The sequence below is a fragment of the Heterodontus francisci genome, chromosome 33 (genome assembly GCF_036365525.1).
Source record: "Heterodontus francisci isolate sHetFra1 chromosome 33, sHetFra1.hap1, whole genome shotgun sequence".
In the NCBI taxonomy this organism is placed as follows: domain Eukaryota; kingdom Metazoa; phylum Chordata; class Chondrichthyes; order Heterodontiformes; family Heterodontidae; genus Heterodontus; species Heterodontus francisci.
Genome location: NC_090403.1, coordinates 41916956 through 41989044, shown reverse-complemented (window position 1 = coordinate 41989044; position 72089 = coordinate 41916956). Strand labels below are relative to the sequence as shown.

General features: G+C 42.1%; 1 protein-coding gene across 1 annotated transcript; it reads left to right on the top strand.

Moving 5' to 3' along the window:
• The first annotated feature begins 18270 nt into the window (after positions 1–18270).
• Positions 18271–70555, top strand: dhx8 (DEAH (Asp-Glu-Ala-His) box polypeptide 8). Its single transcript, XM_068013358.1, has 23 exons — positions 18271–18534; positions 20743–20828; positions 22850–22925; positions 23136–23221; positions 23773–23876; positions 30467–30790; positions 31881–32025; positions 32262–32465; positions 32961–33048; positions 33816–33913; positions 34418–34565; positions 35296–35477; positions 39845–40039; positions 41293–41478; positions 42057–42267; positions 45089–45270; positions 48334–48474; positions 49260–49415; positions 51428–51565; positions 52475–52603; positions 53227–53423; positions 56277–56456; positions 69210–70555. Exons 1-23 carry the CDS (start codon positions 18426–18428, stop codon positions 69427–69429), a joined length of 3585 nt encoding a protein of 1194 aa, XP_067869459.1. The 5' UTR covers positions 18271–18425; the 3' UTR covers positions 69430–70555.
• Positions 70556–72089: the final 1534 nt, after the last annotated feature.

The following is a 72089-nucleotide window of genomic DNA, read 5'->3' as shown; positions in this document are numbered from 1 at the left end:
ATGTGCGTAGCATTAAATCTACTACGCGATGTGTTTCAACCTTGGATTACCTTGCCAAGGTCAAAGCTGACCTACTGTTTCTGCAGGAGTGTGGAATACCACACCTCAGCACCTACAGGCAGTGGTCGCGATGGTGGTCCCATGACTGCCGTTCCTCCGGCCTGGGTATTCTGCTGCGGGGAGGTAACTTCACCATCTCCGAAGTTAAGGAGGTGGTGGGCGGCCACCTCCTCGTAGCAGACGTGATGTACAACAACGCTCCGCTCCGGTTGATCAACGTGTACGCCCCGGTACAACGCAGCGAGCGGCTGACCGTCTTCCAGCAGCTCCCACTGCTGCTGGCGACGTCCAGGTCGGTCATCCTAGGCGGTGACTTCAACTGCATCATCGATGCGGCTGGACGATCCGGCAGTGACGACAGCAAACTGGACGCTACGTCCAGATTCCTAATAGAAACAGTTAAGGATGCCAAACTGCACAACGTCTTCAACAAACCTGCAGACGGAGCGCAGCGCAGATACACATGGTCAAGATCGGACGGGTCTGCCCGTTCCAGGATTGACTTCCTGTTTGTGTCCCGTGCTGTCACGGTCGGATCCACCGACGTCAAGCCGGTGTTCTTCTCCGACCACTGCCTCTTACTGGCCGACTGTCACTTACAGGACGACCAGCGGGTTGGCAGAGGGACGTGGAAGCTCAATGCGACACTGCTGACCCCAGAGAACGTTGAGGAACTCAAAAGGGATTACAATGGTTGGAGGACCGTGAAACCCCTCTTTGAGTCTCCAGTTCACTGGTGGGAAGCGATTAAGGAGAACATCAAGAGGTTCTTCATCCACAAAGGTGTTCAGAAGGCGAGAGAGAGACAGAGGGAACTGTCCCGACTCCAGAAAATTATGCAAAATCTACTCCGGCTGCAGTCAATGGGGGTGGAGGTCAAGGAGGACCTCCAAGAGGTGAAGAGCCAGCAGGCCTCGCTCTTTGCCAAGGAGGCCTCCAAGATCATCTTCCGGTCCAGAGTCCGCTCCATCGAGCAGGATGAGACGTGCTCGCGTTACTTCTTCCAAAAGGTACACAGAGAGAGCTCTGTTATCAGCAGCCTGAAGGAAGAAGATGGCTCGGTAACGTCTTCGCAGTCCGACATACTAAGGATCAGCAACTCCTTTTATGCTGGGTTGTATGACGTGAAGCCCACAGACAGCAGAGCCTCCCAGTCCTTCCTGTCATCTATCACAGAGGTCTTAGATGACAGCAGGAGGGAGGGACTGGACAAGCCGCTAACTCTGGATGAGCTGACAAAGGCCGTCGAGTCTTTCGAGGCGAGTAAAACTCCCGGGAGCGACGGCTTACCGGTCGAGTTGTACTCGGCCCTGTGGGACTGGGTCGGCCCGGACCTGCTGGAAGTATACGAGAGTATGCTCCTGGCCGGTAGCATGTCAGAATCCATGAGAAAAGGCATCATCACCCTCATTTACAAGCAGAAGGGGGAGAGGGCAGAAATCAGAAATTGGCGGCCCATCTCACTGCTTAATGTTGATTACAAGATTCTGTCCAAAGTCATAGCCAGTCGAGTCAAGTCTGCTCTGGAGCTGGTGATTCACCCCGATCAGACCTGTACTGTACCCGGCAGGAAGATCTCTGATAGCCTCGCTACTCAGGGATACGATCGCCTACGTACGGGACAGGAGGGTGGACACCTGCCTCATCAACCTGGACCAGGAGAAGGCTTTTGACAGGATATCGCACACCTACATGATGGACGTGCTTTCCAAAATGGGGTTTGGGGAGGGAATCTGCAATTGGATCCAACTGCTCTACACAAACATCAGTAGCGCAGTCTCAATCAACGGGTGGGAATCGGAAAGCTTCCCGATCAAATCTGGAGTCAGACAGGGCTGTCCTCTGTCCCCGGTCTTGTTTGTTTGCTGTATTGAACCCTTTGCTGAGTCTATTAGGAAGGATGCGAGCATAAGAGGGGTGACAATCCCAGGCAGCGGAGGCACTCAGGTCAAAACCTCCCTGTACATGGATGACGTTGCCGTTTTCTGCTCGGATCCGCTGTCCGTGCGCAGACTGATGAGCATCTGCGACCAGTTCGAACTGGCCTCGGGAGCCAAAGTTAACCACGGCAAGAGCGAGGCCATGTTCTTTGGCAACTGGGCTGACCGATCCTTTGTCCCCTTCACCGTCAGGTCAGATTACCTGAAGGTGCTGGGGATATGGTTCGGAAGTGCCGGGGCGTACACCAAAACATGGGAGGAGCGAGTAGCCAAGGTACGACAAAAGTTGGGCATGTGGGGGCAGCGATCTCTCTCCATTGTGGGTAAGAACCTGGTCATCAGGTGCGAGGCGCTCACGTTGTTGCTCTACGTGGCGCAGGTCTGGCCCATACCCCACTCCTGCGCCGTGGCAGTCACCCGAGCCATTTTCCGCTTCGTCTGGGGATCTAAAATGGACCGGGTCCGGAGGGACACGATGTTCAAATCTCTGGACAAGGGCGGGAAAAATGTACCCAACGTGGCCCTCATCCTGATGACCACCTTCGTGTGCGGCTGCATCAAGCTGTGTGTAGATCCCCAGTACGCAAACTCCAAGTGTCACTACGTGCTGAGGTTCTATCTGTCCCCGGTGTTGCGAAGGATGGGCCTGGTCACATTGCCGCGGAACGCTCCGTGCAGTTGGGACGTGCCGTACCACCTATCCTTCGTGGAGCAGCTTCTGCGGGAAAACACCTTTGACCACCGGTCCATCAGGCAGTGGTCTGCACGGAATGTCCTCAAGGCCCTACGGGAAAAGGAAACGGTGGATCCTGTCGGATGGTTCCCTGAGCAGACCGTCAAAGTCATTTGGCGGAATGCCTCATCACCAGAACTTTCAAACAAGCACCAAGACGTAGCTTGGCTGGTGGTGAGAAGGGCCCTCCCCGTCAGATCCTTCATGCACACCCGAAGTCTCGCCCCCTCCGCACAGTGCCCCCGCGTTGGCTGTGGTGGGGAAGAGACGGTCGTACACCTCCTCCTGGAATGTGCCTTTGCAAAGCAGGTGTGGAAAGAGATGCAGTGGTTTTTGTCAAGGTTCATCCCAAGCAGCTCTGTAACACAGGAGTCTGTGCTCTACGGGCTGTTCCCAGGGACGCACACCGAGACAAACATCAACTGCTGCTGGAGGACTATCAATTCGGTGAAAGACGCCCTTTGGTCTGCCCGAAACTTGCTGGTCTTCCAGCGCAAAGAGTTGTCCACCACCGAATGTTGCAGACTGGCACATTCCAAGGTCCAGGACTACGTGCTGAGGGACGCACTAAAGCTTGGGGCAGCCGCAGCAAAGGCTCAATGGGGAAAGACCACAGTGTAAGGTTCCCCCACCAAGCTGGACTGAGGGGCTGGATCAATGGGAAACCCCTCGAACTGTATCGTTAATATTCTCAATTGATGCAAATGTAAAACTGTAATTGACATGACAATTGAGAAACGGAAGGGTTGGGAAGAAACTCATGACAGTATTGAAGGAAACTGATCTCCCTTGCAATGTTTGTATTTTTTGGTGCTGTTTGGAAACTGTTTGGCAATGTAATTTTTACAGATTTTTATGAATAAAGTATATTTTGGAAATAAAAAAAAAAGTTGAGGAATGAGAGTTGGCCAGGGGAACTCCTTGCTGTTCTTCAAATACCAGCACAGGATCCTCTACATCCACTTGAACAGACAGGCAGGAATTTAGTTTCTAAATTGAAGGACAAAAGGCAGATATTACAATTTCAGAGCATTTAACAGGGGAACAAATTGTGTTCTTCAGCCATGGCTCAATGGTAACACTCTCACCTCTGATTCCAAAAATCATAGGTTCAAGCCCCACTTATGTAATCTATGCTGGCATTTCAGTGCAAAATGGAGGGAGTGTTGTACTGTTGGAGGTGTTATCTTTCAGATGAGATGTTAAACTGAGGCCCTGTCTGCTCTCAGGTGGATGTATAAGATCCCATGGTGCTATTTGAACAAGAGCAGGGGAATTCTTCTGAGGTCCTGGCCAATATTTATCCCTCAACCAACATCTAAAACAGAATATCTGAACATATATTTCTTTGCTGTTAGTGAGATCTTTGCACAAGTTGGCTGCTGCGCCTCCCACATCACAACAGTGACTATGGGCTCAGTTTTACCAAGCTCTTGATGTCAGGCTCAATGGCGGGGGCCCGAAAGATGGGGCCGGCAGTGGTCCACCACGAAGGCCGACTCCGGCCCCATCTTTTGGGCCGATCCTCCTGGCAGTGGCTGGGCCCTGTGGCGGCTCCCCCCGCCCCCCCCAACCCCCCACCGTCGCTGGGCGACAGGACCTGGATTTCAATATTTAAATTAATGACATACATAAATTCTGGGCCCGCCACAATCTTCGGTACGGCGGCTGGAACTCCCGCACCTTCAATTCCCTGTCTGGAGAAAGCTGGCATGACACTGGTGGGGAGGGGGGAGGAGTTAATATTTTCAATGGGTGGGGGGGGGTGGGGGAACGGGGTCAAATAAACGTAATGGGTGTAGGGGACGTTAGGAAGGGGTGAACTTTAAACTTTGTGCTGTCTGTGGGGGGAGGTCAGATTTAAAAGTTAAGTGTTCTGGGGGTGGGAAAGGGCAAATGGTTAATGTAATTGTTATTGGGGGTGTGGGAAAAGGGAGTTAGAGATGTATTTAATAAATTTTGACGGGTGTATCTTTAAAAATTCAAATTGACCGTCAGGGCTGGCTGCCCTTTAAAATGGCGCCAGTGCCTGTGCACAGGGAGCTAACGCCATTGCCGGGGACAGACAGCTCACCCCCTCCACATGATTTGGGGAGGGGTGGGGGGAGGCGGGCCACCCTGGCTATTTAAATGAGCCACCGTGTGTGAGATCGCAGCGGCTCTTCGGTATGTGCGGGCCGCCATTTTTTGAGCTTGCCACCAAGATCGGCCACCAAGGTGGGCTCTTAAAATTCAGCCCTATATTTCATAAGTATCTAATTGACTGTAAAGCGCTTTGGGACATCCTGTGGTCATGGAAGGTGCTATATAAATGCAAGTCTTTCTCGTAACCAGTGATTTGTTTCATAAACAGAGTAACTAAGCTTTCACAGAATTTAGTTTGTGTTGGATTCTCTAGGATATGGCTATGTGCCAACGTATTGAGAATACCTATAAACACTGTGGCACAGTGGCATGATGTACTACATAAAACAAAGCATTATGCAATACTCAGAGACTGACAAAGTAAGCTCCTCATACAGTCATATAAACAATGGCAGTCTGTGGGGTCATGAATGACCAGTTTCCCCTTGATAAAAGGAACCTTAAGCAATCAGCATGATATTGGAAGCCATGTATTATCACAAAGTGCCACAGTGACGGGCTAGCGCAATAAAAAATGTACATCTCAAAAGATTATACCCACACTGTTGATATTGATAAAAGATGATAAATGAGGATGGATGAGCCAACAGCTGGGCTGTGACTAGTTCTATTAAAAGGCATTAAATAGCGTTTGAAGCTGCATTAATATTTTCTCTGCTTTGCATTTTTTCCATCAGTGTTTTTTGCTTTCCACAAGAGCTCAAACCTTGAGGCAAAGAAATGGAGAATCTGACTGAATGATTGAGATGCCATGTCTTTCATGAAAACTAAAGCTATGTCTGACTCTTTAAAAAAACATACAAGTGAAAACTTTGCACAGACTGCCTCACCTCACAGATCTGTGCCTGTGATTCATGGCAAGAGATCACACATTCTGGGCATCTTTCTGATGCTGCATTGTCAGGGGCCTGTGAGGGAGTTAATGACCTACTTTCTCATCTGTGGGAATGAGGTGGGGGCACCCTAAAGATGGAGAGAAAGATCATTAAAAATGGAGATGGGGGAATCACCTGAAAACAAATGTCCCTTTAAAGAGCAAGCTAAATTCAAATTGCTTGGCATTATAATTCAAAAGCCTCTTGAAAGGAACAATGTCCTTGGCTTAACCTGCCATATGAGATATTTTAACCCGTAAATGAAATAAAACAGAATGTGTTGATGCAATTGGTTATGTGACAAGCTCACTGCAGTTCTGTGGTAAATTTTAATAACTGTTCCTAAAATGAATACGAAAAACACTTTGCAAAACAAGGTTCACTGAACATCTGCAGCTGTATGTTCCTGCTTCAGTGGTCAACACCGAAGGTTGGAGCCCCATTCTTCCCCAATGTTTATAAAAAAGGCTTTCACCAGAGAACAGAACTTGGAGTTGAATTTGTAGTATTTTTGATAGGCAAATCTTTTTTTATTTTAAAATATTTGAATAAAGAAACTGTTGAGAATATACCACTAGATGTCTGCAGTTAACGTATTACTATAGATGGTTAAATACTTTCAGTGAAGAAGCATTGACCAACTTTTCATCTTTATTTTCACTTTGAATGAAGGACAGCAGAGTCTGAACATAAGACTATGGCTCTGAAATTGCACTGACACACAGTGGCAGCAGTGTGTGCCATCTATAAGATGCCCTGCAGCAACGCACCAAGGCTCCTTAGACAGCACCTTCCAACCCCGTGACCTCTACCAACTAGGACAAGGGCAGCAAATGCATGGGAACACCACCACCTGCAAGTTCCCCTGCAAGTCACACACCATCCTGACTTGAAACCATATCGTCTTTTCTTCACTGTCACTGGGTCAGACTCCTGGAACTCCCTTCCTCACAGCACTGTGGGTGTACCTACCTCACATGGACTGCAGCGGTTCAAGAAGGCAGCTCACCACCACCTTCTCAAGGGCAATTAGGGATGGACAATAAATGCTAGCCAGCGACTCCCACATCCCATGAATGAATTAAAAAAAACTGTGGCTTAGGAATGCTTGGCGCTAACTTATGTATTTTAAATGGGTCGACACCTGTGCTAAAAGAGTGGGAGGAGAAATTTCAGACTAACACAATATGCAATCGTACACTAGCGTCCTACTGTGTAATTTCAGGGTCCATTAGTCAGAATACTATGGAGAAGATTTCCTTTGTGTATTATATATAAAACACAAACATAACCTATTCTTTATAAACAGGTTTACAATTTCATACAGCTCACATAGGAAGTTTTGCCCCTTCTCAATTATTAAAAAAATGCTGAACTATTTATATTACATGCACTATTAGACATTCCTATAACACTTACCTTGCTACAACACACAAAGTACTTCACTTCTGAGGGCTGTGCTCCAGTTGAGCTATATTTATGCCTGGTTATTAAAAGGAGGAAGGTGTAGGAGTACTTTTAATATGAAGCATTTCCCTCCCCCTCTTGGTCCTTGGGAATGAAATAGATGGTGGCGATGTCTCTTGAGATAGTTGTAATTTTTACATTCTTTTCATCTCTGTGGTTTGGCATCTTATCTGGTTCTCAATGCCAAACAAAGGCATCTTAGCTGGAAAATGAAGGGCTTGGTCAAACGTATAGTGGTTCCTTTGGTGTATCCTCTGGTTAATGCCCATTTTTCACTCATCAAAACAAGGTTAACTGTGCTATATAACATTCTAGGGAACACAAATTGATTTCTATATTGATACTTTTTTAAAGATTTATTCTTATTACAATTAACATGCTCCAAAATGACATATTTCAACATGCAAGGAGACGTTAATGTGGAAAAATAAAACATTGTTCACCATTTATGTTTTTTTAACGAAAGGTCATTTAACTTTTTTCCAGATAGGCTCAATATCAGTAGCTTATGATTTACATGCCTGTGGCATTAACCTCTACTTTTTACCCCGTGGTCCCTATCTACCTCTGGGGCTAAGTTCAAAGGGTAGGGGTCAGCAGCACAAATACATAAAGCATCCATTACTGCTATTGATTCCCCCTCCTAAAAATACAATACAAAAATGATGTAGCAATAATTTCTTTTGCACACCATTCTAACACAGATGTGGGGAAAATGCAGTTGGAACACTGTCTCTTTTGACACAATATTACACAATAAAAGATCGTCGTGAATGTAGGTCCAACTGCAGTGAAAAGACTTAATCAAAGTTGGAAAATCTGACCTATTCATCAATAAATGGATCAGTATATGTTGTTCGAAACCATTTTTCTTCCAAAGCTAAGTATTCCCAGATGGAGTGACACTAATTTTTCCAGTCTGTTTCAGTTGTAGAGACAGATCTCCCACATACAATATCTCAGCAGCTGGGACCCTTTCCCAAGGCAAGTTTAAATGGCCTGACAGCTGATGGGACCTCATTAATCAACAGGGGACACGTACAGGGTCATTTCTCTAAAGCAAAAATTATTATAGTAAATTGTTGCTATTTATCATCCACAGTGACATGCTCAATGGCTTGCTGGGGTAATGTACCATTCTCCAAAAGTAGTGATGCTAAATACTGCACACTAACGTGATTCAAATTCATTTGTTAAACACACATCAGTAAACATGACAGCAAGACCCAAATTTGATTGCCTGTGTCATCTTTGAATCAGTGTTATATTCTGTTTTATGGTAATTATTGAGCTTAATAAACTGTTCGATTTCTTCTGTAAGGTTTAAATGTTCTGGCTGGAAGGCTCTGACAGTATGTTGCTGCCTGGTATGGAATTACTTTACATAACAAGTTATACTTTTATTTTATTAGTGATGCTGACTGAAGTACTGAGTACATTTTTGATATTGCATATGTCCATTGAATACAATATCGATCTCGTCCCCTTTTTGTTTTAAGTAGAATATTGTTAGAATTAGTGAGCAAAGAAACCAGAACCTTTTTTGTCCCTGCTTTTCTGCTGAAAGAGCTGGTACATGCTAGGATAGGGATTTTGGACACTTGTACCCTTTACTATGTTGGATGAATGTGGCCATGTTTCATTCTCCACCTCTCTCTTCCTTAAAAAAGACCCACCATTTCTCCCAAGCCTTCAATCACGTCCCCTAATTCCCCTCACAATGTTCACTGTCTGTTCCTGTATGTTGAGGTATTTCTGTATGTTAAAGGCACAATATAAATTGCTGTTGTTTGAGTGTTGTTTTTTTACTAATGCGGGTCGGGGGCATGGGGAACAATGTACTCACACTGAACCTGGTCCTGTCCTCACTCGAAGCTCACACACAATCTTTCCAGCCCAGGGGTCACTGGGTGGCAATCAGGAGCGGACATCCCTGCCTAGCCCAGGGGCACTAAGACCAATGATAGCACTGCTAAAGCGAAGTTGGCACGCATTAGAGAATCAAACCTTCTTCTGTTCCTTACAGCCTGGCACTATACTGGGCGAAGCCTTTATTCATTCAGACAGCAAAGGAACTTAAAGACAAAGTTTGTTAAAGCTGTGCCTTTAAGAAATATTAATTTAATCAACACTGTCACCGTGTGTGTGTTTGGAATCATGGGCTGCTGTGTTACGAACACACCTGACAGGAATACAGTGACTTCCAGCAACAAGTCAATTCTTATACTGGGTCCTGGGTAGGATGATGTTACAGTGGACTGCTTGGATGCTTCTAGCAGTGTTGGAACATCATAGCAGTAGGCAACATTAATCCTGCTTCACTGGCTGTCAAGATTTGTGAGATGCATTCTAACTGGGGTATGTGGTGACCAAGGCAGCAGTCGCACCACTGGCATAGATCTGAAATCTGTTGGCTGTGACCTAATCGACAGACATGAAGCATCCATCATCAGCAACAAAAATTTGCATTTGTACTAGCAAAATGTCCCAAGACACTTCACAGGAATGTTCAGAAAATTCAACACCCAGCCCACAGATAGTGATATTAGGACAGGTGAACAAAACCTTTATCAAAGAGACAGGTTTTAAGGAGTGTCTTAAAGGAGCAGTGACAGGTGGAGATTTGGAAAGGTCAGGGAGGGAATTCTAGAGCATAGGACCTAGGCAGCTGAAGGGATGGCTGCCAAGTGAGGCAATGGAAATCTGGGACACACAAGAGGTCAGAATTGGAGGAGCACAGAGATCTTGGATAGTTGTAGGGGTGGAGGAGGTAACAGAGATAGGGAGAGGTGAGACCACGGAGGGATTTGAAAACAGGCATGCAAATTTTAACCTCCAGCTGATGTCGGTCTAACTACTGTCAAGGTGCAGACATGGCCTCTGAGCGTTTTTGGAGAGTATGAACAGGAGGGTCAGTTCAGTCAGAACACTGAAAAAATTCTTTGCAAAGTTTTACAAGTTCCCATGTGGCCCAACTGACTAAGCACTCTTAAAAGAAAGCTTTACACCAGGCTGGAGTTAAACTGCAGGCTGTGCAAACTCTAACAGCGTGAGATGGCTTCCTACATGAAAGCACTAGATTATAATGCTCTCAGATTGTGAGGTGAGGCCTGAGCTATAATGCCAGTTTTCAGACCAATCCATATCCATTTTGCATCAGCTCAGAAGCAGATTACAAATACATCCTTATATTATTCACCAGTTCAAATTCTCCTTGAACACGTTCGACTTTTCAAATTTGTTGGGGGGTGGGGGGGAGACACAGTGATTTATAATTGTGTTGAGTTGCACAGAGTTTTGAGACAAAGCTACAGTCTGTCATCATGTGCAATGATATTGGTCCTTATATAAACTGTAAATTCACATTTGCTTTTGCCCTTTTGTTTGGTGCTGGCTCTGCACTCATTTTTCCATGAAGTGAAAAGCATGTTGAAACGAGGGGCTGTTGTAGGATTTAGCAATTAATGTACCATATGGACAGGGAAAATTAACTGATGTTATGTCTCCTTTAATTACCTGTGTAATACTTGCATGTGTTTTTGTTATGTCATGCTAGGCCCCCACCTGCCAAGAATGAGGCACATTAATTTTGTCACGAACATTGATTTTAAACTGTTACTGGAGTGAAGAAAGGACTTGTTAAACAGATCAGCCATGGCTGGAAAATACATTTGCATATTAACAGACAGTGTTTGGAAGGACAAAGCAGCCATTCCCTGACACATTCAACCCACAATGGACTTTTGATCACCAGACGTTGAAGGTGGGGGAGCTCGCATTGACTGCTAAGATGGCCGAATACACAGATGGACATGATCTAACAAGCTAGTCACATGACTAACCTGCTGGACAACCTGAATTTTTTGAATTTGTACAAACAGTTTGGGCAGAAAGCAGAATGCTCCTGGACTGTGAAGATCTCTCCTGTCTGCTCTTATCTCTTTCGCACAAGCCTCTGAATCCACTGAAGACACATGAACCCCAAGAAAGAAAAGTCTCCGACAGCGAACAAGGTTTAAGAAGAATACTGGGCCCCAACGAAAAGCAACATTTACCTGTAATCAAGAACTCTGCAGTGAGCTCGAAGACCCGTAACAAAAACTCTTCAGATATTGCCTCAAATTTTTCCACTTTATTTCTTCTGCTCTTTACTGTCACTATTTGCATATGTGTATCGTGTATGCACGCTAGCGTGGGCACGTCATGTATCCATAGGCGTCAACCGAATTAGAGTTTAAGTTTAATAAATTTCAACTTTTCTTCTTTAAACCTAAGAAAGCCTGTTTGTGCTGGTTTCTTTGCCTTTTAATTGGAAAGCGGTGAACAAGGATTCACCAAAGGGTAGCTAAAAACACGGTGTGTTTAAAATTAAACCCTGTTATGGTAAGACCAGGTGAAGGCTGAGATGGACCCCTAGACACCTTTCTCACCTGGTCATAACAGTTACCTTTGTTTTATGTTTGCCATCAGTAACGTGGGCCTAGACAGGGCCATAAATGCATGTGCGCCCCTCCCTGCCAACCATCCCCTGCCTCCCCCACCCTCTCAGCCTGTCCTATCAATAGGACAGATGCAGAGTGTAAAGGTCACAGGCTCAGCTGCCTGGGTCTGTGCCTGCAAGTAGCACTTTGGCCTCAAACAGACTAGTACCAAAATGAATGCCTAATTCATGTGTCAATACCGATAAATTATTCAATGAGGTGGGCACCTGGTCTGACCTAATCTGCTAATGTGTACCATGAGGAAGATTTTAAAATAATCTGATTCATATAATAATGTGCTCAGTAATACAACCATAATGTGTTCAAATCCTTTCCATTAAGTTAGGTATTGATTTACATTCAGCTCTGTACGATGTGTAGATTTTTTTCATGTGAAAATCGACTGGTGGATTTGACCACAGGTTGGAAAACTAGAGCAGTGGGTGTCCCATGTATTTACAGACCAATGTGAATTAAAAAGGGGCCTGCATTAAACCTCTTCCTTCAAATGGCATCTGGTAATACAATACAATACAAATCCAATGGTAAGTATTTTAATTGGATCATACCAATTGAATCCCATAAGACCTGTATATTAACTTCTGTGCATTAATCACAGGAAAGAAAGCACCTCTGGGAAACCAAATAAAGTGCCCCATACCAAAGATTAGCTGCAAACACGATCAAGAAGCCCAGTTGAGCAGTTAAGTGCAAAACTTGGTCCACATTAACCTGAATACACTCTCGACAAGAAAATAATGGTGGAGTGAGTTGAAACAATAAAACATACAGCTGCACCCATTTCTGAGACCTGCCATTACATACAAACATGCAAATTAGGAGCAGAAGTAGGTCATTCGGCCCCTCTAGCCTGCTCCGATATCCATTAAGATCATGGCTGATCTGTTTGTGTCTTGAATTCCACACTCCCATCAACCCCCTCACAAGAATCTATTACTTATCCAGCATCACAATCGTTAATCTGCAGCTGCAGCTCCAACATCAAAAGATACAGGTAGAGTTTCCACTTTGGGCACAATTGGCGACTCCTGTGCAAATTGTTCCCATTTTCAAAAGTGTTTGTTTTTTTCGCGTTTCTGCTCAAACTCGTTTGCATAATGCCGAACACAAAATCAGCCGCGAGCCAGCGCAATCGGGCAACATTTTAAAACATAATTCTTTATAAAAGAGAAAAAGTTGCTTGAAAAAATATTCCTTGATAGATTTCAGAGTGGTAACTTGGTAAAGTTTGATTAATACACCTGAAAATGGGTTTATCACACAAAAAACGTTTAATCACAGTGTCAATCCACCACCTGTGAGTAAATGGATTTGAATGACTGAAAATGACTTTTTAAAAATATACAAAACATTGTAAAAGTGACAAAAGTATTTATTTGGCTATTAAGCAAGTTGGGATGTCTTGACATCATGACACACCCTATATAAATACAAGTCTTTATTTTTCTTTATTTCCTGGTTAGATTGGGGTACAGTAGTTGGTTCCTTAGTAAATTTTTTAAAAAATCATTCAAAACCTATCAAAACATACCTAATAGTGTCCTTGGGCTGAATTTTACGAGCCACTGGACATCCGGGGTCGTGGCGGGGGTGGGGGGGCCCGTAAAATTCTGCTGGGAGAGGCCAGCCTCGACCTCCGACATTGAGAAGGCCCCGCCAGATATTATCAGCAGCGGCGAGGCCTCGGTGCGGCCTCCACCCACCCTCCACCGCCACCTAGCGGTGGGACCTTCATCTAAGTATTTAAATGAGTATTAATGAAATGTAAATTAACTTACCTGCCAACGGCAGCCATCCCACGCCATGTCATCGGGGGCGGACACTCTGTCCCCTCCATTTAAAGCAGCACTCGCGCATAATATCGCGCGGGCTGTGCGGCGGCACTTCCTTGTTGAAAGGCTGCTGCTTTCACAGCATGCTGCCGCGCTGATAAAATTCAGCCCCTTGTGTCCAAAAGATCCAGCTTAATTTTGGAGCCTCCTAAAAGGCCCGCAAATGAGTGCAATTAATGGAAACTTCCAACAGTGGTTAATTCACTCAGAGGATGTGACCAGTTTTGTGGGCCAGGCCTGTTACTAGCACAATGGCCGGAATTTTACGCCCCCACCAAAGAGCAGGGGTGGGTGGGTGGGGGGGGGGGGGGGGGTTGTTGTGTAAAATGAAGTGGGAGGCTCGGGGTGCTCTTTCCGACCCGCTCCCGCCTCCGCGTCATTTTACACGGGGTGGCGGCAGTGAAAAACGTCCCGCCCTCCCCAGCCCAATCAAGGCCCTTAAGTGCCACAAAAGATCATAGAAACCTGAGTAGCACTGAACACAATTTGTGCTTAAAGTTCTATGATTTTTTGCGCAGGTTACACTAATATCACAAGAATTGTGCTGAATAAAGCCAATGCAATTGTGTGGAAACTCCAAGCCACGAACTCAATACATGCACTGCATTATATTCTACGCATTCACTTCGGGGAATCTCAGCGCCATCATAGCCTAGGCTGATGGAACGAAAGCTGCCTCTGGTTTACAACGTATAAAGGACCAAATGGATAGAGTTTAGGCAGTTTCTGTCCAATTTTGAATCGTTATGGGACACAGCACAGAACTGGTAGCAAATGGGCAATCTCGCAGAATGAATGAAATGGAGAGGTATTGCATTGTAAAGTATGGGGCACTTTTCTGAGGTTGGGTCAAAGTAGAGAAACATGTACCGTGTGGAAACTTCAGCACATAATCTAAGCTGAAAATCCAGTGCAATATTGAGGGAGTGCTGCACTGTCGGAGGTGCCGTCTTTCAGTTGAGACATCAAACTGAGGCCCTGTCTCCCCTCTTAGGTGCAATATTTTGACAAGGAGCTGGGAAGCTGTCTCCTGTGTCCTAACCAATATTTAACACTCTATCACTAAATAAAAGTCTTCTGGTTATTACCTTGTTGCTGTTTGTGGGATCTTCCTGTGCACAAATTGACTACTGCTTTTCCTATATTATAATAGTGGCTACACTTCAAAACTACTTAATTGGCTGTAACGGACTTTGGGATGTGAAAGGTGCAGTATAAATGCAAGTTGTTCCTTTTTAACTACTATGCCTAATACCAGGTGCCTGAGGTGGGAAATGTTCTATTTTCCTTACTTGTGAGCACATAGAGTTTTCACATAAAGGTGTAAACTCCAATTCCCAGATTTGTGAGCAAATCGCCACAAAACCTGAAGAAAGCATGCCCCTCCACTATTCCTCTTTATCATTGGCTACATTTTATTTTAAATGTTTTCAAGTTCTGCCCTTCTAAGCTCATCTGCCGACCTGAACTCGCAGCCAGCATTCCCACTTCAGCCCCCGACTTCCAAAAAGTTGTCCCACAAGCAACCTCCTTGAGCAAAAGCCTCACCTATAGTGTGCTGCAGTTTACACTGCTGCTCAGAGTGTAATAGGAGGAGTCCTATTATGAAAAATGGGTCCTTGCCAGTGGAATTGCACATTACCAGCCTCGGGCCTTTGAAGGAGAATGGGCACCCTTCTTATTGCTGACTATTAACAGCTGGCTGTGGACAATGTATTATTTTATTGGGAGTTTAACTGTTTATCTTTGATAATGCAGGTTGATCAGGTGGGAAATGGAGGTCGATATCTTTGTTTAATCCCTGATATTACAGTAGTGTTTACATTTAATTGTTGCCAATGTATAGGGGAGTATATGTGAATACTCACTATCACTACAACGTGAGAAAGGTAGTCATGTTCATTAACTGTCTCGGAAGGCTGTCACACTGGATCTGTGGCATCAGAATTGGATAATGGTCTAGCGCTTGCCAGTTTTGACAAATGGTTCCAATCAGCGCATAAATGGGCCAGAATTTGACTGGCTGAAACTCTTCCACAAAATTGTGCAGCATGGTGCCTATGAAACAACTGTTACACCTGGCAGTCCCTCGGGATCGAAAATGACTTGCTTCCACTCAGTTTCGATGGGTTCTGAGGTAGCTGATAAGTCCAATGTTTGATCTGCGGACTCTGCTACATGAGGGGCAGGTGGTGCTTGAAGAGTCAAGTAGATGAGTACTTAGGAGGTTTGTGCACTCCCTCTGATGCCTCATCTTCGCCTCCACATGTTCCCAACAACGTCCCTCGAGGTGTACGATGCCTTCCTGAATGAACTTCCTCCATCTAGGGCAGTCACGAGCCAGGATCTCCCAGGAGTCGACGAGGATGTTTGATCTCTTCAGGGACGCTTTGACGACATCTCTAAAGTGTTTCCGCTGTCCTCCTGGGAGTCTTCTGTCGTGACCAAGTTCTGAGTAGAACAGCTGCTTTGGGACAAAAACAAGAAATGCTGGATTCACTCAGCAGGTCTGGCAGCATCTGTGGAAAGAGAAGCAGAGTTAACGTTTCGGATCAGTGACCCTTCTTCGGAACTGACAAATATGCTTTGGGAGTCTGGTGTCAGGCATGCGAACGACATGTCCCGCCCAGCGGAGCTAGTTTAGGGTGATCAGCTCCCCGCTGCCGGGCAGGTTGGCTTGGGAAAGGATGCTGCTGTTGGACCGCCTTTCTTGCCACTGTATTTGGAGGATCTTGTGGAGGCACCATTGGTGGTACTTCTTCAGTGTTTTGAGCTGCCAGCTGTAGGTTGTCCAAGTCTCCAACGCATATAGGAACACAGAGATCACTGCTGCCCGGTAAACCATGATCTTATTCCCGTGCTGGAGATCCTGATCCCCAAATACTCTCTTCCTCAGTCGGCCGAAGGCTGAGCTGGCACATTGAAGGTGATGATGAACCTCGTAGTCTATGTTTGCCTTTGCTGAGAGGAGGCTCCCTATATATGGAAAATGGTCCACATTTTCCACACTTTAGTGTCATGAGCACCATGAGCAATATCATAGGCGATCCACTAGTATTTTTAAACAGTGTCAGTTCACCAGCCTAACAGGGCTCAGCTGTTGTTTTAGTTTAATAACAATTATCTGTTCATTTAATGCTAAGTTCTCTTTGGTCGGAGGGTGGGCGATGGCTGATAACCAGCTGAGGTTCTCAGCTTTGGTTTGGTTTAGTACAAAACCCTCCAATATTGGGCCAGCACTAACCTCAAGCCATTTGAGTATTAACCCGATTTAACTCTTTGTGATTGTAACATGCCTGGCTCTTGATTTCTACCTGTGGTCTTCTCCTCCCCTTCTTCATTTTGTTCAGCCCTATAAATACTTGGTTATCTTTCAATTTCCAGTTTGACAAAGAGTCTACATCCCAAACATTATCCTGCCTTTTCCCCTTAACTGCTGTGCAATGCCAATTTTTTTGTTCTGAACTCAGAATCCCAGCATTCAGATTTCTGGCCAAGCTATTCAATGGAAGTGTTCAAAAGCAAAGTTTTAAGATGTCCACGTATGTGTGATAGTGAACATGTTTTCAATTACAGACCTTGCAATATTGCATTGCTGGTGATTATTTTTTCAGATCACCGAAACCTCAGAAGCCCTCCACAGATACATTAATACTTTCAAAATATCCAAATCAAATCCTAAACTGTTCACAGAAAGGTTTAGATTTCAGTTTAAATTATTAAACTGCTGATATTTAATTTGAAATTGAAAACAACACTGGAAATATTGAAATGAAACTAGAATCTGCTGGAAATTCATGCCATGTCTGTCAGTGTCAGAAAAGAGAACATGTCTTGAATGAACACTCTCCATCAGCTGAAATTTGATAAAGTACAAGTGCAACAATGATGTGCAGAAAAAAATAATCCGCACATCTTTAAAGAAACAACAAATACACTCATGCTTGTCAAGTCTTCTTCTTCAGTGTAAGAAAATAAGTGAAAGGTTCTGACAAAGGGGCGCCACCATTAATAGAGCCATTTATGGCACAGGAGGCCATTCGGCCCATCGAGTCCATGCCAGCTCTTTGCGGAGCTATCCAATCAGTCCCGTTCCCCCGCTTGATCCGTTAAACCTGCAAGTTTATTTCTTTCAAGCGCCCATCCAATTTCCATTGAAAAACATTGATTGTCTCTACTTCTACTACCCTCGTGGGCAGCCAGTTTTTGGTCATTACCAGTCTTTGCATAAAAATGTTCTTCCTCACATTCCCCCTGCACCTCTTGCCCAAAACTTTCAATCTGTGTCTCCTAGTCGTTGTACCATCAGCTAATGGGAACAGTTTTTCCTCGTCTAACTTATCTAAACCTGTCACAATCTTGTACATCTCAAACAAATGGCCTCTATAATCTCCCTTACTCCAAGGAAAACAATCCCAGCTTTTTCAACCTAACCTTGTAACTAAAATCCTTTTTAAAGTGCTAATGAACGTGTGCTTCAATAGGTTCTGATTTTACTACTTTAGTAGTTTGCACATCTTCGTGTGTAAGTTTTACAGTTTCCCCATGCACCTCACTGTTGCCTCTCCCAGGCTTCATGACTTGGTCTTGGGTCATGCTCGGGTTCGGGTCCAGAGCGCCCCCTTGTGCTCGGGAAGCTGTACTTTCCGCTCGGGAGCTTCCGGAAATTGCCGAAAGGGTTCGGCGCAACGAACTGACGTAAACAGGAAGGGGTGAAAGGTGACTGGTGCGTAAAGATGGCGGCTGTGGTGATGGTGGTTTGGTGAAAAGTGTTTGTTTTCATCCATTCTAAGAGGCGTTCGGGGCGCGGACGAATTCGTGGCCGGCCGTTTGATAACAATACCTGTTGTAAAAGTTTAAGGTGTTTTGGAATGGCGGAGGTGGCGTTGGACGAGCTGAATAAGCTCGAGTACCTGTCGCTGGTATCCAAGGTCTGCACCGAGCTGGACAACCACTTGGGCATCAACGACAAGGACTTGGGTAAGACACCGGCCGGGCACGCTACCCCATTCCCTCTGGTTCAACAATGTTGCCGATTTCTAATCTATTCCGTTGACGAAAAACACAGCTCCATGCGTTCAAGGCTGGAGCCACACTAATCCCTCTGCACCATAGGATATAGGCTCATAGGAGCAAGAGTAGGCCATTCGGCCCGTCGAGCCTGCTCTGCCATTCGATACGATCATGGCTGATCTGATTGTTGTCTCAATTCCACTTTCCTGTCTGCCCCCCCCCCCCCCCCTAACCCTCGACTCTCTTGTACAAAAATCGATCTAATTCAGCCTTGAATAAATTCAATGACCCAGCCCTCACTGCTTTCTGATGAAGAGAATTCCACAGACTAATGACCCTTTGAGAAAATAAAATTCTCCTCATCTCTGTCTTAAAAGGGAGACCTCTTATTCTTAAACTGTGTCCCCAAGTTCTAGTCTTCCCCCACAAGAGGAAACATTCTTCTGGTATCCACTCTGTCAAGTCCCCTCAGGATCTTATATGTTTCAATAAGATCACCTGTCATTCTTCTAAACTCCAAAGGGGATAGGCCAACCTGTTCAGCCTTTCTTCATAAGATAAGCCCTTCATCCCCGGAATTAGTTGAGTGAACCTTCTCTGAACTGCTTCTACTGCAATTATATTCTTTTTGGCAGTTTATAAACCAGTACAGTGTTGTGGGGGGTGGGGGGAAGAAAGAACAAAGGGGAAGGTGGAGGAGAGGAACGATTCAATGATAAACGGATGATGGTGCGAGGCAAAAAGATGTGTTATCTGGGACTAGAAAGAAAAAAAAAATGGGTCTAGAGGCGGTGTCAGTGGCAATAACAGAACCATTATCAGCATCTACCGTCTGGAAAAAATGGGAGGAGTGGTTTTGTTGTAAAGTTGTTGAACTTAATGTTGAGTCCAGAAGGTTAGAAAGTAAATGAAAAGATGAGGTGCTGTTCCTCTTTCTTCCATTGAGCTTCATTGGAGCAATAGGAGGCCAAGGCCAAAGTGGGAGTGTAATGGAGAATTAAAATGGCAAGCGACCAGAAACATAGGATTATGGTTGCAGGCTGAACGGAGGTATTCAGAGTGGTTACCCAAGCTGCGTTTGGTTTCCCCAATGTAGAGGAGCCACGTTGTGAGCAGTGAATACAGTATAGAAAGTTGAAAGAAGTGCAAGTAAATTGCTGTTTCATCTGGAAGAAATGTTTGCAGCCCTGGACAATGGGAAGAGAGGAGGTGAAAGGTGACTATTTGATACTGGTTTTAGTCATTATTTTCAGAATTGTTTCAACTTGATGGAAAGAGTTTCACTATTTGAATTCTTTTAATGCACAATAATAATTTTGTTACAAGTTGCAAATTGTAAGATTTTAGAGATTTAGAAATTGCGAACAATTTTTAAACTTGTTAGGTAGCATGAAGGCTACAGTTAAGAGCACCTCTTTTGTGGAATATTGTTTTACCTCAACTGCTGAGAACTCAGTTTTTTAAGGGATTTTTCTTTGAACTAATATGATGAATATTGGTGAATTAGCATTATTTATAAATCTGAAACATGTGACTATCAATAGTTTTCATTTCTTAAACAGTTCTCAGCAGTAACATACTTGCCTCTGAGCACCAAGGTTGCAGGTTCAAGTTCTACTCCAGGGACCTGAACACAAAATTTAGGTTGACATTCCAGTGCAGTACTGAGGGAATGCTCCACTGTCAGAGGTGCCATCTTTTGGATGAGACATTAAACCAAGGCCCTGTCTGTCTTCTCAGGTGGAAGTAAAAGATTCCATTGCACTATTTCGAAGAACAGGGGAGTTCACCCCCCCCCACCCCCCATGTCCTGCCCAATACATATCACTCAAACAACATCACTAAAAACAGATTAACTGGGCATTATCTCAGAGCTGCTTGTGGGACTTTGCTGTGTGCTGCCACATTTCTCACATTACACCTGTCACTGCACTTTAAAAAAGTACTTAATTGGCTGTAGAGTGTTTTGGGATGTTCAAATATTGTGAAATGTGCGTGAATGCTCGTTTTTCATTGGGCCAAATATTCGTGAATGAATCATTAAAAATCGCTAACATTTGTTTAATTATTAATTTATGACTTCTAATGCAAGGACGCTTTTGATTTTATGCAGTGAGCTATGTGTAATATAAAATGTTGACTTTTTCCAATGTATCATTGTTTTTCTATTTTCAGCTGAGTTTATCATCAATCTGGCTGAGAAGAATATTACTTTTGAGACTTTTAAAGGAGCACTGTTGAAGAATGGAGCTGAGTTTACGGTAAGGTCCATAGAACAAAGAACAGTACAGCACAGGAACAGGCCATTCGGCCCTCCAAGCCTGCGCCGATCTTGATGCCTGCCTAAACTAAAACCTTCTGCACTTCCGGGGACTGTATCCCTCTATTCCCATCCTATTCATGTATTTGTCAAGATGCCTCTTAAACGTCATTATCGTACCTGCTTCCACCACCTCCCCCGGCAGCAAGTTCCAGGCACTCACCACCCTCTGTGTAAAGAACTTGCCTCGCACATCCCCTCTAAACTTTGCCCCTCTCACCTTAAACCTATGTCCCCTAGTAACTGACTCTTCCACCCTGGGAAAAAGCTTCTGACTATCCACTCTGTCCATGCCGCTTATAACTTTGTAAACCTCTATCATGTCACCCCTCCACCTCCGTCGTTCCAGTGAAAACAATCCGAGTTTATCCAACCTCTCCTCATAGCTAATGCCCTCCAGACCAGGCAACATCCTGGTAAACCTCTTCTGTACCCTCTCCAAAGCCTCCACGCGACCAGAATTGCACGCAATATTCTAAGTGTGGCCTAACTAAAGTTCTGTACAGCTGCAGCGTGACTTGCCAATTTTTATACTCTATGCCCTGACCGATGAAGGCAAGCATGCCATAGAGGAAGGTCTCCAAACTGATCCTTACTGATATGCAGTTTATTTTGAGCAAAGTGATAGTAGATGTTTCATGAAATTCCCCAAAAGTAATTTGGCAATAGAAAAAATGGGTCTGGCTTTCCTGTATTGGCAGTATCCTTCCCCTAACTAAACTCCCTGAACACGAGCAGTACTGAAACAGAGCCCTTTTGCAGAAGGGCTTATTCCATAAATGCTTCTCCTTTACTGTCTTTATTCACTGGGTTGTCACATGCTACTTCCACGGTCTGCTCTTTTCACCACTGTAGACTCTACTACCCAAGTTCTTCTATTCAAGTGTGCAACTTTCACAACTGATCTAAAGATATGAAGAAACATTTCTGAAACCGAATGGAAGAAATCTGAAATGAAAATAAAAAATGCTAGAATATGCATAAGGTCAGTTAGTACCTGAAACAACAAGGACACGTTTATGTTTTGGATGGAGCTGGAGTACCAGCAAAGGAGTTTTATCAAAAATGTTAACCTATTTGCTGACCAGCTGTGCATTTCCAGCATTTTCCGTTTTTAACACTGAAGTAGATTTCTGTACTGTTTTGCCAAATGATGGTATTGTGTCAAGAAAGTGGATTTACTGAAAAGTATTTCACTATTTTGCTTGGATTCCAACCATCTGATATAGGTTGCAGGATAAATTCGCAATCGAGTGTTACTTTGCACAATGGAGGTACATATTGGAAATTCAAACACAGAGGGCAGATTACCAGATTCACAACCTCCAAGATTTTACATTAATGCTTGGAAGATCATGGGGTCGTGCTGGCCTCTTGCGAAATTCCTGAGATGCATCCCATTGCATGAAGCTCTCCACCAAAGGTGCAGAATCATAGTTCTAGAAATTTGGCTGTGCAGCACCCTTTTGTGGACACTAAGCGACTTCCTAAATCTCCAATCTGGCGGGTAGGAAGTGCAAGCTGACTACAAGCTAGAAGTATGTCATCCGCCATATTGGTGAATGCCAGAAAATTTGCATGCAGTGCTTGTGCCTGAAACGATTGCTAGCCCATTACATATGCAAATAAGGGGCTTCATGTCTGTTTGAGGACCCCACTGCAAGATCTTTGCAGTGTTTGCATGTAGTTCTTGTCAATTTTTTTGTTAAGTTGCTTAATTCAGTTTTCTGAATAATTCAGATTTTTCTCGCTCCTCATGATCAGAAGTAGGCTGTAATTTTTCCCACCTCCACGCCCTCATGTATGACTGTTATCTAAGGTTATAACATATCAGTGCAAATTTTAAGAATAAATGTGGAGGCTGTTGCCAGGAGTCATCCCTTTACAAGTATCTAATTTTATTTTGTACTCTAAATTTTAGTTTGCTCTGATTTAATATCAGTACTTTTTGCTGTTTTCTAGGATTCACTCGTCAGCAATTTGTTACGTCTAATACAGACTATGCGCCCTCCAGCCAAGCCATCAACTTCCAGCAAAGGTGAGAAATACACCACCACCTCCCCTTGTATCTGTGTAACTGATTGTGTTTTCGTAGATTCATGGAATTTCAGCACACATAAGGAAGCCATTAAGCCCATCACAGCTGTACTGGCTCTCTGAAAGAGTTGTCCCCTTAAGTCTTATTTCCATTTTCGTTCTCATGTATTTATGTAAATCTTAATTGTTTTTTCTTATTACTTTTGTACAGCTGAAATAGCCAAACCAAAATCAGAAAGGGAGAAGATGAAGGAGCTGTTCCCTGCCCTTTGTATGCCTGATAATCCATCAACAAGGGTAAGTTCTACATTTATTTCACTTCCAGTTCCCTTAATGGAGAATTTGATTGTTCCTGTGGCCGACCTCTCAAACCTCTAACTGTCTTTTGACACTCTGTTGAGGATAACTTAACTGAATCAGCTCACTTTCATTCTTGCATTGATATCCGAGCAAGAAATGTTGTAAGTGAGCCAGTCAGACTCTGAAAGAGAAAGGACAGGTGGACCTTTCAGGTGTGCCCTTTCATCAGAACCGAGTTCTGATTTGCAGCGTTCAGTATTTCTTCCTATCTCTACCCTTTACACTGAATGGATCCCATCCTCGAGTAACCTTACAATGTGGGTGCCGTCTCAAATACTTTGTCGGGGTTGATCATTTAATCTCTGACAACATAATGTATAGGCAACAAACCATTCTTTAGTAATCTTCAAATGGACTTGTTTCCATGTTGAAGCCTGATATTATTTTGCATGAAACCATTTATGAGTTACTCTGGGCACATCCCCATAATGGCTGTTGCTACTTGTTAATTGTTCTGATTGAAACCCAACCCGGTGTTTGTTTTGTAGACTCTGCTGGATGAAGATGACATGAAAGTCGCTGCAGATGCATTGAAGGAGCTTGAGGCCTTGATGCCAACAAAAGATGATATTAAGAAAAGTAGCAAGCGAAGGTATGCAATGGGCAGTCTCCTTTCAAAGTAGTTTTGTGACTCCCCTTTAACAGACGACTGGAAAAAGGCACTACCTGATGTGGTAATAAACTACACAGATCATAAAGTCCTAGTTTGTTTCCTGGTCAGTGCTGAGCTACCTGGTCTCAGTTGGGCAGCATTCGGAGTGCTGCTGTTGGTCTTTGCATTCTGGGTTAAGGAAGGTGGGAAACCAGTCAGGGCTCCCACTCCGGATTCCTGTCCAATGACTACAGCTGAAAAGTGTGCATTGGGTGATGACCAGACAAAACAGGTTTGCCTCTGATGCCCTCAATGATAGAATACCCTGCCAATGCTAGGTTCAGAAGTGAATGGCTACTTAGTAAAAGTATGGAGGGGGGTAGTCTTCTAATGCCTATGTAGTAATACCTCAACAAAAGTCAATGGTATTTAATACACAAAGATGGATGGCTGCCAGTGAATTCATGGGAGTTAGTTTCAGTTTGGGACTTGAGTCATTATGGTATTGTATTTTATATTTATATTTCAGCCCTCAGATTGGCATTCAGGTCTAAGAAAGATTCTAACTCTCATTAGAGTCAGGGAAAGCTGGTTGGAATGGGTTCTGTTATCCAAGTGGGTCTTTTCAGCCAGTTATGGGCGGTTGTTTTCTTGACAGAACAGAAGGTACCTTTCTTATGGCTCTTTATTTCACTCTTTCTCGTCCTCATCCACCTTCCCCGCCCCCCCCCCCAAAAAACAAAATCGATCTTTTAAAACTGTAATTTGATTAAGGAGCTCTGATATTTGGAAATATGAGAATTGTTTAAGAATGTTATAAAGTCTAAAATTGCACTAGCAGCTCCAGCCTTCATGAATTACTGATACATAAACTAGAGAAGGTAAGATAGGAGAAGATGATATCTCAAACTCATGTTTCTTCAACTTCAAATGTATTATCCTAATCAATGAAACATTTAATTTTATCTAAATTTTGAATATCCATCTAATGTTTGGCGACTGGAATTCGAGGACAGTTGGGCTTTATGGGGTTATGTGCAATTAATTTTAATTGGAAATTAAACTTTTATAAACAGTTATTAAATTGTGCATTTAAAGAACTTCACAAAGGATAATTGACTCTAAATTATTTTGGAAAGCTGCTTAAACTCATTGATAAAAATTTGTTCTTGTTGTTTTGAAAACCAAAACTGCTATGTAGGCATGGTAGCTTTTTGCTTTGATAAGGTGATAGTTAAAGGTTATGGTCTTGGACCTAGCTGGACTGTGCATTAGTAGTATCAAGTTTTCTGAAAAGACAGTATATTACCAATTCTAGTATTCAATTTATGTACAGATTTTTAATGGAGGGCTGTCTTTTTATTAGATTTTATAACTTCTCGTGAGAGCAGAGGTGGTAACATTAGTGAAAATGTTTCAGGAAGCAGTAATGCTGTGTATGCCACCCCCAAAAATGACCAGAAGAGGGCCTACTCTCCTGATGGTCATTTAGGTTTTCTGGATGAGAGAGCTTATGACAGGTTCTGTAGCTTTGAGTTGCCCATATTATGAATTGTATAACCCACTTTATCACAGTGAGTTGTTGAAAATAGAGTGTTTCCACAGGCCTCTAGGAAGATTGGATGGGAAAGATTCCTGTCATTTGATCTTTATAGCAAAATTGTAAATGTGTATAAAAGAACACAGTTACCATTTTGCTATAAATCTTTCCCCATGTAAACTGAAAACCTTGGGGGTGGGGAGAGACCAACTGAGCTCCATTCTCCCCTTTCATTTGGAGCGGGAGCATCAGATAGGTGAGTAACAAGTTTATTGTTGATGTTGCCTTGCAACAGGTAATGGACCATAAGAAATGAGTGAAGTAAGATTACTTTATAATCTGCCAATAGCTTCAAAGCACCACTTTATGAATTTTATAATGTGTGCTGTTTGTAATAAGTTTTGTGAAATTGATTGTAGGTGTTTTGGTTACCAAGTTGGCCTCTTTTATTTTATTATTTTTTATTTAGAGATACAGCACTGAAACAGGCCCTTCGGCCCACCGAGTCTGTGCTGACCAACAACCACCCATTTACACTAATCCTACATAAATCCCATATTCCCTACCACATCCCCACCTTCCCTCAATTCCTCTACTACCTACCTACCTACACTAGGGGCAATTTACAATGGCCAATTTACCTATCAACCTGCAAGTCTTTGGCTATGGGAGGAAACCGGAGCACCCGGCAGAAACCCACACGGTCACAGGGAGAACTTGCAAACTCCGCACAGGCAGTACCCAGAATTGAACCCGGGTCGCTGGAGTTGTGAGGCTGCGGTGCAAACCACTGCGCCACTGTGCTGCCCCGTTTGCTAAAATGTAGATGTTTTTTGCCTTGGAGTTTGTTATGGTATGGGAAATGTATTAAAGGAAGACTTAAGTTTATGTAGTGCATTACCATGTCTCTCATAACCTTTGCAAAGTGCTTTACATACAATGAATTGCTTTGATGTATGTTATGTAGGTGAATGCAGCAACCATTCTGAGCATAGTAGCCATAGAGTTATACAGCACAGAAACAGGCCCACCGTGTCTGCGCCAGCCATCAAGCCTATTTATTCTAATCCCATTTTCCAGCACCTGGCCCGTAGCCTTGTATGCTGCGGCGTTTCAAGTGCTCATCTAAATACTTCTTAACTGTTGTGAAGGTTCCTGCCTCTACCACCCCTTCAGGCAGTGTGTTCCAGATTCCAATCACCCTCTGAGTGAAAAAATATTTCCTCAAACCCCCTCTAAACCTCCTGCGCCTTACCTTAAATCTATGCCCCCTGATTATTGACACCTCTGCTAAGGGAAAAAGTTTCTGCCTATCTACCCTATCTATGCCCCTCATAATGTTGTATACCTCAAACATGTCCCCCCCCTCAGCCTTCTTTGCTCTAAGGAAAACAACCCTAGCCTAAACAGTCTCTCTTCATAGCTGAAATGCTCCAGCCCAGGCAACATCCTGGTAAATCTCCTCTGCACCCTCTACAGTGCAATCACATCCTTCCTATTGTGTGGCGACCAGAACTGTACACAGTACTTCAGCTGTGGCCCAGCTAGCTTTTTATACAGCTCCATCATAACTTCCCTGCTCTTATATTCTATGCCTCGGCTAATAAAGGCAAGTATCCCATATGCCTTCCTAACCACCTTATGTACCTATGCTGCTGCCTTCAGTGATCTTTGGACAAGTACACCAAGGTTCCTTTGACCCCCTGTACTTCCTAGAGTCCTACCATCCGTTGTATATTCCCTTGCCTTGTTAATCCTCCCAAAATGCAAAACCTCACACCTCTCGGGATTAAATTCCATTTGCCACTGCTCTGCCCATCTTACGGTCCTGTAATCTAAGGCTATCCTCCTCATTATTTACGACAGCACCAATTTTCTTGTCATCTCTGAACTTACTGAGCATACCTCCTATATTCATGTCTAAATCATTAATTATACACTACAAACAGCAAGGGTCTCAGCACCGATCCCTGCGGTACACCACTGGTCACAGGCTTCCACTCGCAAAAACAACCATCACCCTCTGCCTCCTGCCGCTAAGCCAATTCTGGATCCAATTTGCCAAATTGCCCTGGATCCCATGGGCTCTTACCTTCTTAACCAATCTCCCATGCAGGACCTTATCAAAAACCTAACTGAGGTCCATGTAGATTACATCAACTGCTTTACCCTCATCTACATATCTAGTCATTTCCTCGAAAAATTCAATCAAATTTGTTAGACATGATCTCCCTCTGACAAAGCCATGCTGACTATCCTTGATTAATCCCTGCCTCTCCAAGTGGAGATTAATCCTGTCCCTCTGAATTTTTCCAATAGTTTCCCTACCACTGATGTTAGACTCACTGACCTGTAAACCAGGTGGTTTATCCCTACTACTCTTCTTGAATAATGGTACCACATTCACAGTCCTCTGGCACTTCTCCTTTGGCTGGAGAGGATTTGAAAATTTGTGTCAGAGCTACTGCAGTCTCCTCCCTTGCCTCACGTAGTGTCCCAATTATTAAATCTGTCGTGCCTCATGAATGCTTAATTTAAAATAAAATGTTTATGGTGGTGAATGGGGTGCCGATCAAGCGGGCTGCTTTGTCTTTTGATATGGAGACTAATACTGAACATAGTCCTCCATATCAAAACAAAAGCAAAATACTGTGGGTGCTCAGCAGGTCAGGCAGCATCTGTGGAGAGAGAAACAGAGTTAACGTTTTAGGTTGATGAGGTTTCATCATAGTACTCCAGATGCGGCCTCCCCAAGGTCAGATACAATTTTGACATAATTTCCTTCAACTTGTGTTGCGTATTTAGCTATACATCCCTGTATTCTATTTGCCTTGTTTATCACCTGTGAATACTGAACCAATGGTTTTAATGACCTATTTATCAACACCCCAGATCTTTTTCCTGCTCTGTTGACCTCAGGATTCTTGCTATTTAATACTTAATCCACCTTTTCACTTCTCTACCACATCTCATGAATTCTTCTGACATCTCGTCGCCAGTTGATCTAGCCTTCTCCAGATCGCTTTGGATTATTGCATGCTGTTTAGCGTCATTGGCTACTGCACCCAGTTTGGTGTCATCCACAAATTTTATCATTTGTAAATCTTCTGAATCATCTATACAAAAAGCGACCCTGACTACAGATCCTGTAGCACTCCACCGACAACCAGTTTCCAGACGCCACCTCCCTTTGATGTCTTATCTTTCAGCAACAAGTCGATCCAGTCTAACACCTTGCCACCTGTCCCGTGGTCTTGCACCTTGTGAATCAGTCTTTTATGTGGGACAGTGTCAAATGTCTTGCTGAAATCCAGTTAGATAGCATCCACTGCCTTACCCACAACCGTCAGATTTTGAACCTTTTTGGAGCAATCCAGCAAACTGGCCAGTCTCTTTTGAACCCATGTTGGCTCTTTCTAATCAGATCCTGTCCTTCCAGATGGTCACTAATCCAATACCTCAACAAAATCGCTATCATAGGCTGGCAAAGAGTGTAATTTCAGGGTTTATCTTTTGCCCCTTTTAAAAATATGGGCTGATATTCTGTACTTTCCAATCCATTGAGATGTTACCTCATTCTAGTGAGCTTTGAAGGATATTGGTAAGGGGATTTCCTCAATCTAACAGTACCCTGTTGTAGTCTTTTCACCAGAGTGTTGGCACTGAGGAGGACTACAACAAATTATAAGACATTAATAAACTTGCAGAATGGGCATATTTTTGGCAAATGAAATTTACATAGTGTGAGGTATTACATTTTGTAAGAACAATAAGGAAGCCATATATTACTTGGAAAATAAGGATCTAAATGTGGTTGGTGGAGGGGCAAAGGAATCCGAGTACAAATACATGAATCACTAAAAGTAGAAACACTGTAAAAGGCCATTTTGAGGAGGGGGGGGGAAAGCAAACCAAGCACCATAGTTTATTTCTGGAGGGATAAAATTGAAAAGTAGAGAAATTATGTTAAACTTGTATTGAACCTTGGTTAGACCACACTTTGGGTACTGTGTACAGATCTGGTCGGCATATTAGAAAAAGGGTACAGAGGCACTTGAGAGGGTGTGAAAAAGATTTGTAATGATGATAGCAGAAATGTGAGGTTATACCTGTCCAGAAAGGATGAACACGCTGGGTCTCTTCTCTTAAAGTGAAGGTTGAGGGGTGGCCTAATAAAGGTCTTTAAATTATGAAAGGTTTTGATAGAGTAGACACAGGGTGAGTGTTTCTACTTGTGAGGAAGAGCGAAACTAGAGGTCATGAATATTAAATAGTCACGAAGAAATCAAATGGGAATTCAGAAGAAACTTCTTTACCTAGAGAGTGGTGAGAATGTGGAATTCGTTTCTACAGGAAGTAGTTGAGGTGAATCCTATAGGTGCATTTAAGGGGAGGCTAGATAAGCATATGAAGGAGGAGGGATTAGAGTGTTGGGCTGATCGAGTTAGATAAGGAAAGACGGGAGAAGGCTTGAGTGGAGCATAAATGTCGGCATGGACCATTTGAGCCAAATGGCCTGTTTCTGTGTTGTATGTTCTATGTAACTTAGTCCTGTTAGCTGCACAGAATAAAACAGACAGGCTGGTAAGTAGCGACTTGTAGAGAAATAGAGCGGTGTAGCAAAGGCATAACTGAAGCTTTCTTTCAAATTAAGCCATGGCAGTCGGATTGAGATGACTGACAGGAGACCTCATAGATGTATAGAAAATAGTAAATAGGGAAGAAATAAATCCAGGACATAATTTCGAAGATTAGACTGTGGTGCTAGGACATGAGCCTCAAGTTCAAGCTAGTGAAAGGCTAATTTAGGACTGATATCAGGAAGTTATTCTTCACACAAAGAGTAATTAATATGTGGAATGGACTTTCTGGTAGGGTTGTGGAAGCAAAAACCATGGAATCTATTGAGGTGCTGTAATGGGGGAGCGTTAATATTTTTCTGGCCTTTCTCATCTGTATCTCTCATGACATTGGCAGTGTTCTGTCAACATTTTTATAATTTATTTGATCCATTTCATTTGTAAAAGCAAATTATTCTTTTTTTCTAAAGCTCTAATGAAAAGGGAAAGAGAAAGAAAAGGAGTCGTAGTCGCAGTAGAGACAGAGACCGGAAACGGCGTCGGAGGTCAAGGTCCAGGTCACATTCCAGAGACCGAAACAAAAGTAAATCCAGCAGACGATCCAGAAGCCGGAGTCGGAGCCCGAACAGGGACCACAAGGATCGGGGCAGAGTCAATGAAAAGAGTTGTGAGAAAAGGAAAGAGAGACCCATAGACAGGCCTCCACCAGAGGAACCATCAGTGGGTGAGATCTACAACGGCAAGGTCACCAGTATCATGCAGTTTGGATGCTTTGTACAGCTGGAAGGTCTGAGGTACAGTATACCACAAAAGAAAAATTGTATAGTATAGCAAATAGCAGGCGAGGGCCCTCAAGAAATTCAACAGGCTGAGAAATGCATTAATGCATTAATATATAGACTCCAGTAAATAGCATTGTATTACTAAGCCATCAAACCTGCTTCTTCCATCCATTTCCTGCATTTGAGCAAAGTTTTCCAAATCTCCTTAAGTGTTTTAATTCTAATCTTTGTCTAACCTGTTTATAAAGTCACTTGGTACATGGAGGTGTGTTTTCCCAACCAATACTTTGTGTTTTGGAGGGGGTAAGGAGATACCAAATGTGCTCAAAACAAAAGGCTCAACCTTCCATTGCAAAATTATAATCAAGCTGTTTTTTTTCTGTTGTTCCACATGGGTCATAAATAGATTTTTAAAAAGGTGTATGAAAATGGTTCAGATTAAATAGTTATGACTGAAGTTAATAAGATCATAGAATTTGCTTCTTTAAAGCTGAGTTTTTTTCACTGTCTGTTCCAATTCAGTACATCAACAAGGTTTTAGACTGGACAACTCTCTCAACCTTTTGAGGGTGCAGACAGTATTTCAGTTTTAATTGTGTCAGGGGGCAGTGGTCTGTGCTCCTGGGGCAGAAGCATGCTACAGAATGCCAGCAATATAGCTGTGGAAGTCCTGGGCATCTTCCTTGTCCTGTATTAAGATAAATAAGTTGTGATCATTACTGGGAATGGCATTGTCAATGAGTCCCATATGTCTTGAAGCTTGATTTTAGAACTTTTAAAAATCTTTGAATATCGTTAAATGCACATATTGCCTCTAAATATGAATAAATATTGTGAAAATATTTAACTGTAAAGAAAAAAACTGTCTATTGATTTTTTTATCTGTTGTGTTTTTCTTGGATGTTTCAGATATCAACCATTTCCCAGGTGTGTCTCCAAATGCATTAAAGTAACTGGTTTTTAAAAAAACTTAAATGTAGATTTTCCATTTTTATTTTAAAATACTTCATTCATCATGTAAAAGGAATTGTGTATGAATGTTTTCAGAGTCAGTTTACCAATAAATGAATGCCTTTTCTGTCTTCTCGCCTTTTTGTTTTAGAAAACGATGGGAGGGCTTGGTACACATCTCCGAGCTCAGACGAGAGGGGCGTGTAGCCAATGTTGCTGATGTTGTTAGCAAAGGTCAAAGAGTAAAGATCAAGGTGTTATCGTTCACTGGGTCCAAAACAAGCTTAAGTATGAAGGTAATTATAAAGAGTGGTAATTTGCATTAAATTTTGGATTGCAGTTATTGAAAGTAAAATTTAAACTTCATGGTCAAAACTTGTTAAGGCTTGGTACAGGTGTCAGAGTGAAACAAATAGCAAAGACTTTAATTTTAAGCTTGGGAATCAGTTTTCTTTTTATTCATAAAAAAAAATCAGTTTCTGCTTGGTTAGCTCTGAATTAAAATTGTTCCTGCTTCAATTTTTTCCCTTAGGATGTAGATCAAGAGACTGGAGAGGATCTAAACCCAAACCGGCGCCGAAACGTTGGCGGAGAAAACAATGAGGAAACTACCATGAGGAACCCTGATAGACCTAGTAATCTGTCATTGGTGAACACCCCTGAGGTTGAGGATGACGTACTAGAACGCAAACGCCTTACAAAAATCTCCGATCCTGAGAAGTGGGAGATCAAACAGGTGGGGGCCAGTTAACACAGACTAATCTGCCAGAGTAAAAACTGAAAATGCTGAAGAGCAAGTAGCATATCAGCTGGCATCGATAGGGAAAAGACAGGTTGATGTTTCAAATGGAACTGTATTAGAAGCACTGTTTGCCTATTACTTATCACTTAGATACTGACTGATTTGTGCATTGTTTTGTTTATGTCCCAGATCTCCAGTGTTCTCTGTTCTTATCTCTCAACTGCCAGACTTTAAGCATAATATATTAACTGGAGATTTTTTAGTATCTTTTTCTGAAACTAGTACTGAGGTACTAGTTCAGAGAGGATTGCATTACAAGAAAAAAGTAGTGGTAAAATTCCTGTACTAGTGGTTTTCTGCCACTAGGTAGCACTATTTGTCATATGCATCAGGACTGATAGTCGATTATAATCTTTTTCAGGGATGCACTACATTTTAAAACTAAGAGTGTTCTTATAATTTTTTGTGCATATATGATTAAAATTTCAGATGATTGCAGCAAATGTTATATCAAAAGAAGAATATCCTGACTTTGATGAAGAAACAGGCATCCTTCCTAAAGTTGACGATGAAGAAGGTATGACTCATCTCTTGTGTTCTTTACTTCTGCTGAGCACCTCGATCAAAAAATTGCGTGATCAACTAGATCACATCTATGTATTTGCTTAGTTCATGCTTAGGTTTCATTGCTGTACCTTCAGCTGCCTAACCCCTAAACTCTGGAATTCCCCACCTAAACTTCTTTGTCTCTCTACCTCTCTCTTCTCCTTTCAGATGTTCCTTAAAACCTACCACTTTGATCAACCTGACCTAGTATCTCCTTATGTGGCTCCATGGCAAATTTTGTTTAATGCTCCTGTGAAGTGTCTTGGGATGTTTTAATGTGTTAAAGGCACTGTATAAATACATATTGTTGGTTATGATGGCTTTTCACTAACATGAAAATCGTTGTTCCATCAACGCTCCTTTTTATTTAAGACCTTTGAACAATGTAAAAGTGACTATTTTTAATGAGCACTAAACAAAGCTGTCAGTATTATATAAATTAAGCCAGAATAGATCCAGTTGACTCATTAATCAGTTAAGAGTTTTCATGCATCTCCTGCTTTATACCATGCAAAGGTGAATGATGAAATGTGTGAAGGAAGTGACTGATAATGCACTTGATCCCACTGACACTCAGACACAGGATTGATTCAGTAAAATTCACAACCTTCAGTCTATGTTGCAATATTCTGGATTGTTTGAGGAAAGACAATTTAACAAATTAAAATGTCAGACATTTGTGTAAAAATTCAGGATTACTTGATGGGATGTTGAGTGACTTTGTCTACTTTTTTGCAGATGAGGACCTTGAGATAGAGCTTGTGGAGGAAGAGCCTCCGTTCCTCAGGGGACATACCAAGCAGAGCATGGACATGAGTCCTGTTAAAATAGTCAAGGTATGTAAAGCAGATAATGAATCCAGGATCTCTATTGATCTCTCTTTGGCTTCTTTCTGTGCTGGAAGTTGTATTTGTGAAATATATTTTAAACTCACACTCCACTTGAAACATGTTTACTGCTTGCTTTTAATTTGAATGTTAAGTTTACTATATTGGAAATTAATCCAAAGCTTATCTTTGAGCCATGAAGGTCCATATGTTGTACATTACTCATTGTAATTATTCTGTAAAGGCAACTTTTTTGTTTGCTTGTGGGGGAATGGATATACCTGCGCAGTGAAGCTTTGAGCTGCTTTTGATCCTGAAGGTACAGGTATTATATCAAAAACCAGCAACACAGTCAGGGAATTGGATCATAACTGCTTCCTTATGCATATTTACTGTAACAATTTTTGTTCTAAATTAAAGTCTTTGAAAAGTTTCAGTGCCCAATTACTTGGTACTGTGTTTTCAAAATATTTTACTTGAATTGCTAATGTGTTGGTTTATGCTTGATTTCAGAATCCTGATGGCTCACTATCCCAGGCTGCCATGATGCAAAGCGCTCTGGCTAAAGAAAGGCGGGAAATGAAACAAGCACAGCGAGAGGCAGAAATGGACTCGATCCCAATGGGACTCAATAAACACTGGGTTGATCCACTACCTGATGGTATGTTAATGGCTAAAGTATTTTCTTTATGCTGAGGATGGGGAAGGAATGGTATTGATTGTAGATACTTCGTTGTTTCTGCTGATCTTGTACTTCAGCAATTGTTAATGTAATATTTTAATGCTTTTCTAGTTTAAAGTTGCTAGTTAGATGAATTATTAAAAATATTGTAGCTTAATATTTTTACTTTTTGTGTGAACATTTTGCTGTTCAAAGTGAGGGATGTTAATGCTAGGGAATGGAACAATTTCTATTTTGGGACCCAGTCAATATCAAACGCTGACAGGTCAGACATGGCAGAGATAGAAGCAGATATCTGATACTTGGTCCTAGCAATGTGCCAAGGCCTGAGCACCCCTCCCCATTGCCTGCTGCGCTTTTCACATCAGCCACCTTGTGGTCTCTCTGAGTGAGATGATCAGTTTTCTTAAATTAATGGCAGTTTTGTGTTGTCCAACTAGGAACTAGCTGTACTATTTTCAAATTAAACCTTTGCAGCTTGCAAACAGAGGCACGTTTCAGCTCAATTGTCTGGCTGGATTTAAATTCCGATCTCTAATGTTGAAAAAAAAAAGTCACACCCACTGCACCTTTTAGATCCCTCCTTCTCTCCCCAAATAAGGTTTGTTATTAAGTTTGAGTGCAGTAAATTGTCATGTTTGTTGAATCAAATTTAGAAAGAACCTGAGATTGTGGGGCAGTACAAAAGCATGTGCACTTTATTTTCTAGTTGATGGCCGACAGATTGCAGCAAACATGAGGGGTATAGGAATGATGCCGCAAGACATACCCGAGTGGAAGAAGCATGCTTTTGGAGGAAACAAAGCATCATATGGTCGTAAAACCCAAATGTCTATTCTTGAGCAGAGAGAGAGCTTACCTATCTACAGACTTAAAGAACAGCTGGTTCAGGTATGAGAAATTGCATCAAATTGTTATATAGGCATGCTGATCTTTTCAGTCGTATTCTATAGATTTATTTTTCCGCATATGTCCTTTTCATCACACTTTATAACATTGAAAATGCCTATGATTGGATAGAAAGGAAATTTTCCATGCAAACTGTTCCAGAGATGCTATAGTTGCAGGCTAAGGCCATGAGGGAGTGTACCTTATGCCATATTGTGTTCTGACACACCATGGGCAGCACCATGTATTAGAACCATTAAAAATATATAGCACATTTGTTTCCAAGGATAGTCATATGTAACAGAATCAATAGGATATTGTCAGCATCGAGATTGAATGTATAGCCTGCTGAAGGCAGCGCAGAAATTTGAGTGCGTTCACAGAATTAGATCAATTTAATTTTGCCATTTCTAATCTGGGGATTTTTAACTGCTTTGTCAATTATTCTGTGGGCTGAATTGTACTGACTCCTCGACGCCGCAGTGCGGGGGCCGGTAAAATTCTGTGGGGAGAGGCCCGCCTCGACCTAAGTGCGGCCCTCCCACCACCTGCTGGCAGGCCCTTCATCTCCAAATGCAAATGAGCGTTAATAAGATATAAATGTACTTAGCTGCAGGCGGCAGCTGTCCCACGCTGATTCTACGGCTGCCATTCGTGCTCCGTGCGCCTTTGGAACTCTGCATGGAGTTCCAAGGCGACATCCTGGTGGGGATGGGGGAGTAATAAAAATTTCAGGGAAAGAGGGGTGGAGGAGGGGGGAAATCAATTTTTTTGAATGTGGGGATGGTGCGAAGGGGTTATAGGCCACATATTGGAAGTTTAGGGGGTAAAGTTCGGGTAGGGAAAAAGACATGTGTTGGTCATTTCGGGCATTGAAATGACCTTTGGCGGGGTTGGGGAAGGGCAACCGGCACAGTGGCGCAGTGGTTAGCACCGCAGCCTCACAGCTGCAGGGACCCGGGTTCGATTCTGGGTACTGCCTGTGTGGAGTTTGCAAGTTCTCCCTGTGTCTGCTTGGATTTTCTCCGGGTGCTCCGGTTTCCTCCCACAAGCCAAAAGACTTGCAGATTGGTAGGTAAATTGGCCATTATAAATTGTCACTAGTATAGGTAGGTGGTAGGGAAATATAGGGACAGGTGGGGATGTTTGGTAGGAATATGGGATTAGTGTAGGATTAGTATCAATGGGTGGTTGATGGTCGGCACAGACTCGGTGGGCCGAAGGGCCTGTTTCAGTGCTGTATCTCTAATCTAATATCTTTCTTATTTTTTAATAAAAAATTAACACTGCTGCATCTTTAAAAATTAAAAGTAATTGTAAGGGCTTAAAGCCTTTTTAAAAATGGCACCTGCGCGGTGGTGCCGGACGCCATTGCCAGGGACACGGAGGCTGCCCCTACACATCATCGGGGGCGGCCGCTCCGCCCCCACTATTTAACTGATACCAAGAGGTCCCTATGTGAGGCATCTTGGGTGTGAACTTGTAACTTGTACTATCATGCTCTGCTATTTTATTTATATCAGTGCAGAGTAAGGCATAGCAGCCTAGAGCATTGTAGTTCACTGGGTTGTATCATTAGTCTATTCAATCTTTTGGAATCAAGAAACTGCAGATTATGTTAGCTGAGATCGTAGCTGTCAATGTATTTAGTGTTTGATATTGGTAACAAGCTGTAATTATACAGTTAGGGCACTGTTCAGTTAATGTTCCTTTGCTCTAATAAGATACAGAATGTTGTGGGTTTGTACAGAGTGTTTTACTGGGGCATGGACCCAGCATCATTTAATTCTTTGAATTTGTCATGTGGCCTGCTATCCAGTAATACCTGCAAAGGTTATATTCTGAAAATGTTCCGTTATGAAGTAGGGTTTGCGGAATATTCAAAGGGTAACCAGGGAAAGGGTTGGCCCACTCAAGGACAGAGAAGGGAATCTATGCGTGGAGCCAGAGGAAATGGGTGAGGTGCTAAATGAGTACTTTGCATCAGTATTCACCAAGGAGAAGGACTTGGTGGATGATGAGCCTAGGGAAGGGAGTGCAGATAGTCTCAGTCATCTCATTATCAAAAAGGAGGAGGTGTTGGGTGTCTTGCAAAGCATTAAGGTAGATAAGTCCCCAGGGCCTGATGGGATCTACCCTAGAATACTGAGGGAGGCAAGGGAAGAAATTGCTAGGGCCTTGACAGAAATCTTTGCATCCTCATTGGCTACAGGTGAGGTCCCAGAGGACTGGAGAATAGCCAATGTTGTTCCTTTGTTTAAGAAGGGTGGTAAGGATAATCCAGGAAATTATAGGCTGGTGAGCCTTACGTCAGTGGTAGGGAAACTATTAGAGAGGATTCTTCGGGACAGGATTTACTCCCATTTGGAAACAAACGAACTTATTAGCAAGAGACAGCATGGTTTTATGAAGGGGAGGTCGTGTCTTACTAATTTGATTGAGTTTTTTGAGGAAGTGACGAAGATGATTGATGAGGGAAGGGCGGTGGATTTTGTCTATATGGACTTTAGTAAAGCCTTTGACAAGGTCCCGCATGGCAGACTGGTGCAAAAGGTGAAGTCACAAGGGATTAGAGGTGAGCTGGCAAGATGGATACAGAACTGGCTCAGTCACAGAAGACAGAGGGTAACAGTGGATGGGTGTTTTTCTGAATGGAGGGATGTGACTAGTGGTGTTCCGCAGGGATCGGTGCTGGGACCTTTGCTGTTTGTAGTATGTATAAATGATTTGGAGGAAAATGTAGCTGGTCTGATTAGTAAGTTTGCGGATGACACAAAGGTTGGTGGAGTTGCGGATAATGATGAGGATTGTCAGAGGATACAGCAGGATATAGATCGGTTGGAGACTTGGGCAGAGAAATGGCAGATGAAGTTTAATCTGGACAAATGTGAGGTAATGCATTTTGGAAGGTCTAATGCAGCTGGGAGGTATACAGTAAATGGCAGAACCCTTAGGAGTATTGACAGGCAGATAGATCTGGGCGTACAGGTCCACAGGTCACTGAAAGTGGCAACGCAGGTGGATAAGGTAGTCAAGAAGGCATACGGCATGCTTGCCTTCATCGGTGGGGGCATAGAGTATAAAAATTGGCAAGTCATGTTGCAGCTGTACAGAACCTTAGTTAGGCCACACTTAGAATATTGCGTGCAATTCTGATCGCCACGCTACCAGAAGGACGTGGAGGCTTTGGAGAGGGTACAGAGGAGGTTTACCAGGATGTTGCCTGGTCTGGAGGGCATTAGCTATGAGGAGAGGTTGGAAAAACTCTGATTGTTTTCACTGGAACGACGGAGGTGGAGGGGCGACATGATAGAGGTTTACAAAGTTATGAGCGGCATGGACAGAGTGGATAGTCAGAAGCTTTTTCCCAGAGTGGAAGAGTCAGTTACTAGGGGACATAGGTTTAAGGTGCGAGGGGCAAAGTTTAGAGGGGATGTGCGAGGCAAGTTTTTTACACAGAGGGTGGTGAGTGCCTGGAACTTGCTGCCAGGGGAGGTGGTGGAAGCAGATACGATAGCAACGTTTAAGAGACATCTTGACAAATATATGAATAGGAAGAGAATAGAGGGATATGGGCCCCGGAAGTGCAGAAGGTGTTAGTTTCGGCAGACATCAAGATCGGCGCAGGCTTGGAGCGCCGAATGGCCTGTTCCTGTGCTGTACTGTTCTTTGTTCTTTGATTTCCAGTGCTCTGTAAACTTGGTATTTTGGAAACCTAGTTTAAAATATATTTATTATCTTAATATTGTAAACAATTAAAATCTAACGGGGAAACTCCATTCAAATATTTGAAGGAAAAACTCATCACTTGGTCTGCTGAATAAGTATAGTATTTCGAACATTTTAAGAATGACATCCTTCATGCAGAAATAATTAGTTACATTGAGTATGACTTATAGATAGAGTAGTGTGAGAGGTGGTGATGACTGTACAAGATCTGGATTTGATTTTAAAATTTTGTGGTTCAAATTTAAGTTAAAACTATTGGATAAATTCTTGATATAAAAACAGAAAACACTGGAAATATTCAGCAGGTCAGACAGAAAGAACGAGTATTTCAGGTCGATGACCTTTTTGTCAGAACTGGTTAAAATAGCAGCTTTCATTTTGAAGTCAACATTCTCATTTTAAATGGTCATTGGCTATTTCAGATGTACTAATATAGTAAGAAACTGGGATCCCAAAGCGAATGAACTGCTTTCAGGCACATTATGCAACCCAATCCCTTGTAATTTTCCATTTGTAGATTATTGTGGTTCTGTTGTGATTTTTAAAAATCCAATTAAGTTACTATAAATTGAACACAATCTAAATATCCCTGCCATTTTGAAAATGAATTTCTGGAAGTGAAATGGTTTCCTTTTTTGTAGGCTGTACATGATAACCAAGTCCTGATTGTCATTGGAGAAACTGGTTCTGGTAAAACTACTCAGATCACCCAGTATTTGGCAGAGGCGGGGTACACAACCCGGGGGAAAATCGGGTGCACGCAACCAAGGCGTGTGGCTGCAATGTCAGTTGCTAAGAGAGTGTCAGAAGAGTATGGTTGCTGTTTAGGTCAAGAGGTAAGCTGACATTGTCTAACTCTTTTACAATTTTAATTTTCCATTGTAGATTTTGTTTTGATGGTTCACCCTTTGTTCTCATTTTGAGACTTTTTCGCCAGTGAGCTGCTGAAATGAATTAACGAGTTGATCATATTCCAGATTTAATGGTGGAATAGTGATCTAATGTACATTCTCTTGTCAAGATTAATGTTGGTATGTAGCTTTTAAGAACTGTTTTCAAGGGTTGTCACACGCTGCTGCTCATGCTAACAGCAAATTAAGTTGTTAGCTTGAACAACAGCATGTAGCAATCTTTTAAATGGTTTTAAAAAACTATATACTACCAATTATTTAAGAACATAAAACATGATGTGAGTGAATCTGTCTTTTTTCCTTCCACCTCCTCCCCCCCCCCCCCCCCCCCAAAAAAAAAAACCATGTGGACTATGTAACTACATTCACATTCAGTTTTGTGAGCTTCTCCTGATAACGGGAGTGTACTAACTATGGCCCAGCTTTGGCTCTGGAAAATCCAGCACTTGAAGTCCAAGCAAATCACTCCTGCCTTTGTGCATATTTCTTAATAACTGGTTTTGTGGGCCAGAAATTTGGGATGAGCCATTTCATTAGCATTTACCTCATTGGGCAATGCATTCTAAATCTGAATCACTTAGTATCTATAACTTGAGATCTGTATAAATTAGTGGCAACATGGATTTGAATGTTAAATATGACCTTGAAGGTCCATGATGCGCACACAGTTCAAAAAGTCAAAAAAATCATATGAAGCCATCACACAGTAATTATTACCTTGTACATCCTATACAGCATGTTGCAAACCTATAACAAAATGGAGAGATTCGGTTGACCATGCAATCCACAAGAAAAGGCTGAATCATGAGAATGTTCCAACCTTGTAATATGTTCCAGTGAACCTACATGATGCAGACTATAAAATTGTGACCTTTTTGAGTATATGAACAGTGTTCTACATTTAGTGGTGTAGATCAGGTTGCTGTGATATTGTTCCACTGTAGCTCTTCTTTCCAGTCATTTTTCACCCACATTTTTTTCTCTTTTCATGCCCTTACTGAGAGAAACATGAGAGATTGTTCTGCAATTTATATTTTTATTTGACTGCTGTGTATTTTATTATGTGTCACTAAAAAGGTGACTTTAAACTGTGTGTGAAAGGATGCATGGTGATAGCAGCAAGTGGGATACTAGATTTGTGAGAGAGCATTCCTTTTCACTCCTTTTGAACTTTGTAGGTTGGCTACACCATTCGATTTGAGGACTGTACCAGTCCAGAGACTGTAATAAAGTATATGACTGATGGTATGTTGCTGAGAGAGTGCCTAATAGATCCTGACCTGTCTCCATATGCTATCATCATGTTGGATGAGGCCCATGAGAGGACTATCCACACTGACGTTCTGTTTGGACTTCTGAAGAAGGTAAGCTGTCATTGATTATTTTTTTCTCTGTTGCAAAGCCTTTAAAATGGTGAGCATAGCATATTAAAAATCTCAAATTGAACTAGCTGCATGTTGGATCAATTTGCCTGAGTATAGTATTTCACTCTGGTGTTACTGACCACAAAAGACAACATTTAGAACGTAACATGCATAAGTGACTTACGTAACTAATCTAATCAGGGGGTTCAGATGATATCCTAAATTCTGAGATGAAGTTTGATTTTATGATCCTTCTCTAAACCTTGATTAAATTACAACCATGAAGTCAGTTATCTATTTCAAATGTACAAGGATTTAATAGCTCAGCATATTCTCAGTTCATCTTTGTATTGCTAAATTATACAAATTGCGTTAGCGTTACTGGTACTGCAATAAGAATTTTTTTCAATGTTTTATCCTGTGGAAGCACTGCTTTCTATAGTTAGCAGTGTTGGTTCCTGTTGCTATGACTTAAAGCAGTGAATAGTGCTGTCTATTGTATATGTTTCATGAGAACAGTGCCGTGAAAACAAAGTTTCTCCCTTTTAACCCAAGTTATGCTTATCTTTCCTTACTAGACTGTTAAAAAGCGTTCTGATATGAAATTGATTGTAACATCAGCCACACTGGATGCAGTTAAATTCTCCCAGTATTTCTACGAGGCGCCTATCTTCACGATCCCTGGCCGAACATACCCAGTGGAAGTGCTTTATACTAAGGAACCTGAGACCGATTATCTAGATGCTAGTCTAATTACAGTGATGCAGATTCACCTAACAGAGCCGCCAGGTATTTCTCATTACACGGTACTCAGACAACTGAATCTATCATGATACTAATTATCTTACTCCTTACCTATCATTCTCAAAAGCAATTACATTTTTTAAAATTGAAAATTTGCATTTCTGATCTGCATTGTCACTTCCTCCCAATAGTTTGAATAAAGATTTCATGATGCAAATCTCTTAAGAGTTGAATTACCCAATTATAGGGCTGGATTTTCGTTTTGGGATCAGGAACCTGACATCGGGAAAGCTTCTGGGTCCTGACGCCGCACTGTGTCGGAAATAGTCACCCAACACGATTTTTGTAGTAATGGCCCGAGGGCACGCTCGCCATCCAATTAAGGACAGCAGACGGGCTCTCGACGCTGGAGGATCCACCCGCCACCCGCCCCGATCGGCCTTCAAAAATCCTGCCCATAATCTCAAGGGCAAAACTGTTTGATATTTGCTCGCATTTAGTGGAAAATGAACAGTGAGGCTACCTGTTGCTCAGCATCATTAGAGAGTAAATTGTACAACAACTTCCAGCAACCACACATGCGCAGTGAAACATGGAAATCAAAAAGTTGCTGTCTGAGTAGCCCTGCTTCTCCAGAAACTTTGCTACGTTGGTGCCTTGCTGGGAGACTCACCATACAAACACGTGGAAGGGTGTGAAGCTTGGCTACTTGCATGATAGGTACCAATGAAGCACACCAGATAAAGATAGGGCTTGTCTATTCAAGTGCAAGAGAATTTTTAAAAGTGTGTAACTCTTAATTATTGCCAAACAATCTCTCCACTTTTACAACAACAACTACAACTTATGTTTTTTTTTAGCACCTGTAAAGTAATAAAACGTCCCACGGCACTTTGCAGGAGCATTATAAAACAAAATATGGCACCAAGCCACATAAGTTATTTAGTCAGATGACCAAAAGCTTGGTCAAAGAGGTAGGTTTTAAGGAGTTTCTTAAAGGGGAAAAGCGAGGTTGAGAGGTGTAAGGAGGGTATTCCAGAGCTTGGGGTCTGGGCAGCTGAAGGCATGGCCACCAATGATTGGGGATGCTCAAGAGGCCAGAATTAGAGGAGCACAGATATCTCGGAGGGTTGTGAGGCTGGAGGAGATTACAGAGATAGGGAAGGGTGAGGCCATGGAGGGATTTGAAAACAAGGATGAGAATTTTAAAATCAAGACGTCGCTTTACCGGGAGCCAATGTAGGTCAGCGAGCACAGGAGTGATAGAGGAGTGGGACTTGGTGCGAGTTAAGACACGGGCAGCAGAGTTTTGGATAACCTCAAGTTTATGGAGGCTGGAATGTGGGAGACTAGCCAGGAGTGCATTGGAATAGTCAAGTCTAGAGGTAACGAAGGCATGAATGAGGGTATCCGCAGCGCATGAGCTGAGATAGGGGCAAGGTCGGGCAATGTTATGGAGGTGGAAATAGGCAATCTTAATGATGACGTGAATTTGAGGTCGGAAGCTCATCTCGAATTTTGCAAGTGTAAAGTTTCATTCCTTCAGTTCATGATATTGGATTTTTTTTTACTTTGTGTTTTCTCTCTTCCTTAATCCCATTTTTTTCTGTCCCTCTGTTTCACTTTTTATACAATATTTGACATTGAAGTAAATATTCCAGTTTATACTTCCTAGTTCAGACTCTTCGTGGCTTAGTAAGGATTCAGTCAGATTGGTTAAGGAAATGCACAGTTGTTGGCCCTGTTCACACAAGTCCCAGATCCCCTGTAGAAGGCACGGACACTTTGGATTTCCGATCACAGCAAATTCTAGTGCAAAAGCCCATTGAATGTCTGTGAGCAAGTGCCATTAATTCGCCACTGACTGCAAATTCCAGGCCATTGGGAAAAGCATATTTGTTGGATTCTACTTGATCTTCCACCACTTCCGCCTCCCCCACCCCCACCACCACCACAGCCCCTTAAGTTTTACTAACAGAAACAGAGACTGTGTGTGGGCTGGATTTTACCATAGGCAGACGGGAATTTTCAACTGCTGTAAAAGTTGGTGGAGAACCTGCTTCCGCCTAGCCCGGGGATCCGTCCCGTATTTTACAGAACCCCGAGATTTAATTGTCCCGAGGCGGGACTTCCACCCGCTTGAGGGAGGAGGTCTCGCCTCAGTGAGCTGCCAGCCAATCAGCGGGCTGCAGCTCTTAGTCCCAGCAGCGCCACCGGGAGCGGTGGCCACTGCTGGGACTGCAACCCAGCCGGCGACATGGAGCTAGGAGTGAAGGTAAGTTGGGCATCCCCCACCAGTGGGATCGGTCATGCCCTGGTGAGGCTAGGGTGGTCGTTTGGGGTGGTGGGGGAGGTCGTCTTGGGTCCCAGGGGTGGGTTGGGAGGCGGGGGCAGCCCTCAATTGGGAATCTCCCCAGCACGTGGAAAGGCCGGCAGCTGTCGCTGGGCAGCCTTTTGTGTCCCCAGCACGCCTACTTGCCATGGGTAAAATACCCATGGAGGCGGGCGAGGGCCCTTAAGTGACCGTTAAGTGGCTACTTAAGGGCCTTGGTTGGCCTCGGGTGGGTGGGTTGTTGGCCTCGGGCGGGTGGGTCGTTCCCCTCAACCGCCGTAAAGTTGGCCAGGGGCAGGAAGGCCTCCTGGAGCCTCTCGCTCAATTTTATGCCACCTCCCCGCCACCATCCGACCTGCTGGGGCGGTGTAAAATTCAGCCCTGTGTTTCTCTGAGCGCATGTATTGTTGCCCTGGTCAATTATTCTGTGGATTATAAAAGAAAAAAATTATTCCAAGATTAAGAGTTTCTGCAGGCAGGGCAAATATCAGTGCAATTTTAAAGCCTGTTCTAAAACCATTTTTGCATATTTAGGTGACATCCTGGTTTTCCTAACTGGTCAGGAAGAAATTGACACTGCGTGTGAGATTCTGTATGAGCGAATGAAATCCATGGGGCCTGATGTGCCAGAGTTGATTATTCTGCCTGTGTATTCTGCTTTACCGAGTGAGATGCAAACCAGAATTTTTGATCCAGCCCCTCCAGGCAGCAGAAAGGTAAAACTGCAGTCTCACTGTTCTGAAGTTAAACAGGCGATGTTTCATTTAACTTAAGAGCTGTTTGGGTAGAACTAAGAATATATTTGAAATAGAACTAAAAACAAAGTTTTTTGAATCTTTGCTCCTGAATTCCTTCAGAAGAAAAGTGAACTAATTCACTGCATACTGAACGTCTGTTGTTTGATGCTTTTAGATTTGCATGTTTCCTTGTAAAGAAACCCAACATCTGTGGAACTTCAGTAGATTTCTTACTGCCTCATGTAATTAGCTATCATCACTCCTTCAAAACAAAACCTTTCCCAACTTTCCTCTATTGATATATACATTTAAGATGACCACTGTGTATTTTTAGTGGCGTACAAGGATCATTAAGCTGTTCGGCAATCAGTGTTCCCTTGAACATTCATTTGTGGAATTATGATTAAATATATAATAAACATTCAACTTTAGTCAAACACACTACTGCTATTTGTTACCCTTCAATTTTCTCTTGTAACTTTCTGGAAGTGCTGGTTTGTGGGGGGGTTTTACAATTCCATTGGTGTTAATTGGGGGGTGGCGGTTAGTACCGCAGCCTCACAGCTCCAGGGACCCGGGTTCAATTCTGGGTACTGACTGTGCGGAGTTTGCAAGTTGTCCCTGTGACCGCTTGGGTTTTCGCCGGGTGCTCCGGTTTCCTCCCACAGCCAAAGACTTGCAGATGATAGGTAAATTGGCCATTGTAAATTGCCCCTTGTGTAGGTAGGTGGTAGTGAATATGGGATTACTGTAGGGTTAGTATAAATGGGTGGTTGTTGGTCGGCACAGACTCGGTGGGCCAAAGGGCCTGTTTCAGTGCTGTATCTCTAAATAAATAAAAATAAATAAATAATATTTTGTTCAAGTGGCCATTTGTCATGTCTGATCTGCGATTGTGGGGAGGGGTCAGTGTTATGAGCTGTGCCTAATCCTGTATGCCCGCATACTCAAGTTTCCAGCCAAAGTTACTGGATAATTTTCAGGAAAAGGGACTCTGTTTGATTTATGCCCCTCCCCCTCCCCCAAGCCCAGATTATGGAGGTATTTCTTGCATTCCACTTGTCTCAGCTGAGACAATTATTCTAATTAATCTTTTCACTAACACTGCAGTTCTACGATGCATTGTTTTGTAGTTTATGAAGTAACCTATTATGGTCAACACTCGTTTAAATAGTTTTTTTTATAAAGTAGATTGGTATGTTTGTCAGTAAGTTGGTAAATAAATGATTTAGAAAAACTTGCATTTGCATTTTAATTAAAATTTTAATTAGAGATACAGCATTGAAACAGGCCCTTCGGCCCACCGAGTCTGTGCCGACCATCAACCACCCATTTATACTAATCCTACACTAATCCCATATTCCTACCAAACATCCCCATCTGTCCCGATATTTCCCTACCACCTACCTATACTAATGACAATTTATAATGGCCAATTTACCTACCAACCTGCAAGTCTTTTGGCTTGTGGGAGGAAACCGGAGCACCCGGAGAAAACCCACGCAGACACAGGGAGAACTTGCAAACTCCACACAGGCAGTGCCCAGAATCGAACCCGGGTCCCTGGAGCTGTGAGGCTGCAGTGCTAACCACTGCGCCACTGTGCCGTCCACATTTCCTTTCACATCTTCAGAAGGTATCAAGCTGCTTCACAGACTAGTTACTGTTATATGGTATTAGCAAATGTGGCTGCCAAATTGTGCTCAGCAAGGTCAGTGTGATACATGACTAAATATTCTGTTTTAGTCATGTTGGTTGAAAGATAAATATTGACTAGAACTCTGGGAGAACTCCCCTGCTCTTTGGAATAGTGTTATGGGATCTTTTATGCTCACTGAGAAGTCAAATGCAGCCTCAGTTTAACATCTCATTCATAAAACACCCCTCCAGTACAGAACTAAGGAAGTTCTGCACTGTTAAGTGTTAAACGGGATTATGTGTTCAAGTCTCTGAAGTGATGCTGGGATCCACAACCTTCTGATTCAGAAGCAAGCATGCTGCCAGTGAGCCAAGGTTTACACCTACATCCTTTATCCTCTCTTCCCTCACTCCCACCACTTAACCAAGTTTTCTCCTCCTTATCAGTGTAATGATTTGTTAGAACCAGAAACAAGTGGTCTGGACATTGAGCATTGGCAGACAGTTCAACTGTCAGCCACTACATACAAACCAGATCCTCCCCTTGCTTGGAATCCACAATTCTGGGCTTTTGAGTAGGTGTATGTGTATAATAATCAAGATCACAAACTTTAGCTAATGGTTTTTGTTTTCTCTTCATGCCCCATCCAAGCCAAGTATACTGCTTCCACCATTTCAGCTGAGTAAAGCTAACTCAGTATAGATGCAGAGACTTTCCTGGTCTGCACTATTCAGGAGTGCAATTCCTTACTGAGGGAGAATTTTCTCTGTTTACTATTTAGCAAACTTACTGGAACATTGGTCCATTTCTTACCTCTAGGTTTTACCTTGTTAATGCTCTGCCAGCTAGGTACCTTTTTGCCTAACTCCATCTGGTCCGCCATTTGTGCCTGATCGTTCAGTTACTGTTTTTTTTGTATTTTCCATCGTCCTTAAAGGTAACGGGTAGTGCAGAGAAAGTCTCAAACATACCTCCATTGGACAATGTTTTGTAACTAGCAGTACGAGGGGAATGGTTTTATACCGCTCTCTTGTCCCACTGCCTTGGTTCCCTCTGCCTTTCCACCTCCCTTTCTGCTTTCAAAAACTTCCTTAAAGTCCTTTTCGTCAACAATGTTATCAACAGTCACCCCCCACCCCCGTTCCCTTTCTATTGCTAGTTCCCTTTTGCTGCCTATTCAGCATTTGTAGATTTTATCTTTTCATTGTAAAATGCTTTTTGAAGTCTCTTGCACATTAAGAGCACTGTGATGACAATTGTTGACACCTGTTCCCAATACCATGGGGGATTAGGATGGGCCGAAAAATAGATGATTTAGTGGTTTTACCCTTGTTCTTTTTAAATTTGTTCATTCAATGTTTTTTCCTAAACCTTTTCCATCTATAACTTTTTTTAAACTGCAGGTTGTAATTGCTACCAACATTGCTGAAACATCACTGACCATTGATGGCATCTATTATGTTGTTGATCCTGGATTTGTTAAGCAGAAAGTCTATAACTCGAAGACTGGCATTGACCAGCTAGTGGTGACTCCAATTTCACAGGTTCTTTTTTTAAACATCTGTTTTAAATGTAACTTATTATTGGTCATATTCATTTTTGTATGTTTCGTTATAACAAAGCCAGCATCATACATCAGTTTAACTCTGACACAGGTTAGGTGCCGTTTAGGGCTCTCTGTAGACTGTGCCATCAGTGTATAGGAGCCCTGACTTAAAAGCCACCTTCGACTCCACGAGTATTATAGTTTCCTCCTATTTCCTCCCAGCCAGTTTTCTTTGCTTCTGTCCTGCAGTTAATGATTTTTTGCTGGGATATGGTTCTGCTTGTATCAGTTACTGCTTGGTACCTTGCCCAAGTAGGCATTAGTTAGTGTGACCCTTGATAGTGATTGTTAGAAGCCGTTTAATCGCAGGGGTATCATACCCAAGCTCCAACCTGTCCTTGCCTGACACCCACACTGATCCACGTCCATCAGGAATCAGTAACATATTAAAGGCATTCAAAATCCTAGTTGGATGCCAGCTTGAGAGATGTTGGAGGCCAGAGGGATGAACTTTAGGCTGAATAGTCTTTTTTTTAACTGTTCTTGAACTATTTAAGTAAATATATTCATAAACACAACAATGGGGAAAGTCAAACGATTTTGATTTTTTTAATTGATCTTTAAAACTGATAATTGTTCATGACATGAAGAGTAATGAAGGGGAAAGGAGAAAAAAACTTCTTGTAATATTCTCACCTGGTGCTAAATTTTGTTTGCCATAGTTGTTTGTTTTTCAATACCTCCTCCATTTCGAAAGGTTTGAATACTCTCTGTTGTCCACAGGCTCAAGCCAAGCAGCGTGCTGGCCGTGCAGGAAGGACAGGACCTGGGAAATGTTATAGACTGTACACCGAGCGTGCTTACAGGGATGAAATGTTGACCACAAATGTTCCTGAAATTCAAAGAACTAATCTTGCTAGTACGGTACTGTCGCTAAAGGTAAATTAAGTATAGATTACAGTTACATCTTCAAGCACTGTTAAATGCTTTGGATGTAATGGAGGGAGAAGAGACGCATCTGAAATTCAGCTCCCTTGAAATAATGATTCCTGAGTGTTGAGGTGACTGAAACTGTGTATTAAAACCATAGAAGTGCATAGCACAGAATGAGTCCTCCTTGTCTGTGCAGGCTTTTTTCTGTAGTAATCACACTGCTGTCTCCCCATAACACTTTATCCATCTTTGCTGCAAGTATTTATCCACTTGAAGTAATGGCCTCTGCCCCAACTACTCCCTGTGAGAAAGCATTCCATGTTTTCTGAACTCTTCGCGTAAAGTTTCTTCACCTCTTCTCCCTCTCTTACTGACGATATTAAATTGATTACTCGTTATTGCTATCACATTATCAAAACATTTCATAATTTTAAAGACCTCCACTAAATGTTGTCAAAGCTTTATCTACGCCAGTGAAAATTGTCTCAATATCCCAAGTCTCTTATAACTATAGTTTCCTATCCCTGGTATCATCCTTGTCTGTATGCGTTGAAGTCTTTTTGTAATTGTATTCTGAAAACTGTGCACAATGTTCTAACTTTGGCATAACCATGACCTTATACAAACTTATTACCTCAATACTATATGCCCTTAATTGTAAAACCCCAAAATGCCATTGGTATCTAAGTGTTACTAGGCTGTTGTGAATTGAAAATATTTATGTATTTGTAAGCTGATGAATAGTTTACTGCAGGACAGTGAAAATGACCAAAGTGATGTATTTTATTTCAATTATATTTGATTTAAAAAAGATCTATATAAATGCATCCTCTTAGTAGACTATGGATCATATCTATTGGATGTACCAGATAACTACCTCTAAGGCCAGGACTTATGCTGCTTTGTACTTGATTCTTCAGAGTTGCTGATTTTGTGTCTTTGAAATTATTGAAAGAAACGTTTAAAGTTGTTACTAAGCTGAAATGGTGATGAGATATTGGAAGTGGGTATTTTAGAGTTTCATAACTAGCCATGGTTTCCCTAAAGTTGAATCACCATTCCTCCAGAACCTTGTCAGGGTGTACTGGTGCTGTTGATCTCTCTCTCTCTTGACTCTATCGTCTTCTGGATCTGCAAATAGGTCAAGAACTTTTGATTCTCCTAAGTTCAAAACTGCAACATTTGCTAATTGAATGAAGTCTATTTGGCATTTAATGCTTCTTGTCTAAATGAGCTCCCTGGTGCTGTTGAACCCCCGTTTGCTTATATTGTGTTGGTGGCCATCTTTTTTGAACAAGATTTTGGTCACCACCTAACTTTCCCACCATGTCTGTTTCTTTCTTTTCTTATTCCATAAAGTGCTTTGATATATTTCCTACATTTAAAGGTGCTATCTAAATATTGGATAACTAACTGATCTCAGTACTCAAATCATTTACTGCATGCATACAGTAGTGGTTATCATTCCAAGATATCGTGGAGGAAAAAGTTTTCCTACATGAGTTCTGTGATGTAGAACAATTTTTTTTTGTTTAAAAGGACAGATTTTAACAAATTCCCGATCTTGATGCAATGTTTTTCATGTTGGGAGTACATTTCAGGAATTTGGATGCAAAGATCTGTTTGCCCCACAGGATTTTCTGTCCTTCCTTCTTTGGTACTCATACTCTGTGTTTGGAGTACGCACAGCTATACACCAGGATTGAGAGTTTTTAAAATCTATTCTGTCATTTTGGTGTTAAAGAAAAATCAAGTGTTACAGAAAGTTTGTGGGGTTGGTAGCATATCACTTTGTAATATGAAAACCACCACTGCTCTGTTGTTTTGGTACAGTAAATTGTGTATGATGAAGCTCATACTGTTTTTTATAGTCCAGTAGTGATATCTGAGGGAGTCTATACTATCAGGACATAACTTGAACAAAAGTATTCCTCTCAGTATGGGTTATTTGTTTTAATAACTGTAGACTGGAGTTCAAGATGTTTGTACTTTCACAATGAAACCTTTCTCTGTCTCAGGCTATGGGAATCAATGACCTGCTTTCATTTGATTTTATGGATGCCCCGCCTATGGAGACCCTCATCACAGCCATGGAACAGCTGTACACATTAGGAGCGCTGGATGATGAAGGTTTGCTGACAAGACTTGGGCGCAGGGTAAGGAGAACCTAATGGATCTTCGGTAGTCTAAATGCTGAAATGCTTTCCACTTTCAAATTTGACTTGAAAACATGTTTACACTTTTATAACTATTGTTGTATCAAAGGAGTCGGAAATCAGTTACGATCATTTTATTCTGTGTTGTGATTGAGGCGTTGTGCAGCTTGCTTATTTTGGAATAGAGAATTTACTAAGTTATTAGGTTAAGGGAATATTAATGCCTGAAGTTTGTTCATTTCAATATCAGTACTCTTAAGCACTGAGCAGGAAGTGATTGGAGTCAGGCTGATCGCTTCTCATTTAGGTCCATTTATTACTCAATACATAGGTCAGTCATACAGCTATTAGCCTTGCAGTGTTTGCTGATGTCGTTGTGATAATAAAACTGTCTTCCATAGAACAGGATGAGATGTGTCTGCACAATTTTGCAATGACCAAATTGGCTGGGTGGACAAGGTGATTAGTCTTATTAAATTTTCTGTTGATTTAAGTTTTTGTATTGATTTTATTTTGATTGATTGGCAGAGCTAAGGTATGAGCTCATCCCAATCGGATACTCAAGTCTTTCAGAAAGAGGATCTATAACCCACAGTATTTTGTATATAACTCATTTTGTCACAGAGTCTGAAGTCTTGTTTTGGACACATGGGCATGTACTGCATCAGTCTTTACTGAGCTTGATACAGTCTACTACTAATTTAAAGTTGTCTGATTTGAATTGTCTGTTAGTTAATTAGAATTGATATTGTGCAACGATGATAATTGAGTGTTTTTAAACAAAAAATGACTTTGAATTAACAGGAGACTGTATTGCATCCTACCCACCTTTCACAATAAATGATGTTAAAAGTTGAATACTGATTCATTTCAATATTAAGCTGTTACATTTTTACATATCTTTTTCAGATGGCAGAGTTCCCTCTGGAGCCTATGCTATGTAAAATGCTGATCATGTCTGTACATCTTGGCTGCAGTGAAGAGATGTTGACAATTGTGTCCATGCTGTCCGTACAGAATGTTTTCTACCGACCAAAGGTAAGCAAATCTAACTGGACTGATGATTGAAAGTGCCCACTGAAACCTCCTGTGAATCACTAATGTGTCATAATTATAGATCACTGGTGGTAAATACCCAGCATATCCATGGAATTGAGATCGTACACCTATTTTTGTTAGTATTTTTTCTTTAAGCTAGGAGTTTCTGGAGAAAATATATTGTAGAAATAAGGGAGTTTATTGTAAGGTGCCTGGGTTTCTACCACTTGCAAATATGTTCTTTTTTAATTCTTAAAGCCAATGAAAGAACTCAGTTGTTCCAGCAAAGTATGCAGTGGTACCCATAGAATCGAAAAAAAATAGTTGCAAATTAAAAATAAATGTTAGAAATGAGTAGCAGTTCCATCAGCATCTGTTAACAGAAAAGACAGACCAATATTTTAGTTGTAGAAACTTCATCAGAACTGTACGAACAGAAGACCAACATGAATTGTTAACTTACCTTTTTTTTGCAGATTTAACTGACCTGTGCATTTCAGTATCTTCTATATTTATTTCAGAGTTCCAGCGTTTGTAGTTTTTTTTTCCTATTTAAACAGCTGCAGTTGTCAACTCTGTGTGCCTTCACTCAATTATTATATGTGCTGTTTACTGACTACTAGGATAAGCAAGCTCTTGCAGACCAGAAGAAGGCCAAGTTCCACCAGGCTGAAGGGGATCACCTCACCTTGCTTGCTGTCTATAATTCATGGAAAAACAATAAATTCTCCAATCCATGGTGCTATGAAAACTTCATCCAAGCACGTTCCCTTCGCAGAGCACAGGATATCCGCAAACAGATGCTTGGTATCATGGACAGGTATAGGGAAATGTCTTGTCGCTCCCAGAAGTGCATTTGTTAGCAAATGAAGTTAAACAAAATACATAATATTGACTCTTAATTTAGTTATTGGTCCAATGAATAAACCTATAATGAGTGCACTCGTATGTATAATATATCTTACTATATGGACAGTTTAAATTGTAAGCAGTTTTAATTTATAGCATTACCAGACATACTTTTCATTCTTCCCTTCTCCATGGGCTCCATGGGATGTGTGGTATCCCTAGCCAGGAGGATGAATAGACAGAACACTTCAGGCCCTCTGGCATCCAGGCCTCTGGCATTTTCTTGTCAGCTGCTAGAATATACACAAAAGCAATCTGAGACACCTCTGTTTCAGTTCTGTTGCTTATCTGGGGGAGGGTGGGAGGGGGTATTGGGTATTGTCTAGCTTCCATGTAACGCTTGCTCATAAGGGAAGGCTATTAATGGTAACTCATTGTGTGAATCAGTGTTCCTACCACTTCATGCAGTGTGTGTGTAATATACATAGAGTTAAGAATAATTCATTAGAAAACTATGGATAACATTTTGGGGAAGGAGAGGGGAGAAAATAATAAACCACAAAGCAGAATACTTATGATCGTGTCCATTCTTTATCCCATTGCACCAGTGCTTCGATTAACTGGCATTCGTTCTGTGTTTTATCATGAAAAATGTGCACATCTTGTCTAAGTTTTTGAGTAACCCCTGCCAGAAATTGTCATGGTTATTAAGGTTGTCCTGATCCATCCTTAGAAGAAAAGGCAGATTTCATTACAAATAGTCTTGAACTGGTTATATAGAAGACATGATATCATTTGCAAACAATTTTTGTCCATATTTGTAGCAAATGCCTCCTGTGAACGTTTGACCGCACAGCATTAGTAAGTTTTAACAAGGAATAAACTCAAGCAAAATTTAATACTTCAGCTGAAAATAGTATAAATTACATTTTCAATTTGCATAGAATCCTAAAAATTTATAGTATACTAGGAGGCCGTTTCACCCATTGTCTCTGCGCTGGTGCTAGCTCTTCAACTTGTGCTGTTTACTCTAATTCCATTTCCCTACTTTCTGTCCTGGCCTTTTAATCATTTTTCTCCAATTCTCTCCTTTGTGACACAGCCTCTGTCTTAACAACCACTTAAATAAAATATTTCATATTCTAATAAAAAGAGATTCTTCTGACTTCCCCCTTTTGTTCTTATGTCTATCCTAAATTTATGTCACAGTCTTTCATTATTTAAGCCCTTAAAGTCTTTCATCATTTTGAAAATATGCATTAGACATGCCTTTATCTTTTTTCCAGTAAATAAAGCCCCAAGTATTCAAATCTATCTTGATTATGTCCTTGCATCCTTGGTATCATAATAACGAATCTTCACTGCACGCTTTCTATAGCTCAAATATCCTTCCTGCAGTGGGCTATCTGGAATTGTATCCAGTACTCCAACTGTGGCCTAAGCAGTGTCTTGTACAAATTCAACTTGTTTTTTATATATAAGCCCCAGAGTTCCATTTGTCTTTTTATAGCCTTGTTTATCTAGATTCCCAGTTTTAAAGATCTGTGTAACTCTACCCTAAATCTCTGTTTCTCCACTCTCTTTAAAACATTACTATTTAGGGTATACTTTTCAGTCTTTTTCCAAAAATGTATTGCTTCACATTTCTCTGCATCTGCTGTCTATTTGCCCAGCCCACTATAAGTCCATACCTTTCTGAAATCTCTCGCATTCTTCTTTGCAGTTTGCTAATTTACTGTTATCAGCATGCTTTTCTATCATTCATTTTTGTGCCTATGTCCAAATAATTTATATAAATGAAAAAGTCCCAGCATAGACCCATGTAGCATGACACCACTCATATCTTGCCAATTCAAAGAACATTAATTTCCTCCACTCTTCTTTCCATCCCCCATTTTCTTTATTTCCAAGTGGTTACATTTTCTTGGTACATGTATGACACTGAGGAGAGATTTTTCATGTGTACTTTAATATAGTAGGCATATCTGAAAAAGAACAGTAACCTTGTGGTTAAGGGTGCCAGTACAATTTCTTGGATTGCAGTCATGTAATACGCACCCTGCTATCCAGTGTATAGTGCTCTATCTGAGACACACGCTGCTTTTAGTTCTAATGGTACAAAACTAAAATAGAAACCCTGTTAGTTTCAAGTACTGACACACTGGTTGCAGTTGCAAAACTACCATGGTATGCAGTGTGATTTTCGACCTAATCTTTGTACGAGTGCATTTCTTTGTTCATTACGTTCAAAACCATTGTTGAGCACGACATGGCTTCTTGGATGATTTGGCTCCTCCACCACCTCCACTGAGAAGCATCTCCTGTCAGGAGAGAGGGGCAGTACTCTACCACCTGATATATTGATGCGCCTGTCCCTAACCCCAAAAGAAAGAAAGAACTTGTATTTATATACAGTAGTATCTTTCACAATCTCTGGCCTCCCTGCTCTTCGGCATATACAAGATCACGCTGTGATACTGCATGTTCAGGCCCCTGCTGCCAGGTAAATCCCTGCAGGGGAGGAAGACCTCTGCTCACCATTGAATGTTCGAGGCTTGGGCCAGGTGTTTCTTGCATCCAGCTTTCAGCTGACACAAATATGGGAAATACATTGGAAGGTGTATTTCCCTCATTTGCATTACTTGTTCACATGCTCACCTGCAGATGGGCATGCATACTGTCTACCACCTGCCCAGCCCCAGATATGCCAATTTAAAAACAATGGGAGTGGATAAAAGTCTAGGCTGGATCTTTTGAAGTAAATTGGTGCCTTATAATGAATGCTTACCCACATTTTGTGTTGTGAACAATTTGTTTCTTGCAGACATAAACTGGATGTTGTTTCATGTGGAAAAGCCACAGTGCGAGTTCAGAAAGCAATCTGCAGCGGCTTCTTCCGCAATGCAGCTAAGAAGGACCCACAAGAAGGATACCGTACACTGATTGACCAGCAGGTGGTGTACATTCACCCCTCCAGTGCTCTCTTCAATAGGCAGCCTGAATGGTATGTAATGTTAATGAGGTAATCACAATGCCAAGACTAACTGCTGTACACCTCTGCAGACTGTCGGTTCTGGCTCACATTTAACTGCTGAGATGTGTTTACCTGCAAACAGTGATAAAATGCTGCAGATTAAATTTCTGATAAATTTTAAGATTGTTCATATGGCAAACAAAGCACAATTGGCCCAACTCTCGAGAGAAGAGAGAACTATTTTGCTTGACGGAAGAAATACTTAATTCATGGTACATTTGTTTTTCTTTCTGGGACGACATAGGAGGGAGGAAAATGACATTGCACTGTGAGCAGCCACACAAGACTCGGGCTTTTTTTTTTACAACCCACACCTCACTAGTAGATCTGCATGTTGATTTTTTGACCAGCATTCACCTCTATAGTTTTTAAATGATGTTACGTTCTCTGCCTTAGTAGCTACTCATAGTAGAGCATATCTGTGTGTGTGAGGGATGGGAGGGAATTCTAACTTCTGCCTTTTTTCCTTTTATCCTGAAATTATTTCCCTTGTTAATTTGCCAACAAGTGAAAACAATTTTTACTGTTTACCCTATCAAACTTTTCATAATTTTGAAATACTTGTAGGCTCCCCTCAAACTTCTTAGCTCCATTTGTGAGCTGTTCTCCATATCTATAACTTCTCATTTCTGGTACCTTTCTGTCCTGTCTTGGCTATACCCCTTTGACAGTGCTAATGTCTTTCCAGTAATGGAATAACCAGAAGGCCAAACATACGAATTAGGAGCAGGTGAAGACCATTCGGCCCCGTCGTGCCTGCTCTGCCATTTAATAAGATCGTGGCTGATTTGATTGTGGCCTCAACTCCACTTTCCCACCTACCCCCAATACCTTTGACTCCTTTGTTAGTCAATAACATATCTACCTCTGCTTTAAAAAATATTGACCCCTGCCTCCACCGCTGTCTGGGGAAGAGAGTTCCAAAGACACTCCACCCTCAGAGAAAAACATTTTCCTTATCCCCGCCTTAAATTGGCGACCCCTTATTTTTAAACTATGTCCCCTAGTTCTAGTCTCTCCCACAAGGGGAAACATCCTTTCAGCGTCCACCCTGTTAAGTCCCCTCAGGATCTTATATGTTTCAATAAGATTGTCTCTCATTCTTCTAAACTCGAATGGATACAGACCCAACCTGTCCAACCTTTCCCCATAAGATAAATCCCCATCCCAGGTATCAGTCGAGTGAACCTTGTCTGCACTGCCTCTAACGCATTTATATCCTTTCTTAAATAAGGAGACCAAAACTGTACACAGTACTCCAGATGTGGTCTCACCAATACCCTATACAACTGTAGCAAAACACTGTACTCAGTACTCCAACTATAGCTTAACCAATGTCATTTACAAATTCAACACCAGTTTTTTTAAAATATAGTAATATCCCTAAATACACTACTTCATGTTTTTCTGCATTGAACTGCATCTGCTGCATATCTTTTAACTCCACTAAACTATGTTCTCCTGCATTTTTTTCCACTTTTTGCCAGACTTTTTGTGTTTAGTATCATCAGCCAACTTCAGTAACCTTCCTTTTTGTGTATATCCAAATCGTGCACGTTTTTGGATTTGTTTTCCTCTATAATATTAAGACAAAATATTCTATTACTGTCATTCCTTCACTCTCAATTACAACATGGTTTCCTTGTTTCTAAGTGCTCCCACCCTAACCTTGGTTCTCTTTTAATTTCTAATGTGATTGTAAAAGTATTTTGCCATTTTCCTCTTTTTTCCATTCTTCTCTCTTGCTCCCTTTCACCTGCCTGAACCTCCCTTTTCACTTTCCTGCTGTTTTCATATTATAGATTTCTCTTGTATTATTTTTCCCCTGTATTTATCACACGCCAGCCGAAAAATCTAGCCGCCCAATCTAATCCCACCTTGCAGCACCTGGTCTGTAGCCTTGCGGGTTACAGCACTTTAGGTGCAGGTCCAGGTACCTTTTAAATGAGTTGATGGTTTCTGCCTCCATTATCGTTCCTGGCAGTGAATTCCAGGCACCCACCACTGCCTGAGTGAAAAGCTTTTTCCTCATGTCCCCTCCAATCCTTCTACCAATCACCTTAAATCTGTGCCCACTGGTAATTGACCTCTCTGCTAGGGGAAACAGGTCCTTCCTGTCTACTCTATCTAGGCCCCTCATAATTTTGTACACCTCAATTACATCACCCCTAAGCTTCCTCTGTTCTAAGGGAAACAACCCTAGCCGACCCAGTCTTTCCTCAAAGCTGCAGCTTTCAAGCCCTGGCAACATTCTTGTAAATCTCCTCTGTACTCTCTCCAGAGCAATTATGTCCTTCCTGTAATGCGGTGACCAGAACTGTATGCAATACTCCAGCTGTGGCCTAACCAGCATTTTATACAGTTCCAGCATTACATCCCTGCTTTTGTATTCTATACCTCGGACAATAAAGGAAAGCATTCTATATGCCTCCTTCACCACTCTATCTACCTGTCCTGCCACCTTCAGAGACCTGTGGACATGCACTCCAAGGTCTCTCACTTCTTCTACCCCTCTCAATATCCTTCTGTTGATTGTGTGTTCCCTCGCTTTGTTTGCCCTCCCCAAATGCATTACCTCTCACTTATCTGGATTGACTTCTATTTGCCACTTTTCTGCCCACTCAACCAAACCATTGATATCATTCTGGAGTCTACAGCTATCCTCTTCACTATCAACTACACAGCCAATTTTTGTGTCATCAGCAAATTTCCCGAATATGCCTCCCACATTTAAGTCCAAAGCATTAATATATACCATAAACAGCAAGGGTCCCAAAACCGAACCCTGTGGAACGCCACTGAAAACTTCTTTCCATTCACAAAAACATCCGTCGTCTACTACCCTTTGCTTCCTGTCACTGAGCCAATTTTGGATCCATCCTGCCACATTCCCCTCTATCCCATGGGCTTTAACTTTTCTGACAAGTCTGCCATGCAGGACCTTGTTAAATGCCTTACTAAAATCCATGTAGACCACATCCACTGCACTACCCTCATCAATCCTCCTTGTTACTTCCTCAAAAAACTCAAAATCAAGTTAGTAAGACATGACCTTTCCTTAACAAATCCATGTTGACTATCCTTAATTAATCCGTGCCTTTCTAAGTGGCAATTTATCCTGTCCCTCAGAATTGATTCTAATAATTTACCCACCACCGAGGTCAGACTGACAGGCCTGTGATTATTTGGCGTATCCCTCACAGCCTTTTTAAACAATGGTAGAATGTTCGTAGACCTCCAATCCTCTGGCACCTCGCCCGTATCCAGTGAAGCTTTGAAGATGATCCTCAGCACATCCGCTATTTCCTCCCTGGCTTCCTTTAACAACCTGGGATGCAATCCATCCAGTCCTGGCAATTTATCCACTTTCAAGGACCTCAGACCCTCTAGTACTTCCTCTCTCATTATGCTTATCGTATCTAATATTTCACACTCCTCCTCTTTAACTACAATGTCTGCATCATCCCCCTTCTTTGTAAAGACAGAGACAAAAAACTCATTAAAAACCCTGCCCACATCTTCTGCATCCACACATAAGTTCCCCTGTACATCTCTGATAGGCCCTACCCTTTCCTTAGTTATCCTCTTGCTCTTAATGTACTGATAAAACATCTTTGGGTTTTCCTTGATTTTACCTGACAATAATTTTTCATGTCCTCTCTTTGCTTTTCTAATTTCCCTTTTTACTTCACCCCTGCACTTTCTATACTCCTCTAGGCTTTCTAAGTATTAAGATTTTTGTGATTGTCACAAGCTTTCTTTTTCTGCTTTAACTTATCTGTAAGCTTCTAGAAAAACAGGGGGCTCTAGATTTGGCCGTACTACCCTTTATCTTTGTGGGGGCATGCCTACGCTATGTCTGTAGTATCTTGCTTTTAAATGTGTCCCACTGGTTTGCCACTAATTTTCCTTCAAGTAGCTGTATCCAGTCTACTTCTGCCAGATCACCTCTCAGTTTCGTAAAATTTGCCTTCCCCCAATTTAGAACTTTTACTCCTGTTTTATCTTCGTCCTTTTCCATGATTATGCTAAAACTAACTGTATTATGGTCGCTATCTCCAAAATGGTCACTCACTGCTACTTCATCCACTTGCCCAGCTTCATTACCGAAGACTAAATCTAGAATTATGCCCCCTCTCGTTGGGCTTGTTACGTGCTGGCTAAAAAAGTTCTCTTGAATGCAGTTCAAGAATTTTGTTCCCTCTGTGCCCTTCACACTGTGTGTGTCCCGGTTGATATTAGGGTAGTTGAAATCCTCAACTGTTATTGCCCTATAATGTTTGCACTCAGATATTTGCCTACATATTTGTTGTTCTATCATCTTCTCACTATTTGGAGGTCTATAATACACTCCCAGTAGTGTGGCTGCCCCTGTTTTATTTCTGATCTCCACCCATATGGCCTCATTTGATGATTCATTTAGCATATCATCCCTCCTCACGGCTGTTATTGATACCTAAACCAATAATGCTACACCCCCTCCTTTCTAATCCCCCTCTCTATCCCGCCTGAAAACTCTATATCCAAGGATGTTGAGCTGACATTTTTGCTCCTCTTTAAGCCAAGTTTCTGTTATAGCAATGATATCGTATTGCCATGTGTGTATCTGTGCCCTCAGCTCATCGGCTTTATTTACAATACTCCTTGCATTTAAATAAATACCATTTAGCACTGCCAAATTCCTGTGCTGAACACTTTTTAACCTTTGCTTCTTCTGTCTTTCAGAGTCACTTGCTAATTTTTTGCCTTCTGTTCCCTGCCCTGAAATTCTCCTATCTGAAACTGCCCTCAGGTTCCCATTCCCATGCCAAACTATTTTAAACCATCCCCAACAGCACTAGCAAACCTTCCTGCAAGGATATTTGTCCCAGTCCTGTTTAGGTGTAGACTGTCTGGCTTCTACAGGTCCCACCTTCCCCAGAACTGGTCCCAATGCCCCAGAAATCTGAAGCCCTCCCTCCTACACCATCTCTCCAGCCATGCTTCCATCTGGTGTATTTTCCTATTTCTACGCTCACTAGCACGTGGCCTTGGGAGTAATCGAAAGATTACTACCTTTGAGGTCCTGCTTGCTAATCTCTTTCCTAACTCCCTAAACTCGGCCTGCAGGACCTCATCCCCCTTTCTTCCTATTTCGTTGGTATCAATGTGGACCACGACCTCTGGCTATGCACCCTTGCCCTTCAGAATGCCCTGTAGCCGCTTGGTGATATCCATGACCCTTGCACCAGGGAGGCAACATACCATCCTGGAATCACGTCTGCGACCACAGAAACATCTATCTGTTCCCCTAACTATAGAATCCCCTACTACTATTGCTCTGTCTTTTCTCCTCCCTCCCTGCACAGCTGAGCCACCCATGGTGCTCTGGTCATGACTCTTGCTGCACACTCCAGAGGAACCCTCTCTCCCATCGGTACTCAACTGAATACCGGTTAGGGGGGCACAGTGGCGCAGTGGTTAGCACCGCAGCCTCACAGCTCCAGCGACCCGGGTTCAATTCTGGGTACTGCCTGTGTGGAGTTTGCAAGTTCTCCCTGTGTCTGCGTGGGTTTCCTCCGGGTGCTCCGGTTTCCTCTCACATGCCAAAAGACTTGCAGGTTGATAGGTAAATTGGCCATTAGCAATTGCCCCTAGTATAGGTAGATGGTAGGGAAATATAGGGACAGGTGGGGATGTGGTAGGAATATGGAATTGGTGTAGGATTAGTATAAAATGGGTGGTTGATGGTCGGTACAGACTCGGTTTCAGTGCTATATCTCTAAAAGAAAAAAATAAAAGAAATTAGGATGCTGTCCGGAGACTCCTGCGCTACTTGCCTTGACCTTCTTGTCTGTCTGGCAACTGCCCAGTCCCTCTCTGCCTGTGCTCTCAAGCTCCGGGATGACTACCTCCTGAAATGTGCTATCCACGCAGTTCTCTGCCTTGCGGATAAACCACAGTGACTCCAGCTGACGCTCGAGTTCTGAAACCCAGAGCTCAAGCTTCTGCAGCCGGTGACTCTTCTTGTAGATGTGTTTGTCAAGGATGCATGGTGCGTCCACGAATTTCCACGTTCCACAGGAGGCACATTCCACTTGGCCGAGCTGCCCTGCCATACCTTGGCTTTGGAAACTAATTATTGCTAATGTAATAAGTAGAATAACTTACCAATTACTTGCCAGTCAGCTTCTTCCTCTACCGTGGATGCTGAAAAGGCAGAAAAGAAAGAGACCAAAGAGTTCCTCCTTCCCCTAATCAGTGAAGTCCCTCACACACAATCCACAGCCTTACTCTGTTTAAACAGCACTATTCTAATTAGTAATTATGAATAAATTACACTAGCTAAAACATTAGTAACAACCTTATCTCTTGCCTCTTAAAAACATAATTTCTGCTATAATTTTTCTTTATTCATGTATCTGTTATGCCGAGTAGGAAAGCATTTAACCTGCCTCTTATTTATCTCTTATTTAAATATCTCCCACTGGTTTGATCTGCTGTTTTCTTTAACAACCAGTTAATCCGGTCTTGGTCCCTTTTCAAGTCATATACTTATCCTTTGAGTTGAGTTACAACCTGAACCTTGCCTTTTATTTCATGGCACCAGTGAGATGTCATCATCTGCTTGCATATGTCGTGAATATTCCAGAAAGTCCACTTCACAAGTGGAACGCTGATGTGATTTCTCCTATGGCTTGTCCTTTTTTTTTAAGCTTAAAGTTTGTTTTTTTTCTGCAGTGATTTTTCCATAGCGAGTATGACGGTTAAATTTTACTACAACGTCTGTAGTACATGTAAACAGTTTACATTACATGATGCTTGCATATTTGTGGTATTTATAAGTATGACAAAGTTCTTTTGATGGCTTACTGAATAAAAGCATTATGTGTGGTACTGAGCTATACAGATCAGGAAGGTCCTGGGTTACATAAGAACATAAGAAATAGGAGCAGGAGTAGACCATTCGGCCCCTCAAGCTTGCCCCGCCATTCAATAAGATCATGACTGATCTGCCCCAGACCACAACTCCTCGTTCGTGCCAGCTCCTCATAGCCCTCAACTCCCTGATATTTCAAAACTCTATTTGCCTTCTCTTTAAACACTTTCAGTGATCTAGCCTCCACAACTCTCTGGGGTAGAGAATTCCAGACATTCACTACCCTCTGAGAGAAGAAATTCCTTCACATCTCAGTTTTAAATGAGTGTCCCCTTACTCTGTAACTATGTCCCCTAGTTTGAGATTCCCCCACTAGTGGAAATATCTTCTCAACATCTACCCTGTCAAGCCCCCTCAGAATCTTTAACGTTTCAATAAGATAACTCCTCATTCTTCTAAGCTCTTATGAATAAAGGCCTAACCTGTTTAGCCGTTCTTGATATGTTGAGCAGAGGTAGCTGATTGCAGTGGATGGGGCACACCGCAACTAGCTTCTATATCTGTGGACTAATGAGAGGAAAAATTGTCTTGAGTTCCTGTTACTGATTGCTGTTCAATGACCCTCACCTCCAGCTTCAAAGTTTGTATATTTAGATGCCAGATGGGAACAACATCTGGCTTGGCTGTTACCCATCCATTTTGAATAGCTTGCTAACATTCACTGCCTATGCTCTTAGTAACAGTGGGATTGTACGTGAATTTGCATCTTTTGTGGGGCAGGAAGAAAGAGAACATTTGACCCAACAAAGGAAGGCTATAGAATCAAGAAAATATTGTTGGTGATATTAATGGACAGTGTAATAAACTGGTTAATGCTTCCATTAAAATAGCAGATGGAGAGCTGTCACATGAGTGTGCTAAGGGTTTGTCTGCTGATATCACCAGTAATTTATAGCCTTGGCTCTTTTAATAGTTGTTAATGAGAGCTATATCCAGGATATGAAAATGTAATTAACTGCTTAATTGTGAGTTTTGTACCATAGACTGATGCTTTACTGGGAATTGGGTTGAACTGGCCAAACTCCATTTGCTTAACCACAGAGAGTAAACATCATCTTATTAGGCAGGACTGATTTTAAACCTCGATCCGAGGTGTGAAAGGGCATGCTGTACTCCCTCTAGCCCTTGTTCCTACCTATTTCAGTTCTAAAATTAATGTTTACATTCAATGGATATAAGAGAGAATCACCACTGGGACTACTGGTGCAATTCAGATGTAAAAGCATGTCATTGTGAATCAAACATATGTGAAACACATTTCAAAATAAACCAAAAAATTAATTGCTAAACAGTAAAATGAAACATTTCATTGCAATGACAGAGAGCTTTTATATACAACAACAACTTGCATTTATATAGCAGCTTTAATGCAGTAAAATGTCCCAAGGTGGTTCATAGGAGCGTTATCAAATAGAATTTTGACACTGAGCCACATAAGGAAATATTAGATCAGATGAGCAAAACCTTGGACAAAGAGGTAGCTTAAGGAGCGTGCTAATTAAATGAGGATAAAGAGGCCGAGAGGTTTAGGGAGGAAATTCCCTAGATTATATCCTAGGCAACTGAAGGCACGGTCGCCAGTGGTCGAGCAATTAAAATTGAGATGCGCAAGTGGCCAGAATTGGTGGAGCACAGATATCTCCGGGTTGAAGAGCTGAAGGAGGTTACAGAGATGGGAAGGGGCGAGGGCTTAAAGGAGAAAAAGTACAAAATTATGTGATCTTGAACAAACATCTGATATAAAATGTTCAAACAATGAAAATGAGATGTGTGTAGTTGCCTGGAAAATCTGCAGCAGAAATGGTGGGATTCTTACTGTCCTGAGATAGGTGGTGACTGTCAGGCACAGCACCAAGCAAAGGTGTGGTACGTAGCTAATGAGAGGAGAACAAGTTGACTGAGATTCCGTACTTGGGTCACACTGGCCACAGTGACCAAGGAGATGCTGAATTTCTTAGCTCTTATCTCTGTAGAGTCAGTGAAGCACCACCAATGAAGGTGACAGTGTTACGGACAGATGGAAAATGATAGGGATGGTTTCCCTTTTTCAGCTCTCAACTGACCAAAGACAGTGTGTTTATTAGATATATGTTTCAACCCCTGAGCATTTTAATGGTCAACAAACAGACAAATGACAGGTTTTCTCGTAGGTTTAAAGAAAAATGAATGTTTATTAAACAACATTCAAATATTCGTATCTTCATCCATGCTAACATGCACAAAGACACACATACACCAGAAAAGTAGAGCTTAAAAGATGACATGCATTTAGGTCTGATGGTTTTTAAAAGAGTTCACTGTAAACCTTGTGTTCCTCCCCCCGGTGGGGGGAATGAAGATGTAAAAATGGTGCAGGCCTGTTTTTCCTTTTTCCTGGTTCACTGAAAACAAAACCTGGAAAGTTTCAGGAGGACGAATGCGTGGTTGCAGACTTCATTTTGTTGTATCTCAGTCACAGTTCAATGTATCAAACCCTGGTACAATTTCTCAGGTAGGGAGTCTCAAAGCCACTTCCCGTGTCTGCCTACTGATCGTTTAAAAATGGTGTTCTAGGCAGGGTCCTCCTCCTTCGGCTGGAGAAACGGAATCGCTGGCTCACTGTTTTTGTCTGCCCTACGTATACTTTTTATTAAGCTCCTTATCAGACCCCTGGTTCCTGTCATATTCTTTACCATTGTCCTTTATAAAGGGTGTCTGATAGTGGGGCCTTTGTTAGGCAGTGGGGTCTAGGTGTTGCCTATCCTCATTCCATTTTGATAAAGTGGAGTTTGTTCACACCCATTCATTTGAGTTTGAATTTGGAGACACCATGTCTGCTGTGCCATTGTTAACCCAATTTTCTGAAGAGAGGTAGCCATTTACAATTTAATGCTTTCTCCTAGGCTGGTCCAGACATGAAGATTGACTCAGGGTTCTTTTAGTTCCATGTTTTTTGGCAGTACAGGTAAAGGACACCTGAGCTGTCGACTGCATCTTGCTTTTCGGGAAAAGTGCCCGTTCTGGGTTTGTTTTATAAGTTCATTATATAGTTCATAATTTCTCCATGTGTGAGCGTGACAACAGGGAGAGTAAATCTTAAATTATATTTTAAAAATTGTAAACAGTGGCTTTAAATTTTAGGCTTGACTTTCTGTGGCAGATTTGAAAAAGGATATAGTGCTACGAACTAATTAGCAGGAATCCCTCTACAAAGTTCCAGTGGGTGAAAGCGATCCTAACTCCATGATGGTATTTTGTATTATTTCAATACATGGATTGTGTTCTGATTGGTTTGTGGATACAGTCAGCCCATATTCCATGTTGAATTGTGGTATGGTAAGCCCTTTGGGCTAAGTGAGTCACTTCCCCCATTTATTTAATTGATTTGCTACATTTGGCAGCCTGACTTGACATTCTGTCTACATTAACATGAATAGCCTTGTGCAGATGTCTGTTTTCAGGCCTTTGTTCCACTTGAAGAAATTAATAAACTTCCGTATGCTATAAACCCATCCTTTTTTTGCCCTATGATTTCTGCAAACTAGCTATAGGGTTTGTATGATTAATCGATTTTTTCCTTTTTTGTGTACATACATGGCAGTCCACTTTTAAGCTACCCATTTTGTATGGTGTTTTGCTCCATCTTCAAATGTTGTAATTAATGGCTGGTTTGGGAACTTTCTATTTTTCATCTCATTTCCTTTAGCCCTGCTAATTCAAGGCTTTGTTTCAGGTGGGTGTCTCCAGACTTTACACCAGTTAGTACTTGTTCAGGACTCTGCCGCTGGGCTTGTTCTGGTGCGTAGGGTGAAGTTAGGAAATGGGATAGACCATCTCATTAGTTGAGGTGGGTTTTTTTTTCTGAAGTTTTCTGCTGCAGTGCTGCATTCTAGCCAATATGACATGGTGCTTGATGCTTTCCCTTAGATTTTTTTGGCCAAATCTTCAAATCACATTGGTTTCATAATTTTTTTAATTGCGTGTGGTAAATTAAATTAATGTTAATGAAAAAAGGTCTAAGAGCATAATATTGGTTTGTCCATAATATTAGGGCCCGACAGTGGTGGATTTAGCACTCCAAATGATAGAACAGAAAGAGAGCAGAATCACGGAATAGTGCAGCACAGAGAAAGGCCATTTGGCTCATTGAGTCTGACTTTATCAAAGAGAAATCCAGTTAGTCCCACTCCCTCGCTCTTTCCCACTACCCCTGCATTTTTTTTCTCCTTCAAGTATTCATCCAATTCCCTTTTGAAACCTACTACTAAATCTGTTTCTACCACCCTATCTGGCAGTGCATTCCAAATCTTAATCACTTGTGTAAAAAAAAAGTGGGAAAAAAGGGAACAGGGTGGGGAAAGAAATTAGAAAATTGAGCAATGCCAGAAAAATGACAGAACATTTTCCAATTTTGGAACTCCGTTACATGCCTCTGGGTAAGGTATAGCAATGGTGAAAGTACAAAGAAAGAACTTGCATTTGCAGTGCAATGTCAGGTGGTCTCAAAGTGCCTCACAACCAATTAGGTGTTTAGTTGTAATGTAGGCAAACGCAGCAGCCGATTTGTGCATTGCACAGTCTGACAATAAGTTAAATGACTAGAGAATTTTTTTTATAGTGCTTTTGGTTGGGGGGTAAATGTTGACCAGAACACTGGGAGAACTCCCTAACTCTTCTTTGAATGGTACCGTGAGATCTTTTCTGTCTACATGAGAAGGCAGACAGGATTTTGGTTTATTGTCTCATTGGAAAGATGGTGCCCTCAACAGCGCAGCACTCCCTCAATATTGCACTGAAATGCCCGCCTATATCATGTGTTCAGTCTCTATAGTGGGACTTGAGCCTACAACTTTCTGACTTGGACACGTGTTACCACTAAGCCAAAGCAATCTCTACGCAACTCACAACAAAGAACACCACTTACTCCACTAGTGTAAAATTTCCATTTCTGTTACCAGCCATCCTTGTAATGTTTCTGAATCAGATTGCCAATTGGTGCTGAGTTAGATGTCAGTCATGGCTCAATTGATGGCATTCTCGCCTCCAGATCAGAAGGTTGTGGGTTCAACTCCCACTCTAGGACTTGAGCACAAAAACCTAGGCTGACGCTCCAGTGCAGTACAGAGGGAGTGCTGCAGTTTTGGAGTGCTGTTGGATGTGATGTTAAACCGAGGCCCCACCTTCCTTCTCAGTTGGACGTAAAAGATCCCATGACTATTTTGAAGAAGAGCAGGGAAGTTATTCCCATTGGCCTGGCCAATATTTATCCCTCAATCGACATCACAGTCAATCATTGCTGTTTGTTGGAGCTTGCTGTGTGCAAATTGGCTGCCACGTTTCCTACTTCACATTCGTGACTACACTTCAAAAGTACTTCATTGATTGTAAAGCGCTTGGGATGTCCTGTGGTCGTGCAAGGTGCTCTATAAATGCAGATCATTTGTTTTCTTTTAGGTTACAGGAAGGTTTCGTCTGACTCATTTCATGTGACTTCCAGCCAACGTAGAGAAGAAACTTTCAGCCCTTTAATCTGGGTTGAGTCATACCCAGATTCTGGAGATGAAAGGACCATGTTATTTCTTTGCAGCTCTTTCCCTCTCCTGCCCCTACCCACAAAGATCAGCACTGTTAATAACTGGTCAAATAATCCATTTATGAAAAGTTTTTAACTTTATTGGAGATTCTATACGTAACTGTCTTTACTCTTGAGCTATTTTGAACCACATGATAAAACTTTGAAATTGTTTCCCAAACGTGAAAAGCTGAAATGTATAAAAGAAAATAGGAAACTGATTGGAGTGTAAATATTTGTGTGTTTCTTTCAGGGTTGTATATCATGAACTTGTCTTAACTACTAAGGAATACATGCGAGAAGTGACCACTATTGACCCACGCTGGTTGGTGGAGTTTGCACCTGCCTTCTTCAAAGTGTCCGATCCTACTAAACTCAGCAAGCAAAAGAAACAACAGAGACTGGAGCCCCTATATAACCGCTATGAAGAGCCCAATGCCTGGAGAATCTCCCGAGCATTCAGACGACGTTAGGCTACTGGCTTCCATAGTTTCTTAATGAAGAGGGTGGGGTAGGAAGCGAGAGAAAAGGCTCAGGAGGATTGCAGGCTGAAAAGTAGGACTCCACACTGCACCCTTAGAACTGAAAATTGGCACCCCCCAATACTTAAAAAGACTTGTGTGCTGCCCTGTATGTTGTGTTATATTTGCATTTTAAAGCTTAATGTGAGCCCTTTTCCAATATGAGAAAATATTTTCTATGTCCCAGTTTATTCCTGATGCATGACTGTTACACATATCTGTAATATGCAAACCTGGTTCGAAGCTGCTACTTGTCTCTAATATACTAATGTATAGAAGTGATTGAATCCAAGAAAATACTTTTCCATTGCATCAATTAGAATGTGGAAGGAAGTTTTTTTTTAAATACATCCTTTTTTAAAGCATTTCTTTAACATAGCTAATATTTTGGAGGCAGGCACAAAGTTCAATTGAGAATGTGTTTGACTATTTTCAAATATTAAGCATTTGAAACCTCTGGCGTCAAGATATGCACAACTGCAATATAAATCTGGAAATCTGGATTACAACTGGTGAAACTGGATTAATATTGTAGTTGGACATTTCTGTGCTGCCCTTCTTAAGATCTGGCAAAATTCTAAATCTTCCTCGTCAACTCCTCATCTTCCTAGATTTGACTTGCCCAGAATGTTATAGCATCTTTTAATCCCTCAAGTTATTTTATGACTCTCGAGAACCATAATTATAATTGAAAATGGATTAAACATTTAAATGTAAAACATGCCTCTTGGCCATTACCTTTGTAAGAGTTTAATGATCCTTCTAGTGCACTGCAAATACAGATTTTTTTTTTTTATGTGTTCAATTTCAAAAGGAATTGGCAAATACTGTACTTAAAACTGTTAATATTTCTTATATACAGTGTTTAGTCCTGATTCGTGGTTTCAAAGAGCAAGTGTTGCAGCAACTGGAAATGAGCAACCAAGGGAATTTTCTCCATTAGAAGACTTGTGCCAGTTTCATCTAAAATTCATATATATTTATATTAAGATTTAATGTACATACACTGTAAAAAAAAAAAAAGTTTTTTTTAATATGTAGTATCGCAAGGACACGAATAAAACTGGGCTGTATATTTTGTATGGAATCTGCACGTATGTTTGTATTACTCTCCTTTACCAGCAACCCTGTAATTCTTTCATGAACGATTACAATGTAATTTCATCTGTGGGTTTAGATGCTGCCAGGAACCACAAGACCAGTTTGTTATTGTCATGTGCGCTAATATGTGATTACTGCCAGGAAATGCTCCCACGTTTCGACACTTTATGGTAATTTTTGGTGTTGGTAGGGTACAATTTTACTGTTGCTTTTTTGTTTTAAATGATGAGCATTACAGCCAGAATCTTAAAGTAATTGATGCACAATGTCAGTACCAAACTTTACATAATGAAGGTTTGCCATGATGCTAACCTGATTACTGGGGAAATATTGATTTAAATTAACTTTATCACTCCCTCTTGTGCCCAGTGCCAATAGGATTCTTGACCTAGATGCTCACCCTATTTTCTCTTTTTTTTATTATCCTCTTCTAAAGATGTTGACTTTCACACTATCTGCAATGCTGGCAGCCCTATGGTGCCTTTCTCAATTGTACATTCATTATGTGCAAGCCGAAGCAGTGTGTGTTAGGTTATTTGATCCATAGTGGCCATCCAGTGTCCACACTCCACTTGCAAGCAAGGGGGTCAATGGAAAGAATCACAGGAATAAATATAATCTTTTAATTTTTTGCCCATGTTTTGCCCAAATTACTGATTCCAAAATGTAGGACCCCAGAAGTTGAGGTAGGTTCAGGTTGGGAATTGAGCGTGGAATGTGTAACCTTATCCATGTCCTTCAGAGACCATTCAGGGAACTGAAAACTCTTCATTTCAGTGATGATATCTTAACCATTCTCTTCCAGAATTCTTGGTACCTTTTTCCAACTGCAGATAGATATTTGCAATTGGAGAAATATGTTGGAATTTTACACCCCACCTCCCCCCAACCACCGGCCCCCCCAAGATCAGGATGGTGGCGGGGTTGTAAAATTGAGTGAGAGGCTCAGGGGGCCTTCCCCGACCTGCTTCCGCCTCCGCCACCACTTTACACGGGGTGGCGGTGGTGGGAAATAGCCCACTCACCCCAGGCCAATCAAGGCCCTCAAGTGGCCAGTTAATGGCCACATAAGAGCCTCTGCCCGCCGCCATGGGGATTTTGCTGTTGGCAGGTGGGCGGCCCAGGCCCGTAGAGCTGCCTGTTAAAGGTAAGCGGCTTTCTGAAGGCCTGGGGGGTGGGGTGGGGCGGTGTCCTGGTCGGGCACCCTGTGCCTTACGTAGGGCCGTTCCCAATGCCCAACACGCCCCCCCCCCCCCCCCCCCCCAATCGACACGCACTTGCTTCGCTGGGGCCTGACCAATCACCCCCAGCGTGGCCTCAAAAATTTACCTTTTCCTGAGTCTGCCCTTTTCTTGAAGCTGGGTTGCAGTCCCAGCAGTGGCTACTGCTCCCAGTGGTGCTGCTGGGACTAAGAGCTGCCGGCCTGCTGACTGGCCGGCAGCTCCTTTAGGTGGGACTTCCTGCCTCAAAAAGGTGGATGTCCCGCTTCAGCCTAATTAAGGGCCTGGGGA

Bases quoted from the DNA above. Each gene is read 5' to 3' on its own strand.
- dhx8 (XM_068013358.1), top strand. From the start codon at position 18,426: ATGGCGGAGGTGGCGTTGGACGAGCTGAATAAGCTCGAGTACCTGTCG. The intron at 32,466-32,960 runs GTGGGGGCCAGT...TTAAAATTTCAG, and splicing joins AGAAGTGGGAGATCAAACAG to ATGATTGCAGCAAATGTTAT. The intron at 53,424-56,276 runs GTATAGGGAAAT...TGTTTCTTGCAG, and splicing joins ATGCTTGGTATCATGGACAG to ACATAAACTGGATGTTGTTT.